Source organism: Hyla sarda, chromosome 5 (assembly GCF_029499605.1).
Source record: "Hyla sarda isolate aHylSar1 chromosome 5, aHylSar1.hap1, whole genome shotgun sequence".
In the NCBI taxonomy this organism is placed as follows: domain Eukaryota; kingdom Metazoa; phylum Chordata; class Amphibia; order Anura; family Hylidae; genus Hyla; species Hyla sarda.
In genome coordinates this window covers 210,604,504-210,676,592 of record NC_079193.1, presented here as the reverse complement: position 1 = coordinate 210,676,592, position 72,089 = coordinate 210,604,504, and the positions used below count along the sequence as shown (strand labels likewise).

General features: G+C 39.9%; 1 protein-coding gene across 1 annotated transcript; it reads left to right on the top strand.

Annotated features, from left to right (window-relative positions):
* The first annotated feature begins 41,142 nt into the window (after positions 1-41,142).
* FOXF2 (forkhead box F2) lies at positions 41,143-51,970 on the top strand. Its single transcript, XM_056518469.1, has 2 exons — positions 41,143-42,436; positions 50,749-51,970. Exons 1-2 carry the CDS (start codon positions 41,473-41,475, stop codon positions 50,913-50,915), a joined length of 1,131 nt encoding a protein of 376 aa, XP_056374444.1. The 5' UTR covers positions 41,143-41,472; the 3' UTR covers positions 50,916-51,970.
* Positions 51,971-72,089: the final 20,119 nt, after the last annotated feature.

The following is a 72,089-nucleotide window of genomic DNA, read 5'->3' as shown; positions in this document are numbered from 1 at the left end:
AGTTTGGTTCATTTGTAAAATGGATCCATCCATCACAAAAATGTTTGATAGGATTTATCATTATTACTTTACAGGATTCATTATAATTATTTTTAATTATTTTTAAAGAATTCATCATAATTTTTTTTTATTTTCACCAAATAAAATGGATTAAATGTGATTTCTAGAGATGAGCGAACTTACAGTAAATTCGATTCGTCACGAACTTCTCGGCTCGGCAGTTGATGACTTTTCCTGCATAAATTAGTTCAGCTTTCAGGTGCTCCGGTGGGCTGGAAAAGGTGGAAGTGATTTCTATGAACCAAAAGACTCTACTAAAAGTCTATACAGTGACATTAATGCCATTTCTATCATTGTGTGACACATAAGGGAGCATAAAAGTGTAAGCTGAGGCTTTTTTCATCAGGCTGCAGATAAAATGTTTTTACTGTAGATTGTCACCAGTTCTCCTGGTTTTACCATGTTTCATCTAAGCACAGAACTACAGGGATTTAGTAAGACCCTGTTCCCACATATCAAGCAATCCCATAAGATGCCAGATTCCATACTGATGCCAGAACTGATCCCATTGTTGTCAATAGGGTAATTCCTACCATCCATCATGTCAGTTGAAATGTCGGACTGGTTCAGGAGCCAAATAATGTGTTCTGCAGGGTTTTCCTATCTGGCTCACAGAGTTTCTAGTAAAAAAGAAAGAAAGAAAGAAAGAAAGACAGAAAGGAAAGAAAGAAAGAAAGAAAGAAAGAAAGAAAGGGACTGATCATTATTAATGCATAGATAGATATTAGATAGATAGATAGATAGATAGATAGATAGATAATAGATGGATGGATGGATGGATGGATAGATAGATAGATATTAGATAGATAGATATGAGATAGATAGATAATTAGATAGATAGATAGATATTAGATAGATAGATATGAGATAGATAGATAGATAGATAGATATGAGATAGATAGATATTAGATAGATAGATATGAGATAGATAGATATTAGATAGATAGATAGATAGATATTAGATAGATAGATAGATAGATATTAGATAGATAGATAGATAGATAGATATTAGATAGATAGATAGATAGATATTAGATAGATAGATAGATTAAAAAAAGCGAAGAAGAGCAGCACAATCACCACAAGTAAGGAGATATAGAAGGGTGCATGCAGAATCTTGAACCTTGGTTAGGGGCTCCTGATGCATAAAAAAATGAACTATTTCTCCCATTACTATCTTCCGTCACAAAATAACGGCCGTTATTAATAATGGGCTATAATGGGTTAAAACGGCTATTAGAAAAATCCCACTATAATGGGATTTTCTAACGGACGTATAGGAATTTGTAACTTGCTGACGTTTTCAGCTGATTTGCAGACGGAACTTCGTATGGATGTTTAAAAACGGAGAATGTTGTAGTGTGAAAGGGGCCTTACAGAGCGACGTTTCAACTAGCTCTACCTGGTCTTTCTCAAGCTGTCGTAGACAGGTAGAGCTGGTTGAAACGTCGCTTTGTAAGACACTTTTTATGGAATAAATTCACCTTTTTTTTAATCTATGGAGTGCGGTGGAGAACTTCCTTTTTTAGATAGATATATAGATAGAAACACAAGGTAGGCAGCACAACCTCGATAGTTCATATGGAGTAAATAGGGGTGCAAGCGATGACTGTGGTCCCAGTCGCAGACCATGTCCGTCGATAGATAATCCAAAAAAGTCGTAGCACACCCAAATAGCATATGGTGCAAAAAGTGAGCTTTATTGGCCCATGTTGTGCAACATTTCTATATAGATAGATAGATATGAGATAGATAGATATAAACAGGAGAATGCAGCAGCACACTGCTAGCACAAAGATACAAATAAAACATGAAATGCTATATTTCTACAATGGAAAAAATGGAAAAAAAATTAAAAATTGAGGTGCTTTGCTCACCATTTGGCCAAATAGTTTGGACCATACTTGTTTAGATAGATAGATAGATAGATAGATATGAGATAGATAGATAGATATGAGATAGATAGATAGATAGATAGATAGATATGAAATAGATAGATAGATAGATAGATATGAGATAGATGAGATAGATATGAGATAGATAGATAGATAGATATGAGATAGATAGATATGAGAAAGATGAGATAGAAAGAAAGAAAGAAATATATGAGATAGATAGATATGATATAGATAGATAGATATGAGATAGATATGAGATAGATAGATATGAGATAGATAGATAGATAGATAGATAGATATGAGATAGATAGATAGATATGAGAAAGATGAGATAAAAAGAAAGAAAGAAATATATGAGATAGATAGATATGATATAGATAGATAGATATGAGATAGATATGAGATAGATAGATATGAGATAGATAGATAGATAGATATGAGATAGATAAAAAGAAATATATGAGATAGATAGATAGATATGAGATATATAGATAGATATGAGATAGATAGATATTAGATAGATATTAGATAGATAGATAGATATATATTAGATAGATAGATAGATATTAGATAGATAGATAGATAGATATGAGATAGATGGATAGATAGATAGATAGATAGATAGATACTAGATAGATAGAGAGAGAGATAGATAGATAGATAGATAGATAGATAGAGAGATAGATAGAGAGATAGATATTAGATAGATATATAGATAGATATTAGATAGATATGTAGATAGATAGATAGATATTAGATAGATAGATAGATAGATAGATAGATAGATAGATAGATAGAAGATAAATAGATAGATAATTAGAAAATGTTGCACTGTTGCATTATTAGGATTTTCAGTAGTTTTAGAGACTTTTATTTCTTCAATTTTGTTCTGGTTTTTATTTATTTTTATTTATTTTTATTTATAGACATACGCTATCCTAAGAAGCATCCAAGCATTACACGGTGAGCAGTATTTCTTCTGTAGTATATGTGTAGATCTGTAGTGTCCAATCTGCGGCCCTCCAGCTGTTGCAAAACTACAACTCCCAGCATGCTCGGACAGCCGTAGGCTGTCCGAGCATGCTGGGAGTTGTAGTTTTGCAACAGCTGGAGGGCCCCGCAGATTGGACACCCTTGGTGTGGATCCTACAGGAACACCTGTGTCATGTAAGAGGACTGGCAGTGCTGTGTAATGTCCAGCTCCCGCAGACCTCCAGGCTGAAGCATGTGTGTGTGTGTGCTGGCAGATGATAGATGGCTTATCACAGTTTCCCTGACAGCTGTATAAGATTTGGGCTCCCCAGAAGGTTACCTGGCTGTGTGTTCTGCAGCTGGATGTTCTGCAGATCTGTTTGTATAAGGGCGCAGATGTGCTTCCACTAAGACACCTCATTTTTCCCCTAGATTACAGGCTGACAAGTTGAGCCCCTCCATGGGGTCATTGTGCCGGCCCTCCAGGACAATACATTGAGCAGTGAGCGTTAATGTTACAATAAGACAGGTAAATCCAAATCACCATTTATAGAAATATATATTTTTTTTTTCGCTACGTCTCCCTACCCTGTCCTCCTCCTGTGTTGTGTTTATAATCTAAATGTAGCGTATATCGTTCAGCGGAATGAATATTTTCCCCCTGCTGCAATGTAACAACATAGGCAGATTCATGAAAGCTCTATTCCCCCAGTAGGTCTCCCTCTTAGACCTCCCTCGCCTTGTTGATGATTTAATCTGTCAAGTCTACAAATCCTTGGGTTTCCTGTGTCAATAACTGCGCAGGATTTTTCCTTAAGCCCGGCAAAGTCCGGCTTTAATGGCAGCATTCAGCACAGATCAGCCTCATAAAGATTGCAAATGCTGCTGCAAAGGAGTGTTTATAGAAATGGAAATCTATAGAAATAAACACTGGGGTTTCAAGGTGGGAGTTATGGGGCTTCGAAGAAACCAGGGCTGCTAGTTCTATGGGGAATTGAAGACATCTCCCAAATGGACCTCAGCAGAAGACAGCTTTATTGATGTGCTGGAAATGTTTGTATGGAGCAGCTCCACATGAAAAGTTATATATTTGCTGACGATCCCAACCTCAGATCTGCCAAATGTGGAATGTCTGTATTATACCGTATTTTTCGCCCTATAGGACGCACCGGCGTATAAGACGCACCCAATTTTAAAGGTGCAAAATCTAGAAAAGAAAAGATTCTGCACCCAACAGTGATCTTCAACCTGCGGACCTCCAGATGTTGCAAAACTACAACTCCCAGCATGCCCGGACAGCCGTTGGCTGTCCGGGCATGCTGGGAGTTGTAGTTTTGCAACATCTGGAGGTCCGCAGGTTGAAGACCACTGGTATAGGAGGTAATACTCACGTGTCCCCGCCGCTCCGGACCCGTCACCGCTGCCCTGGATGTCGCTCCATCACTGTCACCGCGTCCCCGGGGTGTCCCTGACGCTCCGGACGTCTTCTTCCCCGGGATCCACGCTCTCCGTTGCAGTCATCACGTCGCTATGCACGCCGCTCCTATTGGATGACGGGACGGAGTGATGACGTCGAAGGAGAGCGCCGGCCATGCAGAAGAACCCGGCACGGAGCAGACACCGAGGAGGTAGGTAAGGTCCCTCCCGGTGTCCTGTAAGCTGTTCGGGATGCAGCAATTTCACCGCGGCGGTCCCGAACAGCCTGACTGAGCAGCCGGGTTAGTGTCCCTTTCGCTTCAGATGCGGTGGTCAGCTTTGATCGCCGCGTCAAAAGGGTTAATACAGGGCATCCACCCGATCGGTGATGTCCTGTATTAGCCGCGGGTCTCGGCCGTTGATGGCCGCAGGGACCTCCGCAATAGATTTGTATTCGCCGTATAAGACGCACCAACTTTCCCCCCCCCCCCCCCCCCAGTTTTGGGGAAGAAAAAGTGCGTCTTATACGGCGTAAAATACGGTACATCCTACATGAGACTAGAAAAGACACTTGTCACTGTGCTGACTATACTGCGATTCCCCAAAATGCAATGGAACTTATAGTGCTCTTAGGGGTGGCCTAAGGTTGGGTCTATCCTACAGATAGGTTACTGAAGGATAAGAGGACAGTGTGTGTGAGATGAGCATAGAAATGAAACCGCAATAAGAAAGAGATTTGCTTTAAGCGAATAATGATTACAAAAGAGCATTTCAAGAAACCAAAAGCTGGCAGTGCTTCGAGATCACTATTTCATGGGAAGTCAAACAATTCCCTCTGCCAAACATGGGATCAGCTGCATTACACAAAGGAATTTCTTATATTCCCTTCTCAGAGTCACTAAGCACAGGGCTAGTTAACCTCTTTCTTCCCTATGTCTGGTAAGACAAAGTCAACTAGGCTTCTTAAGATGTGTAGAAGACTCATCCTGCCGTGACCCTTTTGGACTTTTGATAAAAATACCTTACTAGACAAATAGTATCAGTGCGTACAGGAGATGTAGTAGAACACCTAGGGTTAAATGGGTACTCCGCCCCTTGACATCTTATCCCCTATCCAAAGGATAGGGGATAAGATGTCTGATCGCGGAGGGGGCCCACCGCTGGGGATCTTGGCTGCGGCACCCCAGACATCCGGTGCATGTAGCGAACTTCGCTCCATGCCGTATGACTGGCGATGTGGGGCGGAGACTCATGATGTCACGGTCACGCCCCGCTCGTGACGTTACGGCCATGCCCCCTCAATGCAAGTCTATGGGAGGGGGCGTGATGGCCATCACGCCCCCTCCCATTGACTTGCATTGAGGGGGCATGGGCGTGACATCACAAGCGGGGTGCGGCCGTGACGTCACGAGCCTCCGGCACTGCACCCGACACTCTAAACGAACGCTGGGTGCAGCAGAAAGATTGCGGGGGTCCCCAGCAGCGGGATCCCCCCCCCCCCACGATCAGACGTCTTATCCCCTATCCTTTGGATAGGGGATAAGATGTCTAGGGGCAGAGTACCCCTAAGATTCACCTAACTAGTTTGTTTTTTATAATGTACCATTTCTTACCTACAAATAATGATCTTAGTTTAACCATGGGCCACTGCTCTAATGGCTGAATAGTCATTTCTAGTGTAATAAAAGGCCCCTAGTGGCAATTCTTCATTCAATCAATTGCCCCACTTATTGCTAGACAGACAATTTATAATACGATTCATGTATTAAAGTGTAGCTCCAAAGCTCAGCTCCTACCCGATCTTCAGCTTCAGCATGGAAAGACATAGGGGGGGATTCATGAAAAGTGGAGGAGGTGAACGTCTTTTTACTCCATTATTTCATGTGGTGGAAACTGTGTACCTGCCCCAAATGTATTACATGGTGCAGGGCATGTGATAAATCTGGTTCTGATCCCATTTTTCGGCCACTTTTTGTGCAACTTTTTAACCCCTGCAACTTTTTAATAATGCTGTCCTAAGTCAACTGAGGACTGGTGTAGAATTGCGCCTCAATAAGCGCAGTTGAGCCAAAATATGCAACAAACTGAAAAGTCGCAAATCCTAAATTCCTGACCACTGCATGATATCAACTGAAATGTTCTATTTGGTTTGTCGCAAAACTTTGTCTCCAAAAACTACAGCCAAAATAATGGAGTACAAGGTTTTATAAATACCCCCATAGTCCACACTGGGCAGTACAGTTGCCAAAAACCCATACCAAGGCCCAGCATTAGAACTTGCTAGGCGACAAATGTTTGCCTTGATACTCCATCTCTTTGTGCCCAATGTGCAGGAAATGAACTTTGGAGTTACACCATAATAGATTAACAGATGACCCCTAAAGGGGCTTCTGTGGATCTACATTGGACTGTCGCTATGTCTATGGTGTTTTTTTTTCCACTGAGATAATAATTTATATTACACTGCTACTTCTATATACTGTATATATAGAAGAGAACTGTGCGGAGCCCATCTCAGTCTGTTGGGGACATAATATACTGGATGCCCCTTGGTAATAAGTTCAATCATAAGACGCCACTTGGAGTAGGTTGAGTGTAAATAGTTGCAGGGATGCTCTGGGGGAAACTGTCGACGCCTGTTCGGTTAATTTAGGTTTTCTTTGTGTAATTACTGTGAGCTTTGGGAGAAAGAGCTGAGCTGAGGGCAGTAAACTGACACTTCAGCTCTGTGTGTGGTATTCCGGCAGAGCTTGATGGAAAAAGTCTGCATCCACTCAACTGCAGGTCACTGGCTGAGACCCTGCACTCACCAGCAGAAGCAGCTCTGCAGGCTATACATCCAGCCATATAGACACAATGCCAGAAGTTATCATCCTGTACTCCTGGACAGGCCTTGCTCATCTACTCTCTAAATATAATCTCATATACACATATATATATATATATATATATATATATATATATATATATATATATATATATTGCAATGTGAGCGCGAACCCCTGGTCTTCCGTTTCATATGCCGGAGGAATTCCATTCAGCAAATGTTATTCTTTACATTAAACTCCAATCAACAACACTCTGCGAAAATAAACAAGATGAATGAAGCAAAGTCTTATTGTCTGATTTCTCTTCCTCCACCTCCCATACCGCTACACCAAATATACTTTAACTCCTCATTGCCTCTTTCAGCTTTGCCCCATAGAGCATTAAACACTTTCGACCAGTATAATCCAATTTCAATTCTTCCTTTTATAGTCCTGCAAGAAAATGTAATTCCAATATATTTTACATCAGGGGGCCCATTTATATCAATAAGCACATATGCTGCGATACATATGAATATGTGCGCGAAACCACAACTGCGTGTTTAACGGATTTGTGCATAAAATTTGTATATAAAATTGCTGTTACATTTTTTTTAGCGGACATAATGTAATGTACTTGACATGATTATGACAACGTTTGTCCATTATTCCATGAATGGTTTCAGAATGTAATATTATATCATTAAAAATACGATTTGGATGCAAAATTCACGTTTACGCAAGATGTAAAAGTAGGTGTATACGAAGTTGGTAGTTATTTGCGTTTAAGGATGAAGTGCACTGGAGATCATGTATGGATTTTTAACTTACAGTAAGGACTATACAGTGCTCCCTCAAGTTACTATATTAATTGGTTCCAGGACGGCCATTGTATGTTGAAACCATTGTATGCTGAGACCATACCTCTATGGAAACCTGGTAATTGGTTCTGAAGCCACCAAAATGTCATCCAAAAATAGGAAAAAGTGAGAATTAAAGAAAAAGAAGTAGATAACTAATACCGATAAAGCAAATCCTTACATATAAAAGTAAGAAAGATCTGCTGGAAGCTGAAAGTCACTGTCTGTCAGTGTTTCCCAAGCAGGGAGCCTCCAGCTGTTGCAAAACTACAACACCCAGCATGCCCGGACAGCCTTTGGCTGTCCGGGCATGCTGGGAGTTTTAGTTTTGCAACAGCTGGGGGCACCCTGCTTGGGAAACACTGGTCTATGTAGTGGACGGGAGCTTCTTCAGGGTCCTGTACAGTACACAATGTCCTAAAAAAGTAACATGGAGCCGCCCTTACCTGGTGTCCAAAGGAGCAGCTAACCCTGGTACAGGTAAAGAGTACAGAACATGTAATACCTCCCTGTACTGTAGGGGGCGCTACCAGACACCAGTCAGTGCATACGCTTCAGTAATACAGGGGTTTTACCAGTGAATGTCCATTCTGATTGCTCGGTTCTTCCAGCCATTGACACGTTTCACAGATCTGGACTGTCTATACATTGTATGTTGAGTCTGGTTTCAAGTTACAATGGTCCAGAAAAGATCATTGTATGTTGAAACTATTGTATGTTGAGGCCATTGTAAGTTGAGGGATCACTGTATAGTATATTATATAGGGCCAATTACTCGGATCAGAACTTGTGTCATGTCAGAATTACAGGATACATAAGACTGCCATATCACAGATGTGTGGAGGACAGCGTATCCCTTCCAAATCCACATTGTTTTAAGTGCACCTGTTCCCAAAAGAGAAATCTAGAGGGAGGAATGTCATATCCAGCCTCAATATATTACAGTAGCATATTGTTTTTACACAGTTTACTCATCTGTGCTTCTATTCCAATTTACAATGCAGTTCCAGCACAGGCTTCATATCACATTGCTAAGCTTGTAATTCTAAACAGTCTATACAGCAATGTAGGGTTCACTACTAAAATAATAAATTATGACAATATATTTTCCACCTGAACTGATTTTATGTCAAATGTTTTCGCTATTGTTTTCTTTTCGCTTCATACTCCGCTTAAGTTGCAAAAGTTTACAGAACTGTACACCTTAATGCTACTTATTGTGTCAGATAAGAATTAAGTCTAAGAAGGGTGTTCGCCCTTCAAATTGATATTCAAAGTATAGTGAAATCTAGAAAAATAAATAACAAAAAAATGATAAAATTACAAATACGTAAATATAAATACAATTTTATAATTTAACTACTTTACTGCTGGTAAATGTTAGCGATGTACTTCAAATAGCGAGAGGATTTTTTATTTTTTTTATGTACCGTATGTATTTGCCTTCCCACTTTCAGAATCATATGTATTTGAATGACTCTGAATTGTTTATTGTTGAAGATGTTTTTTTTGTAAGGTGAGCTGTAGTTATGTTTAGATGCCATTTTGTTATATATATAAGTAAGCATTCATTCAATATTAACTTTTATTTTGGCATAAATGTAAAAAACAAAAAAACAAAAAACTCCATCACTTTTATTTACAGAATGTATCCCTATAAATAATGTGTTCATTATATTGTATGGGTTTCTATACTGCAGGGATACCAAATATGTCAATATCATTTACTATTTTGTCATACACTGTATTCAAATGTGTTGTATTATTTTAGTTATATTATTATTTTTTTATTAATACATCTTACAATATTTAACTTTTGATTTATTTCCTACTCATAATGTACTGGCATATATACAATAAAAACATTTTTAAAATTGAGCTTTTCCCTATCATTCTTCACTTTATGCACGTTTTTTACATGTTTTTGCACATTAATTGTAAAGAAAAAAAATAGAATTTTGCATGGACATAGGTATTCAGACCTTTTGTTATGACACTTAGGCCAGGTTCACATGGGCGAAACTTGTGCAGAATGTCTGCATGGAATATTCTGCACGGACATTCGCTGTCGCAGAGTCCCATGGATTTCAAAGAGATTCTGCTGCATTGTTCACACGGCAGAATTTATGTGGAGCCACTTGTGGTAAATTCAGTTAACTGCACATGATCTGGGACGCCTTCTGTAACATCAAAAAATTTATATTAAATCAAAACCATCGGATTTCCCTGTTTAGGATGCTCCATAGATTGCATTACTCACCAAGGTTTTTGTGGAAAATAGGATATAGAAATGACCCTACTTGCCTTAAGTGTAGAGGGGGAGAGGCAGACCTGATTCATATGTGTTGGGGATGCCCCGAGATCCTGAAATTTTGGGGAAACATTATTGCTAAAATCGAGGAAAGCCTCTGTGTAAAATTGCAACTTAATGCGCTATCGGTAGTAATGGGGGTGAGTGGAGCTAGTGGGGTAAAGAACGAAATGATAAGCAAACTAAATGGGCTGGCAAAGACCTGTATTCTCGGTGGATTTCAGATAAGCCCCCTGTCTATGGAAGAGTGGATAGGCTTGGTAAATAAGGTAAAAACATATGAGTTACTTGCTAGTAAAGGAAAAAGGGAGGAGGAAAAAGTTAAGAAAAATTGGTCTTTGTGGAAATGGTGAGCAGAAAAAGAGAAGACTAGTATTGGTGCCAGACTGAAGGGGAGGGGGGAGGGAGGGGAGGGGGGATTGGGGTAAGGGAGTGTAATAATAATTTTTATAATGTGAATTTTTCTGATTGTTACATTTTGTGAAAAATATAATAAAAAAAAAAGAAAAAAAAACTGCACATGATCTGCAAAGTCACATTCCTGCTTATATAAGGTCTTACAGTTGACAATGCATAACAGAGCAAAAACCAAGCCATGAGGGGTAAAGAACTGCATGTGGAGCTCAGCGATAGGAATGTGTGTGTAAGAACCCAAAGGGTTAATCTGCACTGAGAGCTTTTGTTTGGTCTTGTTGTTATGGTTACACCTGTCTGTTGACTGTAAAGCTGACTGGTCAGCTTACTTTGATCAGAGCACCTGTTCCGGCTCCTATATGAGCTTGCAGTTTGCTCTCACACCTTGCCTGCTAAAGAGGTTCATCTCCTACCTAGCGTGTATATTGTATTCTGTTTATCTGGCATATCTGACTCATTGGCTTTGTATTCTGACCTTCTCCTGACTCTGCAACTTGGCACTTTTGTTATCTCCTGGTACTGACTCAGCTAGCGGACTGTGATATATTGTGTTTGTTTAGATATTATTTCTGTTAGTGTGTGTGATCCCTTACAGTGTCCCAACCTCCGTCGGTATTATAGTTTATTTTGTTGATATTTGACTTCCAGCACATATCCAGGTAGGGACTGTCACCGTGGTTGTGGACCCGTCACCTAGGGTGGGTACACAAGTAGGCAGGGGAAGTGGGAGCGGGTGAGTTTAGGGCTTTACTCTTCCCTGCCCATATGTGACAGTGTGGAGCCACAGTCCTGTAGAGGGCTAAAATACATTTCTTTTGCACTGAAAGTTTTCAAGAGCAGAGTTGCCTATTTTTCTAGAGCTGGCTGCCCCACCAAACCAAGTAATCAGGGGGAAAGGGTAAGAGAGAGCAAGAACCCAATGATTATTGTTGCTAAGCTCCAAAAATCCTGTGTGCAGATGGGAGAATTTTTCAGAAGGCCAACCATCACTGAAGCACTCCACCAATCTTTTTTTTTTTTATCAACTTTGTGTTTATTTTTCATATAAATAAACAAACAAACAACAACATGACAGACGCAGCTGCCGCAAAATAGTGGTACATACAATGCAAAAGAAAGAATCTATCAGCAGAAACAATATACAAAGTACCTAGATCCAATATAGGTCCAGGTAAGAAATGGAGAGGAAAGGGGGGGGAGGGGAAAAAGGAAGGAGGTGATCAGAAAGAAGGGCACTTCACCAATCTGGGCTTTAGAGTGACTAGACGAATTCTCTCCTCAGTGAAATGGACATGATTGCCCATCTGTTGTTTGCAAAAAAAATAAAAAATAGATAAAGGACTCTCCGACTGTGAGAATGAAGAATTTCTGATGGAACCAAGATTGAACTTTTTGGCCTCAATTCTAAGCATCATGTCTGGAGGAAACCAGGCACTGCTCATCACCATCTCTACAGTGAGGCCAATCTATATGAGCACCAATCTTATGGATCACTCGTTTACTGAGTATATTACACGGCTCAATATCAGACAGGCAAGGTCACATATACAATTACGGGGACATTTGTGCGGCCTTTTCTTCTGTTCTGTTATTTGTAGGCTACACATGTCCTTTTACATAGGGCAATGTGAGGCCAAGAAACAAATATTTTCAATCATGTCAAAACCCCTCAATCAGATGAAAAAGAAGAGATTGTTGTATCTGCCTCTTTGGCTGATAAGCCCCCAGTGTTATAGGGCCCCCAGTGTTATAGGGCCCCCAGTGTTATAGGGCCCACAGTGTTTCTGCCTGATATACACCAGGTGCTAAGTTTGTGACTCTTCATATAATTAGTAAAAGAGAAGATATATCCTTTCCCATTGTGCTTTGTATGAGAAAGTAAAAAAAAAAAAAGACTTCTATTAAATTATTAAATAAATGACTTCTATTAAAAAACTTTACCCTTCCAGTACTTAGCTGCTGTTTACTACAGACAAACTACAGAGAAATGTGTGTAGTTGTTTCCAGTCTGACCACAGTTCTTTCTGCTGACACCTCTGTCCATGTCAGGAACTGTCCAGAGCAGGAGAGGTTTTCTATGGTAATTTGCTTCAACTTTGGACAGTTCCTGACGTGGACAGAGGTGTCAGCAGAGAGCACTGTTGTCAGACTGGAAAGAATAACACAATTTTATCTGTAGTATACAGAAACTGATAAGTATTGGAAGGATTAAGATTTTTAAATCAACGTAATTTACAAATATGTTTAAATTTCTGGCACAAGTTGATTTGAAAACATTTGTTTTCCAACTTGTTTCCACCGGAGTTTCCCTTTAACATAAATGATGCTCCCTTCTTCATGTCGGCCTACTGAATGTCTGTTATTAAGATACAGGGGACATAAGTAGAATAAATTAAAATATAGAATATGATTGCAACATGAGACTACACAGGGTTTGTTTGTAGTCTGTAACCATGGAGACAGATTGGCCTACATAATAGATGTAGACACAAGAATTGATCAATTTTTGTGCAAGCCTCATTTCTGTGCAAAAATATGCAACTTTTCCCGTGATTTCTGAAAAAAATAGAGCACTGAGCAAAAATGTGCAACTTTCTTCTGCTCTGGAGCAATAAAAATGCCTGGTAAGGTGGACTTATGTATTAAAAAAAATATATGACTGGAAATGTATCTTTCTTCACCTTGGTTTTTGTCATTGCTTGCTCCTCTCTTTGCATTTAAAGGGGTACTCCGGCACTTAGACATCTTATCCCCTATCCAAGGGATAGAGGATAAGATGCCTGATCGCGGGGATCCCGTCGCTGGGGACCCTCGTGATCTTGCACGCCGCACCCCGTTAAAATCAGTCCCCGGAGCGTGTTCGCTCCGGGTATGATTACTGTCGATCACGGCTCCGCCCCGTGTGATGTCACGCTCCGCCCCCTCAATGCAAGCCTATGGGAGGGGACGTGACGGCCGTCACGCCCCCTCCCATGGACTTGTATTGAGGAGCGGGGCGTGACATCACATGGGGGCGGAGTCGTGACGTCACGCTCTTTCGCTCGCGTGGTCGGGATCCAAAGCCTCCAGCGTTGCCGGAAGCCGTTGAGGTGGGTGCTGCAGCCGAGATCCCGGGGGCCCCCGAGCCTCCGGTGCTGCACCTGACACTCTAAATGAACGCTGGGTGCAGCAGAATGATTGCGGGGGTCCCCAGCGGCGGGACCCCCCGCAATCTGACATCTTATCCCCTATCCTTTGGATAGGGGATAAGATGTCTAGGGGTGGAATACCCCTTTAAGCTTCCAGAAGGTAAATAGAAGGTAAAGTAGAAGCGGATACAGTATGGTAGAAAGGAAAATCAGAATGGAAACTACTGCAAGAGAACTTGGCTCTGTGCAGGTTTGACATATGTCATTGAATCCTTGTCATTTATTGCTGCCATGTACTGTGAATAACATCTGTTTTGAAATGCTTTAGGGGTCACGCACTTTTTTCATAAGCATGGTGTATCCACACGCTTGGAACGGTCTCATATTCATTATTGGAAGAGGCTAAATTTGGTGTTTACTGGTGACTTGTAAAATCTGAAAAGCTAATACTTGTTATTAGATATTTATAAATAAAATTGTTAAATACATAATAAAACAAACCTTACTGGCTTAATAAATTTGACTGCATGCAAACTGGAAATTTGTGCATAAGACGAATTTAAAACATGTATGATGCTTGAGGGTCTGTTAGGAAGATTGTCTGGTATAGAAATACTCCATGAGGCCGGTGGAAAAAAAATTTTTTCAAATCAATGGGTGCCAGAAAGCTAAAGAAATTTGTAAATGTCTTCTGTTTAAAAATCTTAATCCTTCCAGTAGTTTTCAGCTGGTGTAAACTCCAGAGAAAGTTGTGTAGTTCTTTCCAGTCTGACCACAGTGCTCTCTGCTGACACCTCTGTCTATGTCCGGAACTGTCCAGAGAAGGAGAGGTTTGCTATGGGGATTTACTTGTACTCTGGACAGTTCCTTACACAGACAGAGGTGGCAGCAGAGAGCACTTTGGTCAGACTGAAGGGAACTACACAACTTTCTCTGTAGTTTACAGCAACTAATAAGTACTGGAAGGGTTAAGATTTTTAAATAGAAGTACTTTACAAATCTGTAACTTTCTGGTACCAGTTTATTTGAAAACATTTGTTTTCCACCGGAGTACCCCTTTAAGTTGCTGTTATGGAGTTCCCCTCAATCTGAAGGACCCAACATTTCCATGTATTGCATACAATTCCCTTATTTTACTGTCTACAATGTAATTCTTCATTTTTCCTGAGGTGGAGCTCCAGTTTGCCATTCACTATCAGGATCTCCTCCAGATTATAGATGATCTTTGGGGTTGACAATGTATTTTTAGAGGACTTTTCTTCAAAAAAAAAAAAAAAAAAGACTTTTCTAAAGCAGTCAATCTATTTATGGGACTACGTTCAGGAGTATATAATATATGTTATTATTATTATTATTATTATTATTATTAATACAGTGAAATAAACAGATTTTCTTATGACAAGGAAAGTAAAAAGTGGACAGAGTGGTCACTGTGGATAATATATTTTTGTACATTATTCCTGATGTGAAAATCAACTTTTATTGGTTCAGTTTCCAAATGCATGAAAAAAAAATACGTTCGAAGGGCATATCCATTAACGTTTTTTTATTAGATATAGAGAATGGGATTACCAGCGCTGTTTCCATATTTTCAGATTAGACTAAACTATGTAATACAATACAGTCTCTAAAAGATGTTTATATAAGCTGGCCTACATACACTGGGGGAATTTGTCAATGCAGTTATACTATATGACTTTTTTTGGCAATCTATATTCTAAATGCAACATTATCTAGGTATGGCTTTTTTTTCTAACATTTTTGTCAAAACCCTGTATATAGGAACTGAAAAACAACAGCAAAAAGTTATGTCTTAATTAAAAAACACTAATAATGCCTGTAAAACCCCCATGAAGACACCATTGCTGCAGAATTTCGGTGTGCAGACCCCCTTCAGCTGGTAAGTACTTTAAACACAATGTTAAAAATAATAAATTGTTGCATTTGTGTGAACCCTTATATGATGAGGTTCTAAAACGATGGCAAAGCACTATGGAAACAGCGCACTGAAGAGCGTGTATTATTTAGAAGATTGCATATGCTTGTTTTTGAAGATCTTACGGGAGCTCCATAAAGTGCACAACTGCTGGAAAAGTCAGTTTCCCATTTTTTGTACAAGACTTTCATTTCACGAGAATATTTTAGTTAGTCTACGCTTCGGACACTACGTACGTTTACCGTCTACTCTATATATCTACTTTAGGATTTGTATACATTCCCATTTCGAGCTTCTATAAACAAGCAGGGGTCAACTGGTCAGACACAGCTGCAATCTTTAACAACAATCCTGAAACGTAGCTGGTGTTATTTTCAGTAACATGTCTGGATGAAAACAAGGAAAAATCCCCAAATGACTTGAAAAACATTGAGACCAGTGTTATCACAGGTTCTTTACTGTTTTATAATAAGAAAAATTGGGATCAATTCTTATTTTATGCAATAACTCCACAAGACAATGAAAATCGTAACACTAACATCAGATTTTCATCAAACTCTTACTACGTGTCTCAAGATGATTTAAAGGGGTACTCCAGTGAAAACCTTTTTTTTTTTTTAAATCAACTGGTGCCAGAAAGTTAAACAGATTAGTAAATTACTTCTATTAAAAAATCTTAATCCTTCCTGTACTTATTAGCTGCTGAATACTACAGTGGAAATTATTTTCCGTTTGAAACACAGAGCTGTCTGCTGACATCACGAGCACAGTGCTCTCTGCTGACATCTCTGTCCATTTTAGGAACTGTCCAGGGTAAAAGGAAATCCCCATAGCAAACATATGCTGCTCTGGACAGTTCCTAAAATGGACAGAGATGTCAGCAGAGAGCACTGTGGTCATGATGTTAGCAGACAGCTCTGTGTTTCCAAAATAAAAGTATTTCCGCTGCAGTATTCAGCAGCTAATAAGTACTGAAAGGAGTAAGATTTTTTTAATAGAAGTAATTTACAAATCTGTTTAACTTGTTGGCACCAGTTAATAAAAAAAAAATAAAAAAAAGTTTTCCACCGGAGTACCCCTTTAAAGACTATGGATGCCTTTGAAAAGCATGTTTTATTATTGCTTTATATTTATTATGGTGCAATAAATATTCAGGTGTTGCTTTCTTTGCTTTTACAACCTCTGCAGTTTGTTGTATGAGCTCTATTTTCTCTCTACACTTGTACCATTCTGTCTTTTATTCTTCTCTGTAGACTGCCTTGTGTCTGCTCCCCTCTCTTTCTCCAGCCTGTGGAAGCTCTCCTCAAAATCCCCTTCCCTGTCTATTATCTGAGCTAGTGTGTTACCCCAACCACAAAGTCCTACACACACACACATACATTACCCTATCAGACCTACCTGCTGTTTTCCCTGACATCCAAAGAGCATGAAGTCTGTCTGATGGATTTATCTTTCTCTAAGTAGCAGCTAAATGGTAAAACATTTTTACTGAAGATTATTTGGAAATATGCTTACTTTTACATTCAGGCAGACTATGGTTACCATATTTTAACCAACATGTTTTTGTTTTCACTATTATTTATTGATTCATTGATTGATCTAGAGAAAAGGGAGTGGTTTCAATTTAATAAAATAAAGTGTATATCCTGAAGATTGGTCCTTATTAAAATGAGTCTATGAAGCATTTTGCTGCTGCTTATAAGTCACTTAGGTGTAAAGTGATCCACATAAAGATATATCACTTTGAACAAAATAGTAGTGGGTACTATGCACATTTACTAAACAACCAACTAAATCACTATTTTAACCCTATGAGGATGCAAAAGGCATGTTGGGTTAGATATCTCTAATGAAGCTCTGAAGATCAGGCTGAGGTTTCTACAGAACATCAGATGAAACAATTCTGAGGGCCCATACTTCATCTTTACAGTACATGTGAACTATGCCAGATGCCTGATATATGTGAACCCAGCCTAACAGCAAACAGGGATCTTGAACACTGTGGGGAAGAGATGGACAAACTATTAGAAAGTTGTAACTCTTCACTGAGTAAGACTGGGTTCGCAAATGTCCAGATCAGTGAATCCAGCCTAAAATTTGCCACAACTGATGCCAAAAATGGATGCCAAAAGTGCATTAGTTATTAAAGGGGTACTCCACTGGAAAACATTTTTTTTTTTACCAACTTGTACCAGAAAGTTAAAAGTTAAATTACTTCTTATTATCTAGTACTTATTAGCTGCTGTTATGATCCACAAGAAATTCTTTTCTTTTGGAATTTCTTTTCTGCCTGACCACAGTGTTCTCTGCTGACACCTTGGTCCATTTTAGGAACTGTCAAGAGCAGGATAGGTTTTCTATGGGCACTTGCTCCTACTCGGGACAGGTCCTAAAATGGACAGAGGTGTCAGCAGAGAGTAATGTGGTCAAGCAGAAAGGAAATTCAAAAAGAAAATAGCTTCCTGTAGATCATACGGCAACTGCTAAGTACTGGAAGAATTAAGATTTTTTAATTGAAGTAATTTACAAATCTGTTTAACTTTCTGGCACCAGTTGATTTAACCTATTAAGGACCCAGGGTGGCCCCGCGTCATGGCGGGTCGAGCCCGGCCTCTAACAACGGCCGGGACCCGTGGCTAATAGCGCGCGGCACTGATTGCGGTTCCGCGCGCTATTAACCCTTTAGATGCGGCGTTCAAAGTTGAATGCCTTGTCTAAAGTGAATGTAAAGCACTGCCGGTTAGCTCAGGGGGCTGTTCGGGATCGCCGCGGCATCCCAAACAGCTTACAGGACAGCCAGAGAGTCCATACCTGCCTCCTCGCTGTCCAATCGCCGAATGACTGCTCAGTGCCTGAGATCAAGGCATGAGCAGTCAAGTGGCAGAATCATTGATCATGATCATTGATGATGCCATGACTAAGGACCAAGTGTAGGTCCGAAACGCCTCGGCTTATTTGTCTTGTCGGAACTGACCCAATAAAAGAAGAAGCTGTTTTTTACCTGCAAACCTGTGCTGGACCGTTTTCTTACTTTGTGCATACATCTGGTCAGGGACGCTGCTGATCAGGCCCGCACACAGGTGCAGGGAGGAGGAGGTGAGCTGTCGTTCTGATTCACTAATCATTGATCAATGGTTTCCTATGAAAAACCATTGATCAATGAAAAAGATCAGTGTGTGCAGTGTTATAGCCCTCTATGGGAGCTATAACACTGCAAAAAAAAAGTGAATAAAGATCTTTTAACCCCTGCAACAATAAAAGTTTGAATCACCCCCCTTTTCCCATAAAAAAAATGTGTAAATAAAAATAAACATATGTGGTATCACTGTGTGTGGAAATGTCCGAATTATAACAATATATCATTAATCAAACCGCACGGTCAATGGTGTACGTGCAAAAATATTCCAAAGTCCAAAATAGTGTATTTTTGGTCTCCTTTTTGATCATGAAAAAATGAATAAAAAGCGATCAATAAGTCCTATCAATGCAAAAATCATACCGATAAAAACTTCAGATCACGGCACAAAAAATGAGCCCTCATACCGCCCCATAAGCGGAAAAATAAAAATGTTATAGGGGTCAGAAGAAGACAATTTTAAATGTGTTAATTTTTCTGCATGTAGTTATGATTTTTTCCAGAAGTAAGACAAAATAAAACCTATATAAGTAGGGTATCATTTTAATCATATGGACCTAAAGAATAAAGATAAGGTGTAATTTTTACCAAAAAATCTACTATGTAGAAACGGAAGCCCCCAAAAATACAAAATAGCGTTAATTTTTTTTTTTCAATTTTGTCTCACAATGATTTGTTTTCCCGTTTCGCCGTAAATTTTTGGGTAAAATGACTGATGTCATTACAAAGTACAATTGGTGGTGCAAAAAATAAGCCATAATATGGATTTTTAGGTGCAAAATGTAAAGAGTTATGATTTTTTTTAAAGGTAATGAGGAAAAACGAAAATGCAAAAACGGAAAAACCCCGGGTCCTTCAGGGGTTAAAAAAAAGTTTTCCAGTGGAGTACCCCTTTAAGCATCCAGCCTTCATTTATTGTGCATCCCGGACCGATAAACCCAGCAAGATGCTCATGCGGCATGGCCAACAATCCAGCATCCAAATTGAGATCGGATGAATGTAAACTGTCCCATTGAAATGAGTGGGATTAGTTCTATTATGGGTTTTCTTCCTGTGCTTTTTCGACAGCGCCGGAGGGAAATGCCGCCTCATGACAGACATATGTGATTGAGGCCGTACATTTCGTTTTGCACATTTAACCTGATAATACTAGTGTTTGCATTGGATTTATATTCATGCTGGCTTTATAAACATGAAACCAGGACCATGGCCCCTCATTTTATATGCATTTGACTAGCTAGCACTTGGGGAAAAAGGAAATGAAAACATTGTCACTTTATTTCATTTTCACTTTTTAAAATTTCCTTTTAAAAGAATAGTTGGAATGAAATTTCTTGCTACTGTATTGTAGATGACATCACTACAGTGGTATCTATTCTATTGCTCTTTACTTGTGTTAGCATGACTTTCTGATGGGCTCTTCGGATGGTAGGTCAAGGCGGCTCACTAGTACACTGTGTACTATACAGAACCCTGAAGAAGCTCTTGTTCTCTATAAAGAAAGACATTTACAGAAGTTAATTTCTGACCTGTGTATGTAGGCGCTTGCTTTCTGTGTATTAGTTTTGTGCTTTTCTTATTTTATCTTAATTTTTTCTTATCTTGTATGACATTTTTGGGGCTTCAGAACCAATGACTAATTTCCCATACAGTTGTAGTATGCACTTACAATGTTTACTATGTCCGATAGTTATCCAATGGTAATAGTAATATTGTAAATGTTTTTGTATGTATGTATGTGTATATATATATATATATATTTATATATTTATATAGTGATACAAAAATCCCTAATTTGTCATGTGTAACTTATGTATGTGTGACAGTACTTGGACTGTCTTTTTGATTCCTTCTGGTCAATCTAAGAAATCATAAGATGCAGACCCTAATGTTATCATGTATTGTCGCCAACACCTGAGATGTTTGCCTTCCAGGATTTGCACAGGAGTAATTATATAAGTCTTGTCATGGAGACAGTACTTTATAACATTTATGAATATTCCATATAAATAGTATATGTATAGTTCATTAACATAATTTACATAAGTACATATCCCCTATACACAGGGGATTAGTGTCTGATTGCAAGGGGAGATCTGCAGGAGCGACCTCCGCTCCACGCACAGATTACAAAGTGTCGGCCGACACACCCTTCCACATATCTCTATGGGAGAATGGGAGGTACAGCGTTTGTGTATCTTTGTCTCTCCAATATGAATACATAGAGGAGACGTGTCAGCCACAGCTTTCGGAGGTGGACGACAGTAGTCCGTGCATGGACGTCGCTCCATGCTGGAGTACTTATGTACCGGAGTTCCCCTTTAAGTATATAATCTAAACAAGGGTATACATAGAAATCACATTTGTGCTCAATTAGCCATTTTCCCTCCCCGGAGTGATGTAACTTGTTAGTGTTACAAGGTCTCAGGTGTGAATGGGGAGAAAGTGCCTTAAAGGGTACCTCTCATCAAATAAACTTTTGATATATTTTAGATTAATGAATGTTGAATAACTTTCCAATAGCATGTTAATGAAAAATATGCTTCTTTCTATTGTATTTTTCCCGATCAGTCCTGTCAGCAAGCATTTCTGACTCATGCTGGAGTCCTAAACACTCAGAGCTGCCAGCCTGCTTTGTTCACAGCCAAACAGGCTGTGAACAAAGCAGGCTGGCAGCTCTGAGTGTTCTCCTTTGTGAACAAAGCAGACTGGCAGCTCGTAGTGTTTAGGACTCCAGCATGAGTCTGAAATGCTTGCTGCCAGGACTGGTAGGGAGACCCCTAGTGGTAATTTCTTCAAAGTGGAAAATTAAATAGAAAGAAGCATATTTTTTAATAACATGCAATTGTAAAGTTATTCTGCATACATTAATCTATAATATATCAAAAGTTTTTTTGATGAGAGGTACCCTTTAAATTTGGTTTTATTGCTCTTACACTCTCAGAAACTGGTTACTGGAAATTCATTATGGCACCTCATGGCAAAGTACTCTCTGAGGATCTGGAAAAAAAAGAATTGTTGCTCTACATATGGATTGCCTAGGATATAAAAAGATTTCCAAGCCCCTGAAACTGAGCTGCAGTACAGTGGGAAACCACGTACAGCAGTTGATCAAGACAAGTTTCAGAACAGACCTCGCCATGGTCGACCAAACAAGTTGAGTGCACATGCTCAGCATCATATCCAGAGGTTGTCTTTGAGAAAGAGAAGTATGAATGCTGTCAACAATGCTGCAGAGGTTGAAGGGGTGGAGGGGGGGGTCAGCCTGTCAGTGTTCAAACAATACGCCATTGGTCTGCATGGCTGTCATCCCAGAAGAAAGCCTCTTCTAAAAATTATGCACAAGAAAAGCAGCAAACAGTTTGCTAAAGACAAGCAGAATAAGGGAATTTGTTACTGGAATCATGTCCTGTGGTTCGATGAGACCAAGATAAATTTATTTGGAAAGATCGTGTCAAGTGTGTGTGATGGCAAACAGACGAGGAGTACAAAGACAAGTGTGTCTTGCCTGCACTACACTACAAGCATGGTGATGGCAGAGCACAAGGTCTTTAACAGCTCCATGATGTCGTGGAAAAGGACTTCAGTAGCAACCTGTGAGGCTCTGGTGAATTCCATGCCCAAAAGTGCAATGCTGGAAAACAATGGTGGTCAAACAAAATATTTACACTTTGGGCTCAATTTGGACAGTTCCACTTAGGGGTGTACTCACTTTTGTTGCCAAGGTTTAGACATTAATGGCTGTGTGTTGTTATTTTGAGGGGACACGACATTAAACACTAATATACAGGTTGTACACTCACTAAATTGTAGCAGAGGGTCATTTCTTCAGTGTTGTTACATGGAAAGATATAATAAAATCTTTACACAAATGTGAGGGGTGGACTCACTTATGTGAGATACTGTATATTTTATTGATTTTCAATAGTAGTTTTTCCAGAAATGGAAAAATAACAGGCCTAGCTACAGACATGTTGCACGTGTACCACTTGGGTTGATGGCCCTAACTCATAGGGAGCTGCACATCTCATTAAAGCTTTTCCCAAAACTAACTAGTACTTTCCACTGGCCAACTACAACAGAACGTGTGAAGCTGCATTTTCCTTTCAACTCTACCATAAACACAATAAACAGTATACTTAGTAGAGAATTACTTGGCAGTACAGGCATTACTGCAATGCAGTCAGATCTGAAGTACAGTATTGTGGGAAGCCAAAGGCTACACCAGAAGGAACACACAGCTGTGCTCAGAAACAGGCCTAAAGCATCACAAGTCTCAACGCTACTGTAAAACAAATGTATTCAATGTAAATTAAATGTCTTACTTGTGTGCTAAAATATGGTCTCTTCATATTATATAACCATAGCCTGTTTTTTCTGCCATGTTCTAATGTAGGTGCAGAGTTGTCATTAAGACCTTTTCTAGCTTCAGACCTTTATATATAGTATGACCTTATGGATGTTTGCCCTATACATATGGGTAAGCTTTGAAGGGATTATCCAACAAAAGGTTACTTTAGTAATGGACAAGCTTACCAAGGATCTGTGCTTGCGTTGGTGGTAAATGGCCATGTCCTGTGTCCCTCATCACGCTGCTGGTTGGTTTTTAGGAATTGGCTACTTCCTGTTTCTGTTGCCTCCCTTAGACTATAATCCCCATGATCCTTTGTTTCAAGGTGGGAGGTGATTATTTCCCTCCCACACATTGGTCGCCCCACCCATTGCAGCACAGCACAACCTGACACACAACCTGTGGATCTGTGTAATGAACAATGCATGCACATGTGTGCTGGTAATGTCATCAGGGGGCTGGCTTTACACACAACAGACAAAGCAGCCAAACCCCCTTTCAGCACCTGGCTTATGATGTATTCTCTCGGGCCGCACAACAAGCTGGGAAAGGTCAGAGACACAACCCATTTTATAGGCTGCGAAAAATGAACTTCAGGGAAAAAGAAAGCCAAATTCAATACCAGCCACCAAACACAGGTAAGTGAATTATATTAGTAACTAGACAAACTTTACTGCCCCTGTTTAACATTCAAAGAACCAAAAATCCAAGAATACCACTTAATGACTATACCTGCTATGTTATATGGGACATTTATTTGCAATTTACTATTTAAGTTACTAGCATGTTATGGTCCATCTGAAATATTGTTATGGTTAACCAAATTTGTAATATTATGTTGTTAATAGCTACCCATAGTGTTTTATGGAGGCAAACACTATGGAATAATGGAACTGTCATTCTATCATTCCATGTAATGCATCATCTCACTATCTCTGTTTTAGTTTCCTCCATCTCATACCAGTGTTTTAAGTGTATTAATAGTGTTGAGCAGCATAGGCCATATTCGAATTCGCGAATATTCGCGAATATATGGACGAATATTCGTCATATATTCGCGAATATTCGCATATTCGTAATATCCTCGTTTTATTTTCGCATACCCGAAAAATCGCGTATACGAAAATTAGCATAAAAATTAACATAAACGAAAATTCGTATATGCGAAAATTAGCATATGCTCATTTTCGCATATGCGAAACTTCGCACGCCAGTTTCACACAGTACTATTAGAGCCTTCTTTACACCACACAAGCTGGAAGGAGAGAGGGGTAATCACTGTGATGTGTACTGTGAAGAAAAAAAATAAAAAAAAATAAACGAATATTCGTAATTACGAATATATAGTGCTATATTCGCGAATATTCACGAATTCGCGAATATGCGATATTCGCAAATAAAATTTGCGAATTCGCGAATTTTGCGAATATTCGCGAGCAACACTATGTATTAATAAAGTAATGTGATTTTCTATGGTTCATTGACCTATTGGTTTTTTTTCTGGTAAAAATTTAACACAAATATCCTACCGGACCACAGTACAATGTTGTAATATATACCCACATAGTAGTAAATGCCCATTACATGTTGATTATATTTTGCATTACAAGAGGACCAGGCATCATATGATGCCTGGTCCTCTTGTAATGCAAAATATAATCAACATGTAATGGGCATTCACTACTATGTGGGTATATATTACAACATTGTACCGTGGTCCGGTAGGATATTTGTGTTTAATTTTGATATCATTGTACACATAGGACATGTCATCAAAGATCTTGTTTTTTGTGAATCTTTCCATAAAAAATACAGTAGACTTAGTGGCTGCCAAGTTGGCTCTAAATGTGATTCTCTTATGCTTGATTTTTGTTCCACATTTCTGGAACTGTTCAATTCATGCAAAGGAGCTTGTAGTTATATCCATGTGCATATCCCAAAACAATGTATGGAGTTCATTTTAAAATTTTCTGCAACAAATCTGTTGCACATGAATAAAGAGGGGTTGTCTCCATTCTTGGATCCCACTCTATAAACCCTATAAACTGAAGATATGTCTTGTCCAAGTATTTACAGTAGAAATACTGTACAATTCACTTGATATGGTGGAGTTAAAGGCACAACTGAAGAGTAGTTGTTCTGATGGGATTGTTGCAGTTCAGTTTACTGTCACTAGTTGATGGGGCCCATACCTGATTTTTGGGCTCCACAAAATCTAGTTAAAGGGGTACTCCGCTGTAAACATCTTATCCCTTATCCAAAGGAAAAGGGATAAGATGTTAGATTGCGGGGGTCCCGCCGCTGCCGCCACTGCGGCACCCCTGTCAATCGGTGCACGGAGCAAACTCCGCTCTGTGCCCGATGACTGGTGATGCCAGCCACCACGCCCCCTCCATTCACGTCTATGGGTGATGGCTCGATGGCTATGTACTAGCCGTCAGGCTCTCTCCCATAGACGTGAATGGAGGGGGTGTGGCATGATGTCACGAACGCAGAAGCTGCAAGCTTCTCCAGGGAGAACAAAAAGGACTGAGCATTTGGCATACCCAATTTGTCAGGGAAGCCCCAAAAAGATTTAGCCAACATTTCTAAAAATATGAATATGAATTTTTCAGAGTATTGTTTTCAGTTTAAGAAAAATATTTGACAACAGATTAGACAAGCTTTACTAGGATATGTGTGTGGGCCTACTGAGAAATATAACTGAACAAAGCACAAACTGTGTTCATGGTAATGATAAATTATTACATCTATACAACAAACTGCTTATATGTGAATTTATAGAGAAGAGTATGTATCTAGGCCATAAACACAATTAAAAATAAGCGTACTGTATCACTACAAAAGGAACATCACAGTAGATTATTATTTTTATTTATTTTTTTAACTTTTAATATAATAAGGGATAAAAATATATAGATGACATACACATAACACAAGTGCAAGTACAATGAGCATGATACTGTAAATGATAGACTGAAATAAAGCCCATTTGGGTGTATGATCTACAAGGGAAGGCGAGGGAAACGGTAGGTAAGGGGGCAGCTGGTCATCTGTGAGCAGGTAGGGAAGCAGCAATTCATAGCAATACAGTGGTAGCTAGGTTTTCAGATTCAAGTCATGATGGTGGGTGAGAGCTGAATGGGTAAGGGTTGGGGGCTCCAATGTATGTGAGAAGCACTGAAGAAATTATTAGAGATGGTTGTGTGAGATGTGGACAAGGGAAAAGCACAGGTGGTGATCTTGAGATGATCGGAGATTACATGTGTAATGTGTTATGTGAGCAAGAGATCAGGTCAGAGATCTATGGTCAGGTTGCGGATGGCCTTGTATGTCATTATAAAGCGTTTCAACTAAATTTGTTGTGGAATGGTTAACATGTGTAGGGAGAAGCAGAGGAGAAGCGGGGTGAGAGGTGGATTAGCTGGGCGGCAGAGTTGAAGATGGATTGGAGGGGATCAACAGTGTTTGATGGAAGGCCACAGAGGAGGATTTTGCAGTAGTCCCAGTGGAAGATAATGAGAGCATGAAGAGGTTTAGTGGAGTCAGAGTTTAGAAAGTAGTAGATTTAAGAATATTTGAATCAAAGGTGTCCACAAGGCAGCGTTCTTGTGGGGCTTAAGTGTGGAGCCTTTGACTATAATTGATAGATCAAGAGGGGGTGGGGTCAGATGGGGGAAAGATAATTCTGTTTTCTCCTTATTAAGTTATAGAAGAATGAAGACACATCTGATAGACACTCTGGGATCCTTGATGGTAGAGATGTAGCATCTGGACTTTGAGTGTCATCAGCATAGATGTGGTATTTGAAGCTATGGGGTTTTATGATCTTTCCCAGGCCAAAAGTATAAACGACAAAAAGCAATCAACTTAAACTCTTTTAGATGGGAATAATGGGCCCTGCAATGATCTAATGGATTTTTAAGATAAAGGATTTATTAAAACGTACAACATGTTTCTAAGCTGTATTGACTCTTTCATCAGGTATGGCTGATAAAAGAATCAGCAAGGCTTGGAAATGCATTGTACGTTTTAATAAATTCTTGATCTTATAAATTCATCTGCTTTAAAAAGTGTTGTGCCTGCACAATAAGTCATTTTTTGTGCTGCTGACAAATATAGAAGTGAACAGACTGGGCTGCTCTACACAATGACTTTCAGGTAAAATTGCTCATATAAAGAGAGTGTTCATATAAGAAGAGAATTCTATGAATAAAAGACAAGTTATCCTGAAACCTTTCCTTCCCACAAACCTACCAATTTGCTCAACTCATCCTGCTCTATAACATGTGGCCTTCAAATACTGCATTTCCCTTTAATCTGACATGGTGGGGGGGGGGGGGGGGTCAGGGTCCATGAAGAGTAACACAGTAACATAGTTTCCAAGACTAGTAAAAAGACACATCTATCTGTGGTAACTGCCTTGGGGTGTTGTGTAGATGGGGTGTTGCTATGTTGGTATATGAGGGGTTAATTTAACCCTTGTCACTCGTGAAGCCAGGGTGAGGGTTAATACGCTGAGGTAAATCTTCGGCCTATCGCCACCCTTCCCAGAAACGATAGGTGTGTGCATAAATGACTGAATGTCCACAGCAAAGATGAACTTGAACTTGCGTGAAACTTTACTGAGGTATTTGCGGTACATCCAATAACAGCAACAGTCTTACTAACAAAGTCTCTATTCAGCACGGCAGTGATTGACAGATGCTGAGGACCATTGAGTTATCCCGAAATTATTAGAATTAGGGTTTCTTGCAGAGTTCCGCTGGATTTAGGGGAGTAATTAGGTCCAGTGATCTTGCGGAGTTAACATGGATTGAAGTAACTCACAGTTTTTGAGAGATGGCCGCAGGGCTTAGGCCTAGCAAGTGCTGATAACAGCTGCGCAGATCCATCCTAATCAGCAGCGCAGGAACAAGAGAGCGATTAATGGCCGCCACTCCCTTATATGGGAAGGGGCAGGGCCGTTTTGGATTGGTCCAATGCCAGCTGTCACTCACCGTTACAATGCATGGTGGGTGATCACCTGACTGACTCCAAAGGTCCTTAACTAGAAAACCAAAGTTCTGGAACGCATCACGTGACCCGCATGTCCCGCGACACCACAACAAGGTGAGTATACATTATATACATATTTACACTTAGAATTTGAATAATTTTAACTACTAAAGGGGTGACGAGGGACTAACTATAGATGAGGATCCCACCGATACCTAGGGACTCTGACTTTGGGGACCTCACCACAAGGTAACGGATCCAATACGGTACCGGGACACCACATATCCAGTTCAGCCTATGATCCTGCAATGTTGATCCAAAGGAAAGGCAAGAAATCCATGAGGTAAATACATTCTCAAAACAGCAACTCATCTCCAGAGATCTAATACCCATAACTTGTAATATTATTATTGTGAAGAAAGACATTTAGGTCCCAAATCACCACAACAACTTCGGCAGAGAGTTCCATAGGAGCGCACATTTTTCCAGCACATCTCACATATTCTTCAGAGATCTTGGGAGTTTTGTGGCCAAATTTCTTTGTCATGTTTCTCAAACCATTACTGAAAAACTTGACAGTGCATTATGGCATATTATCCTGCTTAATTTGATGCGCAGGATTTGATGCACAGGATTTTCTGCTGCAAACTATATGACTGGGCACAGCTTCTAATCTGCAGTTACAAATCCTGCGCATCAAATCTGCGCAGGATCCTGTATGTGTGAATGTACCCTAAAGAGGCTGCTACTATTAAAGAATATCATTGCCATGAAGGCATGTATTTGGTCTGCAACAATGTTTAGGTAAGTGAAATGTGTCAAAGTAACATCTGATCCACATAAATGTAAGTTTTCTAGCAGAACTTTGCCCAGAGCCTCATAATGTCTTCACATCTAGTCTTTCTTTCCATAGTACATTTGTGGGTAAGCTCTGGCTGTCTACATTATGTAAATGAAAATGTGGTGCATCAGACCATCTTCCATTATGCCATGGTCCAGGATTAATACTTATATAGCTATCATAGGTACTTTTGGCTGTGAACTTGAGTCAGCATGGGTACAATCACAGGTTTGCAGCCACATAGCCACACTTGCCACAAGCTTAGATGTACTGGGTGTTCTGACACTTTACTGTCATAGGTAGCAAGAGGCAGACTGACCATCTGATCCACTCGGACGTGGTTCGAAGGCCTGGCCAGGTAAAGGGCCCACCGACGCTGCTACTGAGGATCCAGGACACTTGTCCCGGATCCCCAGGCAGGCTAACACTGCTTTCAGCTGTATGCGTGGCTCAAACGCATACAGTTGAAAACCTCCTCTCATTCCACCGGTGGCCTACACTGAGAGGAGACGTGACTTCCGACCCTGCGGCGCAGTGCAGGCACCAATGACGTCACTCATCAGCGCCTGCTCTGAGGAGGGAGAAGAATGCAGCCCGGCAACAGCACAGAGGAGATTCCTCCATGGCCTTTGTTTTTTACTTTTTTTATTTCAACTTGGCACATAGGAAAGGGGACCCCCCCCCCCCCAAATCTGGCTGCCTCCACATACCTGGCTGCCTAACCACCTAGCCCAAATACCTGGCTGCCTAACTATCTGGTCCACATACCTGGCTGCCTAACTACCTGGTCCACATACCTGGCTGACCAACTACCTGGCCCACATACCTGGCTGACCAACTATCTGGCCCACATACCTTGCTGCCTAATTACCTGGCCCACATACCTGGCTGCCTAACTACCTGGCTCAAATACTTGGCTGTCTAACTACGTGGCCAACATACCTGGCTGCCTAACTACCTGGCCCATATACCTGGCTGCCTAACTACCTGGCCCACATACCTGGCTGACTAATTACCTAACTACCTACCTACATACCTGGCTACCTAACTACCTAGCTAGCTGCCTGGATACCTACATACCTAATTACATACCTACCTACATACCTGGTTACCTAACTACCTAGCTAGCTAGCAAATTTTTGAGGGAAAAATCAGCACTGGATTGCCTCAAATGCTTTGCCCGATATCCACCAGCTTGCCAGGGCTGGAATCAACAAAAGCGGCCACCGAATGCAAGATACAGAACCAGTCATGAAATCCGGTCTAATTGCAGGCTGAAGTATTTATTGCACCAAAAAACAGGTATGCAACGTGTTTTTTTGGTGCAATAAGCACTAAAGCCTGCAATTAGACCGGACCTCATGACTGGTGCTGTATTTTGCATTCGTTGGATGCTTTAGCTAGCTAGCTACCTACATAACTGGCTACCTTAATAAATTGATAAAATACCAGCGCTATATAGTTCATAAATATATTTTATTCAAAGAAGACAGGAGTAACAACAAGAAAGGTTGATGTAGGCCTCACTTGGCCAGTGATACTTCAGATGGTTATAGAGATGTAGCTATTAGGATGACCACTCCCAGACCGCTCCATACGAGAAAACAAAGGACTTGGACCTCGCTGAGGACATTCCGGAACAGACAAACCAACATCAGGCACAGCCAGCAGCACATTGCACTTTACTGAACGGAACATAATCTGGAAAGTTATCTACAGGTAAGTAATATTGTATGAGCAGGACCATTATTGCACTTACAGTTTGCTCTATTTTGCACCCTCCTCCTCTATGCAGTTTCCTTGATAGGGACACCAGCAGTCACACAAGTTCATCATCCCAATAGCTACATCTCTATAACCATCTGGAGTATCACAGGCCAAGTGAGCCCTACGTCAACCTTTCTTGTTGTTATTCCTGTTTTCTTTGAATAAAATATATTTATTAACTATATAGCGCTGGTATTTTATCTATTTACTAATTCCTTTGGAGTCATACTCTACATAATTGGAATTACACTCAACTTTATGGTCTACAGTGTTCCATAATATAATACCTGGCAGCTATCCCCCCCCCCCCCCATTTTTTTTAGGGTATCCCATATAGGAAGCACTGGTATATTTATTACATAACTGCCTACCTAACTACATAGTTAGCTACCTATCTGGCTACATACCTACCTGCCCTTTTCTGTGCAGGATTATAACAGTTTAGAGCCAATAGATAGGGAGATTGTGTAGAGGAGGGGAGGACACTGGAAAATGCAGAGTCTAACATGTTTGTCCTGCAGATGTTAAGAGATTAGTTTTGGATGGAAGAAGTCGTCATGGTGGTCTGAGCCGGACAGAGAAGAAAAAGAAAGAGGATGATGCTGATCAGAAAAGATGTCTGTGAGTTCCCTAGCTGTAACTGTATTCACCAATATGGTGTATATATCTTGTGTACAGATGGTATCTATATGGTCCTGTATATAATCACTTATATGGTATACTGATCCTGTGTACAGCTGATATCTACTGCCATATAGTCCTGTATATAATCACTTATATGGTATACAGATCCTGTGTACAACTGGTCTCTCCCTCTATACGGTAACATAGTAACATAGTAACATAGTTCATAAGGTTGAAAAAAGACCAACGTCCATCAAGTTCAACCTATATCCCTAATGAGTCCCTTCTGAGTTGATCCAGAGGAAGGCAAAAAACCCTCATACTAGAGGTAAAAATTCCTTCCTGACTCCAAATTTGGCAGTCAGAATAAATCATTGGATCAACGTTCTTTCCCTATAAATCTAAAATCCATAACCTGTAATGTTATTACTCTCCAAAAATGCATCCAAACCCCTTTTGAACTCTTTCACAGAGTTCCCCATGACCACCTCCTCAGGCAGAGAATTCAACAATCTCACTGCTCTTACAGTAAAGAACCCCCGTCTGTGCTGGTGTAGAAACCTTCTTTCTTCTAAACGTAGAGGATGCCCCCTTGTTATAGATACAGTCCTGGGTATAAATAGATCTTGGGAGAGATCACTGTACGGTCCCCTGATATATTTATACATAGTTATTAGGTCTCCCCCTAAGCCTTCTTTTTTCTAAACTAAATAACCCCAATTCTGATAATCTTTCTGGGTACTGTAGTCCTCCCATTCCCCGTATTACTCTGGTTGCCCATCTTTGAACCCTCTCCAGCTCCACTATATCTTTCTTGTACACTGGTGCCAAGTACTGTACACAGTATTCCATGTGTGGTCTGACTAGTGATTTGTACAGCGGTAGAATTATTTCCTTGTTGTGGGCATCTATTCCCCTATTGATGCACCCCATGATTTTATTTGCCTTGGCAGCAGCTGCCCGACACTGGTCACTACAGCTGAATTTACTATTAACTAAGACCCCTAAGTCCTTTTCCGCATCAGTTGTCCCAAGCATTCTCCCATTTAATACATAATCCCAGCCCGGATTTTTCTTCCCCATGTGCATTACCTTACATTTATCAGTGTTGAACCTCATGTGCCACTTCCCAGCCCAAACCTTCAACCTATCCAGATCCATTTGTAACAGTGCAGGGTCCTCTATAGTGTTTACCGTTATACAGAGTTTAGTATCATCTACAAAGATTGCTACTTTACTATTCAACCCCTCTACAAGGTCATTAATGAATATATTAAATAGAACAGGACCAAAGACGGACCCCTGTGGTACCTCACTAGTAACAGTCACCCAATCAGAATAAGTACCATGAATAACCACCCTCTGTTTTCTATCACTGAGCCAGTTACTCTTATACCCACTTACATATAATTACTAAGATGGTATACAGATCTGTGTACAGCTGGTATCTACCACAATATGGTCTTGTATATATTCAGTTATATAAGAAAACAGGAAATGTCCAGCGCTTGACTCAGGAACAATCCTTTATTGATACGCCAAAGGAGACATACAGGAACACGATAAAAGTGACGCGTTTCGGCTTGCACTAGAAAGCCTTAGTCATACAAAGAAAATACAAATACGGATCTCTTTATGTATGGGAAGACCAGGTGGCGCACACCTGAAATCAGGCTACGTCACTAGGCCCACCCACACACAATTACATCAAGGACACACAAATACAAATTAAAAATAGGGTTGTGTTCAGACATGACGTGAAGGATATGTACAAACATTATCATTAAAAGATGTTATAGAAAACATTATAAAAAATTTTAAAAATCTAACTGCTCATGCAAATCCATTACATAAGGCAATTATATATTCAATGATATCACATATATTTGGGCTCTTACAAATGTGGGGCAAAGAAATGTACTTGTTGCAAATATATGGTTAATTCCACACAGTTTTCATCATGCATGTCGTGACTGTAATTTACAATATGTGGGTTGTACTATCAACCCACTGAAAGTCAGAATACGTAAACATCTATCCGATGTAAGTCATTTTCAGTCACGCCATGTATCGATGGTTACAAAGCATGTTGGGGGGAATACATCATCTCTACAATTGCAGGGTATCGAGAGAGTTACATTGCCATCAAGAGGTGGTATTTTAAAACAATAAATATTGGATTGAGAAGTTTTCTGGATTTTGAAGCTTAATACTAGGTTTTCGCAAGGTTTGAATAGAAGACAAGATACCATCTTACACTATTGATTATTTGTTTAATAGACGCCGGGTACCTTTTTATTATATCTAGCTATACTCTACTTGTGCTATCCAAATTTTACATAGCATTTTCTTTCTGCTCATGTAAAATTATGATCTGTTATTTTTTTATATATTCATTTTTTTTCAACTAAATTTTATTAAGCATTTCAATATAAGAACAATGTATATTAGCAACATACAATTGAGAAAGAGCATATATAGGAGCGTATAAATATATACATAGTAAAGTATCAAATAAACTAATAAATAAAAGATTTTTATACATATCAAAGTATTATATACCATATTTGAATATATCATTGCCTTATGTAATGGATTTGCATGAGCAGTTAGATTGCTTTTTTATAATGTTTTCTATAATATCTTTTAATGATAATGTTTGTACATATCCTTCACATTGTCATGTCTGAACACAACCCTATTTTTGATTTGTATTTGTGTGTCCTTGATGTAATTGTATGTGGGTGGGCCTAGTGATGTAGCCTGATTTCAGGTGTGCGTCACCTGGTCTTCCCATACATAAAGAGATCAGTATGTGTATTTTCTTTGTATGACTAAGGCTTTCTAGTGCAAGCCAAAACGCATCACTTTTATTGTGTTCCTCTATGTCTCCTTTGGCTATTAATAAAAGAATCATTCCTGAGTCAAACGCTGGACATTTCCTGTTTTCCTCTACAGTTTTGGACAAGGTCCACGTCAGGTCCTTGTGCTTGTGACGGGGTAAGCTGTTACGTATTTGCTCTATATATTCAGTTATATGGTATACAGATCCTGTGTACAGCTGGCATATACCTCTATATGGTCCTGTATATAATCACTTATATGGTATACAGATCTGTTTACAGCTCATATCTACCACTATATGGGCACTATACATAATGGTCTGTGTATAGTGGTTTTATTCAGTACAGTATGGTGGTATTATCCAGTTATTGTGTGGTGGTATAGATTTCCTGTTTGTATACTGGTATTATTGCTCATGGAAAATCATATTATCTACGTTAACGTGTTTTTGGATGGTTGGACATGCCGGAGGGCACCGGACAGGGGAAGACAGGGGAAGACAAGTTGTCATCAGTTGTGGCATCAGTTGCGTCGAGATTTAGGCTGAGTTCACCTATGCTGGATGCCGGACATATGTCAACCCAGCCTAATTGGTCATCAATTGATAAGAAGCTTATGCAGGTAGATTGTAGGTAACAAAAATAGATGATAAAAAAATTCAGGCTATTAATTCAAGGCTCACACAACACCTATTTGTTCCATAATATTATTCATAGAAACAATCAGGGCCGTTTGAAGGAATTTGGGGGCCCAAAGAAAAATGGACATGGAGGCCCCCCTCCTCCTTGATGTTCACGCACGTCACGCTCTAGGGACGGCGTCAGGACGTAGTATCGTCAGGACGTAGATACGAGGCCCCCACATTAGGTGCATCACAGTTCCCCCCACTTTAGGTGCGGCACAGTTCCCCCCACGTTAGGTGCGAAACAGTTCCCCCCACATTAGGTGCGGCACAGTTCCCCCCACATTAGGTGCGGCACAGTTCCCCCCACATTAGGTGCTGCAGAGTTCCCCCCACATTAGGTGCAGCAGAGTTCTCCCCACATTAGACTAGCAGTGTTCCCCCACATTAGGTGCAGTATAGTTCCCCCACATTAGGTGCAGTATAGTTCCCCCACATTAGGTGCAGTATAGTCCCCCACATTATGTGCAGTATAGCTCCCCACATTAGGTGCAGTATAGCTCCCCAAATTAGGTGCAGTATAGTCCCCCACATTAGGTGCAGTACAGTTCCCCCACATTAGGCTGTAGTTCCCCCACATTAGGTGCAGTATAGTCCCCCCACATTAGGTGCAGTATAGTTCCCCCACATTAGGTGCAGTATAGTTCCCCCACATTAGGTGCAGTATAGTTCCCCCACATTAGGTGCAGTACAGTTCCCCCACATTAGGTGCAGTATAGTACCCCCACATTAGGTGTAGTATGTTCCCCCACAGACATACAGCCTCCAGCCATACAGTGTATGGCTGGAGGCTGTATGCTTGTTTACTGCCCTACTTCAGTGTTCCGACCACTGCTCCTACTTCAGTGTTCCGGCCACCATAGCAGTAGATCCCGGGACTGGAGGAGCGGTGGTTGGAGCACTGAAGCTGATGTGCCGTTGGTCACTTACCATGCTGGCCAGCGCATGTCCTGTTCGCTGCTCCACTCCTCCGCGTTTGTTTCCAATGGGCGCGCGCCCCGTTTCCCCCCCCCCCTGGATCCGCCACTGCATGCATTATATACACACACAATACACTGTACACATTACATACTGTACATGCATGCTTCATACACACACAAGATACTGTACACATTACATACTGTACATGCATGCTTCATACACAAACAACATACTGTACACATTACATACTGTACATGCATGCTTCATACACACACAACATACTGTACACATTACATACTGTACATGCATGCTTCATACACACACACACTGTACACATTACATACTGTACATGCATGCTTCATACACACACACACTGTACACATTACATACTGTACATGCATGCTTCATACACACACACTGTACACATTACATACTGTACATGCATGCTTCATACACACACAACATACTGTACACATTACATACTGTACATGCATCATACACACAACATACTGTACACATTACATACTGTAAATGCATGCTTCATACACACACAACACACTGTACTCATTACATACTGTACATGCATGCTTCATACACACACAACATACTGTACACATTACATACTGTACATGCATGTTTCATACACACACAACATACTGTACACATTACATACTGTACATGCATGCTTCATACACACACAACATACTGTACACATTACATACTGTACATGCATGCTTCATACACACACACTGTACACATTACATACTGTACATGCATGCTTCATACACACACAACATACTGTACACATTACATACTGTACATGCATCATACACACAACATACTGTACACATTACATACTGTACATGCGGTAGCGACAGGCCTGGAAACAATAACACCATTTCGAAAACAGAATACACAACAATGCACACATATTAAAGTGTAAAAAGTGTGGATGAAATTACAGTTAAATCTGTACCAAAATCCATGCCCACTCTGTCATGGCTTCTGGTGCAGATTTTAAAGCTGGTTAAACAGTATATATTTTAGGTTGTGTATGAACCAAGCCTAAGGGCCTGTTCACACTATTTGTTGTTTGATTACTCTGAGTTGATGCACTTTGGCATCAGTTTATCCCATTGAAATAAATAAGATCCTTTAACTTCTGCCATTACTAGTTGTTCGCAGAAAAACATTGTGAAAATTACAAAGCGCGTAAACTTCTGATTTTGGCTAAATTCACTTCATGTTCCATGTTTACATTTGGGACTATTTTAAAAGGCCCTGACAAATGTATGGAATTATATAGAGCTGCATATGTCTGCCATTAAAAACTATTTTCTATGTATACAATCGTATTGGAAAGTACAGTTGGGTTGGTGAGACCCCAAAATATTCCAGCAAACAGTCATGTTTTCATATATTTGTCTACAGGCATTTCAATGATTTTCCAGCATATGCGCCGACAGGGCATCACAATCCTGGTGTGAATCAAGCTTTAATAGTATATCATCGTTTATTTTAAAGTTTTAGGTATTGCCTTTTTTTTTTTTTAAATAATACAAAGGAACACTCGTTATGTTTCTATGGTATACAGTTTTCAATGATTGTATAATATTAAATATGAACTTAAATTAATTCTTGTATCATAAATTTGGTCCTGAAATTAGAACTAGATGGAAACGTATTTATGTTAATACATTAGTTTAGAAGGGTATACAAAACACAAAAACACTGCCTTCAAGTATGAAATAAAAGCTAATAAAAGTATAGACATATCAAAAAACAGCGGTATAGTATGAACCTTGGAACAGTAGTAACATAGTAACATTAATGTGAACATAGGAACTTTGCTACAGCATGAACATAGATAAATTATTGTCTGCAGAATAACTGGGGGTATTTATCACTTTTGACCGTTGACAGTTTCTTTTTACCCTTTTACCCTTTTTTTCACTTTTGTTTTGGCGGATTTGCGCCAAATTTATCATTTGGCACACGTTGTTAGTAATTTTGGCGCAAACGCCGAAATCAGCTGTTCACAGCGCCTTTTACACATAACTTACCGCTACAGAGGACAGCGTATTTTACCCTGTAGAGCAGCCATTTCGGAGTCCCTCCTGCAGTATATCAGCAAGCGACATGAGTTATTTTCTTTTGTGGGGTTTATAGCCACCATGTGAAATGGATTTTATTTTTAACTTGAGTGGGGTTTTTTTGGTTACTTTAGTGCTTACCTTTCCTGAACCTGTGTGGCCATGTCCGATGCTGGCTCAACGGAGGGTGAAGGTCCCTCAGAGATAACCAAGTCGCAGGATAGCGTCGCTGCTTTCACAAAAAAAAATTTCATGTATTTTGACGCACGCCTTTACATTTTCTGACATTGCTATGTGTGTTTTCCATGTACAAAATTTAATGGCAGTCAATTGCGGAAAAAGAATACTAAAAATTGCGCCATAGTTTGATTAGCGCAAATAATGAATTACTGACCAAAGCAAAAATCACACACAGGACCGTATGATTTTGAGCAAGTTGAAAAAATGACAGCGGAGAGAATGCGCCAAACTTTGGTGCAAAAAGACACTGCGCCAAAGAATTGCGCCAAAGTTACAGGAAAAAACATATAAATTTGTTGATAAATACCCCCCTATATGAACATAGGAACTGCAGTATGGACCATAGAAGCAGACATAAGTACATCTGCAGCAGCTTTACTCTATTTTGACAAAGTGCACACAAACACAAAACCCCTAACCTATAGATATGGCCGGCATGTAAAATCTGCTGAAGATAGCCTAAAATACATACGGTATATTATATGAAGAACACCTAGAGCAATAAAAATGGGAACACGACTTCAGACCATTTTTATTTCCCAAATATTATGGAAATGATAAATAGCAATGGCAAGGCTATCAGAAGAAGATGTCAGATATGTAGATTGGAAATGAAAATAAATGAATAAAAGATTGAAAGAATGAATGAGATAGAGTAGATAATAGAAGGAAGGAAGATGGATAAGGTATAGATCATTTATATAATATATAAAATATTCCGTCTCTCATTGACTATTATTTCTATTTATAAAGTGTTTTCTATTTGTAACTGACAACACAGGTCACACTGCGGCTGCTTATAAAGTGTGCTTTACCTGTCTGCGCTTTTGTAGTATTTTGTGTGTTTTTTTTAATGCTTTGTTATTTATATATATATATATATATATATATATATATATATATATATATATATAGAAACCAAAAAAATACTGCAGCACTACTCAGCCTAAAGATGTGGGTGCCAGTGTCCAAAACATCTTGATAAAAAGTCCTTAAATTAGATAGTATCCAACGACAACGCAGCACTCCCAAAAAAATGGTGAAAAATTGTGGGTTTATTTCTGTCACATCAATACAAGCAATGTTTCTGCTCCTATGGAGCCATTTTCAAGCTTGGAAGCTTGAAAATGGCTCCATATGAGCAGAAACATTGCTTGTATTGATGTGACAGAAACAAACCCACAATTTTTCACCATTTTTTTGGGAGTGCTGCGTTGTCGTTGGATACTATATATATACAGGGGTCAAGTTCTGAGGAAAAAAAGTGAGGAAACTCACCAAAGATTTCCACTCAAGGGCTGGTCCTGCAGGACTCTGGCTAATGGGAATGGTGTTCCTGCTATGGAAAAAGTGGAGGAACTCAATTCCCACGTGTTCCTGCAGGACTTGAGCCCTGTGTGTGTGTGTATATATATATATATATATATATATATATATATATATATAGCCAATTCAACAAAACAGCAGCACACGAATAAGATGAAAGCGTGTCAGGCTTTATTCATCAGATGCAACGTGGCATCTGATGAATAAAGCCTGACACGCTTTTATCTTATTCGGTGTGCTGCTGTTTTGTTGAATTGGCTATCTGTGGGAGCCCCTGACCCAGGCCCAACCAGCTTGCACCCATGCACATTTTTGTGAGTGTGGTCCTTTTTTGTATATAATATATATATATATATATATATATATATATATATATATATATACATACATATACAGGGGTAAAGTCCTGGGGGAAAAAAGTGAGGGAACTCACCCAAGAGTTCTCCTCAAGGGCTGGTCCTGCAGGACTCCTGCTATTGGGAATGGTGTTTTGCTGTGGAAAATGTGCAGGAACTCAGTTCCCACACGTTCCTGCAGGACTTGAGCCCTGTCTATATATATACATATATATATATATATATATATATATATATATATATATATAAAGGCAGCACTCTAAAAAGAACAGTGAATGGTGGCTCTATCAACAAAGTGTACAGCGACATTTCGGCCACCTCACGTGGCCATCATCAACCTCAAGGACTTGAGCCCTGTATATATATATATACATATATATATATATATATATATATATATATATATAAAGGCAGCACTCTAAAAAGAACAGTGAATGGTGGCTCTATCAACAAAGTGTACAGCGACATTTCGGCCACCTCACGTGGCCATCATCAACCTCAAGGACTTGAGCCCTGTATATATATATATATATATATATATATATATATATATATATATCTTTAGATTCTGACACATGCTATGCTAAGAGGACACGTGTAGGTGACTTTAGTTGTGGCTGTGTGGGGGCTCACTTCGTAGACCAGTGTTTCCCGACCAGAGTGCCTCCAGTGGTGCGAAACTACAACTCCCAGCATGCCCGGACAGCCTTCGGCAATGACCTGAGCCTGTGGCGACCCCCCCCCCCCCCCCCCCCCCCCCCCCCCCCCTCTCCTGCAGATCCCCCTAATCCTAAACAGTGCGCAGTCCTGAGGGAGCCCGGCCTGGCAGGGGGGTGCAGCGCCGCACCTCGGAGTCTGGCACTATGGCGTGTGGCTGTGTTGACTAAAACGTCTGAATGAGGTTGATAAATGGTGTAATTGCGTGTATTAGAGGAGGCAGTTAGAAGGATTGGCTGCCCACATGACGAGTGGACAGGGGCCAGATGGAGGGGGTGGTCCCTTCCCCGCTCTGCTCTCTGGATGGAGTCAGGGGGGTCTAAGGGAGAGAAAATCCCGAGGAGACAGATTTAGGAGAGTGCTAGGTGGTCGCCTTCATGTCAGGCTCTTATAGGGATCGCAGAGAGGGACAGAGATGGCTCCCGGCCTGAGGAATGTGCTGTGATCTGGTCGGGCTGTGCTGTGATCTGGTCGGGCTGTGATCTGGTCGGTGATCTGGTCGGGCTGTGCTGTGATCTGGTCGGGCTGTGATCTGGTCGGTGATCTGGTCGGGCTGTGCTGTGATCTGGTCGGGCTGTGATCTGGTCGGTGATCTGGTCGGGCTGTGCTGTGATCTGGTCGGGCTGAATCAGGGAGTGAAGGGACATTATCCTGCAGACAGCTGAGGCCGGGGGTCTGAGCCCAGGACTTCACCCCTCCAGAGGATTTCATGTCCTCAGGTCACTGAGTCCTAGGACCTACCTACCACAGTGTGCATACTGTCAGTGTGTCCAGATGACCACGGAGAACCATAACCAGCACTTAGACCCTTCAGCTCCCCTCTCTTCCAGCCCCACCACAGGGGCTCTGATAAGCCAGCAGTCCGCGGCCATGGACACCTCCTCCTCCACTTCATCATCATCCAAGAACAAGAAGCCAAACTCCGGGCTCCGGCGTCCAGAGAAACCTCCTTATTCGTACATTGCCCTCATTGTCATGGCCATCCAGAGCTCCCCCACCAAGAGACTCACCCTCAGTGAGATATACCAGTTCTTACAAGCCAGGTTCCCCTTCTTCAGGGGCTCCTACCAGGGCTGGAAGAACTCTGTCCGCCACAACCTGTCCCTCAATGAGTGCTTCATCAAGCTGCCCAAGGGGCTGGGGAGGCCGGGCAAGGGCCACTACTGGACCATCGACCCTGCCAGCGAGTTCATGTTTGAGGAAGGATCTTTTAGAAGGAGACCTAGAGGCTTCCGAAGAAAATGCCAAGCTCTGAAGCCCATGTATAGGATGATGAATGGCATAGGCTTTAGTACTTCTATCCTACCCCAAGGATTTGATTTCCAGCCCCCACCAGCTTCCCTGGCATGTCATAGTAATGGCTATAACTTAGATATGATGACAAACTCTATGACAGGAGGATACGATGGATTGAGTGGAGGTCACCATGTCCCACATATGTCCCCCAATCCTGGGTCTACGTATATGGCCAGTTGCCCTGTCTCTTCTAGTGGTGACTATGGACCTGACAGCAGCAGTAGCCCTGTCCCTTCTTCTCCGGCTATGGCCAGTGCTATGGAATGCCATTCTCCTTACACCACTCCTACGGCCCACTGGGCATCATCGGGGGCCTCGCCCTACTTGAAGCAGCAGGCTATGCCACCTAGTAATGCGGCATCTGCAGGGATACACTCAGGCATGTCCCCCTACACCTTAGAACAGACATACCTCCACCAGAACACCAGGGAGGACCTCTCAGGTAAAGGCTATTTCTCTTACTATTAGCATCATTATTGTTATTATCATCATCATTATCATTTAATTTTCGTTTTAAAAAAATCGAATCTCCTATGCTAAGCTGTATTTTAATTGACCAATATTGCTGTGTTACAAATACTGTATGGCACCATTAGAAGAACCACATTGTATCCATATCTTCGCCTGCACAGAATACACCATATTGTCTGCGCTGTGGGGACTTTAACTTTCCCCTTAATTGAATTACCAGTCAAATCAACGCTAAATCTGATGTATATGGACAGTGTATCCATTACATTCTACTAAATGGAGACACAAGTGAGGGGAGCTGCTGAGGGGTGGATGCCTGTGTTCACAGGTCATGTAGAAATCATGGAAATGGGGCTCCTGGGACATCACGTTAGGCACATTCATCAGCACTAATATGGTCCTAGACGTCTATCTATTTATCAGTCTAATTGTCTATCATCTATTTATTTATATATCCATTCATTTATTTATTTATTACTCTTTTATCTATCTCTAATGTCTATTTCTTAGATCTATTTTATCTCTGTGCATTGAATCAGTTCATCGATAGATATATATATACAGCAGAGTTATAAATATTTATTTCCCACACAAGCGTTCTGTGATCACACACTATCTATCTATCATCTATTTATTTATTTATTTATATATCCATTCATTTATTTATTACTCTTTTATCTATCTCTAATGTCTATTTCTTAGATCTATTTAGTTCATCGATATATATATAGATATATATACACACAGCAGAGTTATAAATATGTATTTCCCACACAAGCGTTCTGTAATCACACACTATCTATAATCTATTTATTTATATATCAATTCATTTATTTATTACTCTTTTATCTATCTCTAACGTCTATTTCTTTATTTCTTAGATCTATTTTATCTCTGTGCATTGAATCAGTTCATTGATAGATAGATAGATAGATAGATAGATAGATAGATATACACACAGCAGAGTTATAAATATGTATTTCCCACACAAGCGTTCTGTGATCACATCTATCTATCTATCTATCTATCTATTTATTTATTTATTTATATATCCATTCATTTATTTATTACTCTTTTATCTATCTCTAATGTCTATTTCTTAGATCTATTTAGTTCATCGATAGATATATATATACAGCAGAGTTATAAATATGTATTTCCCACACAAGCGTTCTGTGATCACACACTATCTATCTATCTATCTATCTATCATCTATTTATTTATTTATATATCCATTCATTTATTTATTACTCTTTTATCTATCTCTAATGTCTATTTCTTAGATCTATTTAGTTCATCGATATATCTACATACAGCAGAGTTATAAATATGTATTTCCCACACAAGCGTTCTGTGATCACACACTATCTATCTATCCATCCATCTATCTACACAGCTGGCTGTAACAACACAAAGAGGGATGTCAGGCAGCAGAACATGGTGGATTTGTAGAGGGAAATGTGCGCATAGACCTTCTAAATGCGGGTGGCAGAGGTTACCCAAACAAAGACAGTCTAGGCTGGACCACACCGGAGAGGATTTGAGCCTGACTTACCCCACATGAGAGTGGCCTCTTGTCCAATTTTATGGGAATTTCAACAAGTAACAACTGCAGAAAAAAATGTCTCAGAACAATATTTTAATACCCCCCTTGGCTGAGCTGCCAATCATCATAAGGAACCCAGAGAACCCTCTTATCTGTGGAGACATCCCCTATGGGAGGTTATCTATATAATCCCGGATTGTGAATCCACTCGTCCGGATTACATGACCTGTAAATCTACATTTCTATTTTCACTAATATACAGGATAGAGATCTTACTTCTAGTAAACAGGATAGAGATCTTCTACTATACAGGGTATATATATTCTAATATACAGGACAGAGATCTTCTACTATACAGGGTATATATACTAATATACAGGATAGAGATCTTCTACTATACAGGGTATATATATTCTAATATACAGGATATAGATCTTCTAGTATACAGGGTAGATATATTTTAATATACAGGATAGAGATCTTCTAGTATACAGGGTAGATATACTCTAATATACAGGATAGAGTTCTTCTAGTATACAGGGTAGATATATTTTAATATACAGAATAGAGATCTTCTAGTATACAGGGTAGATATATTCTAATATACAGGATAGAGTTCTTCTAGTATACAGGGTAGATATATTCTAATATACAGAATAGAGATCTTCTAATATACAGGATAGAGTTCTTCTAGTATACAGGGTAGATATATTCTAATATACAGGATAGAGATCTTCTAATATACAGGATATAGTTCTAGTATACAGGGTAGATATATTCTAATATACAGGATAGAGTTCTTCTAGTATACAGGGTAGATATATTCTAATATACAGGATAGAGTTCTTCTAGTATACAGGGTAGATATATTTTAATAAACAGGATAGAGTTCTTCTAGTATACAGAGTAGATATATTCTAATATACAGGATAGAGTTCTTCTAGTATACAGGGTAGATATATTTTAATAAACTGGATAGAGTTCTTCTAGTATACAGGGTAGATATATTCTAATATACAGGATAGAGTTCTTCTAGTATACAGGGTAGATATATTCTAATATACAGGATAGAGTTCTTCTAGTATACAGGGTAGATATATTCTAATATACAGGATAGAGTTCTTCTAGTATACAGAGTAGATATATTCTAATAAACAGGATAGAGATCTTCTAGTATACAGGGTAGATATATTCTAATATACAGGATAGAGTTCTTCTAGTATACAGGGTAGATATATTCTAATAAACAGGATAGAGATCTTCTAGTATACAGGATAGATATAAATTAATAAACAGGATAGAGTTCTTCTAGTATACAGGGTAGATATACAGTAATATACAGGATAGATATATCTTAATATACAGGATAGAGTTCTTCTAGTATACAGGGTAGATATATTCTAATAAACAGGATAGAGTTCTTCTAGTATACAGGGTAGATATATTCTAATAAACAGGATAGAGATCTTCTAGTATACAGGGTAGATATACAGTAATATACAGGATAGATATATCTTAATAAACAGGATAGAGTTCTTCTAGTATACAGGGTAGATATATACTAATATACAGGATAGAGTTCTTCTAGTATACAGAGTAGATATATTCTAATAAACAGGATAGAGATCTTCTAGTATACAGGGTAGATATATTTTAATAAACAGGATAGAGATCTTCTAGTATACAGGGTAGATATATTTTAATAAACAGGATAGAGATCTTCTAGTATACAGGGTAGATATATTTTAATAAACAGGATAGAGATCTTCTAGTATACAGGATAGATATAAATTAATAAACAGGATAGAGATCTTCTAGTATACAGGATAGATATAAATTAATAAACAGGATAGAGATCTTCTAGTATACAGGGTAGATATACAGTAATATACAGGATAGATATATCTTAATAAACAGGATAGAGTTCTTCTAGTATACAGGGTAGATATACAGTAATATACAGGATAGATATATTCTAATATACAGGGTAGAGATCTTATTTTTAGTATACAGGATAGAGATCTATTATACAGGTTAGATATATTCTTATATACGGGATAGAGATCTTCAGTATACAGGGTAGATATACAGTAATATACAGGATATATTCTAGTGTACAGGGTAAAGATCTTATTTTTTTGTATACAGGATAGAGATCTTCTACTATACAGGGTAGAAATCGTACTTCTAATATACAGGATAGAGATCTTCTATCACTTATCCAGGACATTATTATATAGTCCAGTGTTTTCCAACCAGGGTGCCTCCAGCTGTTGCAAAACTACAACTCCCAGCATGCCCGGACAGCCGAAGGCTGTCCGGGCATGCTGGAAGTTGTAGTTTTGCAACAGCTGGAGGCACCCTGGTTAGGGGACATTGATATAGTGACTGGTTCGCAGTATAATCACAAAGATATAACGGGATCCTGTGCTGCCACCTATGTTATACAACTGATATCTATTAATACTGATGGTCATGCTTTATTGCTGTATTAATAGCAGTTCATGACTTATGATATGTGTAAATGTAATAATAATAATATTATATATATATATATATATATATATATATATATATATATATATATATATATGTATACACACACATTTCTTTTACCTTTGTAAAGACACTTATCCTGTCATTGTCTTCTCCACAGTTTAGCACCATCCCCCAGGCTTGTTGGGGCAGACATATGGAGGACGATATTGTTTATGTATTTTATGCATAACTTTGTTTTTTCACTTGTAGAAAGTTTCTGAGAAAGAGGAAAAGTCTAATAATGTCCACTGGACAACAACTTCATGGTCAGAGGGCGCCCAGGAGACCTATAGTTTGGAATCACATATGCAGTTTATGCAGTTATTACAATTCTTGATTTTATTTTATTTTTTTATTATTGTTTTTTTAATCCAAAAGTAAAGTAAAGGCAATAATGAAGGGGGAGACATATCTTCTCCCCTTTGGATCTACCCCTAGTTTGGCAACAACAGCAAAATAAATATCAATAACTGTATATGTGAATCAAACCATATACTTGGGTCTATTGTGTGGGCTTTTATTCTGTGCTTATTCACGATAAAATGATTACTTTCCATCAAACAATATAAACATAAACTAGAAATAAAAAACAATCATAGTGGAATCTACATGTCTATGGGAAAAGTGGATGACATTTTAGCCTGTTTTGGGGCTTTTATAAATAATACAATGTTTGGCTTTGGAAATGTGATATAAAATATCAGCGATGTTCTGCTGCGGATGTTCTGCAGTTTATTTCATATCCATATTCGAAGTAACATTAAAGGTTAAAAAATAAAAATAAAAAAAATACATCCAAATTTGACAAACTCCATAAATTTGTCGGGTCTATGATCCCCATAATAGGACCAATAGAAGAATTAGTATTCTGGAGGTTATTGGTACTTAAATGGTTATCAGCGATTTTTTTGTTATTACAGTTTGTTCAATGAAAGGTATTTAAAGGGCCAGTGTCACGGTGTAATAAATCTACAGCATTACAAATAAGGGCTCTTGATGTGGGATCAGATAAGGCTGCTGCCAGATCTCCCCCTCTCCCTTATCTGGCCAATCTGATGCGTTCTCTTCGTTAGCACTAGGCCAGTTCTCAGCCCCAATTAGGAGTCATGCGGCTCGTTAAAGAGAGTCCCCGATTTACATGCTATTCACCTGGAGGAGCCGAATGAATTCTTAATGACATAACGAGGTGTCTGCAGCCGGTAATGAGCCCGGTGCATGGGAATCGCTTTACGGCCGCATTCCTCACCTCTTCTACATTAAATCTCTAATACTTTGAGCTCCGCACTTTCATGTTGTATTACATCCAATATCTGGGCACATTGTAACCACAGCGCCTGCTTTACTGAGGTTTGGAAATACATATTTTCTCACGTTGTTAATCCATGGAAACTGATTAAATCCGGCTCATAACTGGGGAATGTGGAAACTGGTGTAAGGTGAGGAGCTGCAGGCAATGCTGGGGAAGCAAGGAGGCGGAAGAAAAAGGCTACACCAATATTATATCCAGGAATAGATCATATAGACAGGAAAGAGGTCAGATAACTAGGTACATAGACTTATTACAGAGATGATAGATAGATAGATAGATAGATAGATATAGATGATAGATACTAGATAGATAGATGCATAAATGATAGATATATACTAGAGAGAAAGAGAGAGAGATAGTTATAGATAGACATTAGATTGGTAGATATTAAAGAGACAGATAGATAGATAGATATATAGATAGATATTAGATAGATAATATATATATATATATATATATATATATATATTAGATAGATAGATATTAGATAGTGAGATATTAGATTGGTAGATATTAAAGAGCTAGATTAATAGATAGAATATATGTTAGATAGACAGACAGATAGATAGATATTAGAGAAATAGACAGGACAGACAGGTAGATTTTAAATATCTAGACAGATAGATAATACATACATACATACATACATACATTGGTAGGTATGCCTATTACTGTTACTGTTATTATTAACATAGATAGATAGATAGGACAGACAGAATATCTAGACAAATAGATACATACATACATACATACACACATACATTCATAGATGGATAGATAGATAGAAAGATAGATATTAGATAGATAGGACAGATAGATATTAGGTAGATAAATATTAGATAAATAGATGATAGATAGATAGATATGAGGTAGATAGATAGATAGATATGGAATAGATAGATAGATAGATATGAGATAGATAGATAGATAGATAGATATGAGATAGATATGGAATAGATAGATAGATATGAGATAGATAGATAGACAGATAGATACATGCATATAAGATAGATAGATGTATATATGGTAGATAGATACATAGGACAGATACATATTGGGTAGATACATATTAGATAGATAGATATTAGGTAGATAAATATTAGATAGATAGATGAAAGATAGATAGATAAATATATATATGGTAAATATATATATATATATATATATAATATATTCAATATATAAATATGATAGATCAATAGATGCATGCATATATGATAGATAGATGGTAAATAGATAGATATATGTATATATGGTAAATAGATAGATATGATATATATATATATATATATATATATATATATATATATATATATATTCCATAGATAGATATTAGATAGATAAAGATAGATTGATAGACATTAGATAGATAGATATTAGATAGATAGTAAATAGATAGATATGACAGATGTATATCAGATAGATAAATATTAGATAGATAGATATTAGATAGATAGATATTTATTTATTAGATAGATAGATAGATAGTAAATAGATAGATAGATATTAGATAGATAGTAAATAGAAAGATAGATAGTAAATAGATAGATATGACAGATGTATATTAGATAGATAAATATTAGATAGATAGATAAATAGTAAATAGATAGATAGATAGATATTAGATAGATAGTAAATAGATAAATATATATTAGATAGATAGTAAATAGATAGATAGATATATATTAGATAGATAGATAGTAAATAGAAAGATAGATAGATATTAGATAGATGTGACACATATATATTAGATAGATAAATATGAGATAGATATTAGATAGATAGATATTAGATAGATAGATATGACAGATATATATTAGATAGATAAATATTAGATAGATAGATATTAGATAGATATTAGATAGATAGATATGACAGATATATATTAGATAGATAAATATGAGATAGATAGATATGTATATGGTGCAATGTGCAGCTTGTTCAATATACTGATTAAACACAACATGAGGATCACAAAGAAAACTCCCATATTCGTATACACATATATTCATACTTCACGGATATCCATACGAAAACACAAAGAGACATATTTCATTGTTTCTCATTCCCAGTCTTTCCGATGCTATAGCTGTTATGTGCAGGTTTATTAGTGGTATATTACTGTTGCATATTACTGTTGTATATTACTGTTGTATATTACTGTTGTATATTACTGTTGTATATTGCTGTTGTATATTACTGTTGTATATTACTGTTGTATATTACTGTTGTATATTACTGTTGTATATTACTGTTGTATATTGCTGTTGTATATTACTGTAGTATATTACTGTTGCATATTACTGTTGTATATTACTGTTGTATATTGCTGTTGATTATTACTGTTGTATATTACTGTTGTATATTACTGTTGTATATTACTGTTGTATATTACTGTTGTATATTGCTGTTGTATATTACTGTTGTATATTACTGTTGTATATTGCTGTTGTATATTACTGTTGCATATTACTGTAGTATATTACTGTTGTATATTACTGTAGTATATTACTGTTGTATATTACTGTTGTATACTACTGTTGTATATTACTGTAGTATATTACTGTAGTATATTACTGTAGTATATTGCTGTTGTATATTACCGTAGTATATTACTGTAGTATATTACTGTAGTATATTACTGTTGTATATTACTGTAGTATATTACTGTAGTATATTACTGTAGTATATTGCTGTTGTATATTACTGTAGTATATTACTGTAGTATATTACTGTAGTATATTACTGTTGTATATTACTGTAGTATATTACTGTAGTATATTACTGTAGTATATCGCTGTTGTATTTTGCTGTTGTATAGTATATCATTGCTTAGATCTACCTGCTATATACATATCTAGTATATTAACACGGCTGTTTGTATTGCAGTGGGATTGCCCCGTTACCAGCACCACTCCTCTCCAGTGTGCGACAGAAAGGATTTTGTCCTCAATTTTAACGGGATTTCTTCTTTCCACCCGTCTGCCAGTAGTTCTTACTATCACCACCACCATCACCAGAGTGTCTGCCAGGATATAAAGCCCTGCGTTATGTAGGGGTAGACTGGACTCCGGGGCAAGGATCCTTATTCATGGCTTGTTCTCCTTAGTGCTGGACCAGGCTCATAGACTGCACTGTAATCAGTTACCCATGACCCATCACTGCTCTGCTGGATCCGGGTCATGTTCTGTGCCTAGATGATCGGCCGTGGCAGGTGGAGTCGTGTCCCCATGGTCCCTGGTGGCTGGTGGCAGTCTAGTCCCTTTATCTTCCCTCTCCCCATGGACTTGTTCATGTATTGAGGCACTTATCTGCATTATTGCTCTCCAAACACAGGTAATAATAGAGTCTCCTATGTTTACAGTATTGTGTTCAGGAAACTGTCCAGACACACAAGGACCATTTCCAATATCCAGTATTGTCCCTGAGGGTCACATGCACTTCTTACATGAACTGTAGTTATACAGTATCTACCAACCTATTACAGAGACCTTTCCTTGTCTTTCTACCCACCTTGCGATGTACCAATGTGAATTTACACCTTACTGTAATCCACTTTTTTTTTTTACACCTGCAAAACAGCAACTCAATCTGTAATCCAACATTAAGTATTACAGAATACATTCCTTATGGTAATTAAAAAAAATAAGAAAAACTGTCTTCTAGTTTGAATGAACCTATTAGTGTATTTTTTATATATTTTAAAAAAAAATGTTTTGGTGTAACAAAATGTTTTCTTGTTTGTCCTTTTAAATGTAAATATTTTCCATGTGACTTAACCATGAATCATGGCTGATGTCGTAAAATGATCATCTGTAAAAATAATCTCCACAAGGTGGAAACCATCCAATGATTCTAAATTCTGGAGAAGAGACAAAATCCGACAACGCTTCTACCCCCATTACCAGTGTATATATACTAGGAAATAAATAATTTAGGATGGAGGGATACATAGAAAACAATGCTGTTATTGTGTCCAGTTGTTATGTCGCAGAATCTGTATAATCATCACACTATGCTTTGTAAGGGAAGATTATATTTGCACTTATGTAGTCGGGAAATATTGTTTTTGTAGTCGGATGTACATTTTCTTTTCAATAAACGTGTATAAACCTGATTGCAGGTCCTGTGTGAATTATGCTAGTGTGATATCTAGAGGTATGTCGCGATATAACATGGAGCATAAGACACAGGTCAGCTCTGGCCTCCTCCTCTCCCTGGTGGTTTGCAGATTAATGATGCTGCACTGCATATTGCCGTCTATATTTATTTTTCGAAGCCCTATTTACATTGAACCAATATAAACTGTGAATTGCCAGAAGTCTGCTGTTTCCTGTCGTGTTCCCAGATCCTATTAATAAAAGGTTGATAGTAAATACAGGAGACTCCTGCAAAGTGCTGATGTCTCTTAGACAGGCTGCAGCTGCACTGCTGAGCTGACATGTGACTGTCTCATTACAAACTCCTCTCACCTCAGTCTGTGGACCTCACAGCAGCTGTCAATCTTATAAAGCACTGTTTTCCAGTGTGTCTCCAGCTGCTGCAAAACTACAACTCCCAGCATGCCCGGACAGCCGAAGGCTGTCCGGGCATGCTGGGAGTTGTAGTTTTGCAACAGCTGGAGACACATTTTTTTGTAAAACATTGTTATACAGGGTATCTATATTTGAATCCAGAAAATACTAACTTATCAATATCACAAAAAAAACACACCAATGAGTATAAATTAATATTAGCACCATATATGTATATTACTATAATACTTTTAATAGTTCTTTATTTAACAGATTTATTTGGCAGATACAAAACTACACTTTATTTATTTACAAATAGCAGAATGTCACTTATATTATTTATTTACTCAAATTTCAATATAATACACAATGGGGGGAGATTTATCATTCAAAGTGTACCCTACTCTTTTTTTTTACCGCCGTTTTTTCTGTCTCCCTTTTTCCGTTGCGGCGCGCAATTTATCCTAAGTGTGTACTGTAGATGATGAATTCACCCGCTTTGCACGGGCGGGAAAGGCTCTAGCTTATGAGGTTATGTACGTGTACTTTAGCGCCTGGAGATCGGGGTTTGCGCAATTTTTTGCAACGTATTCTAAAAGTCGCGTATAAGGGTGCACTCTGCATGTCTAAATCGGAAATAGGTGTACTGCTACTCAAAAACGTAGGAAACGTCTACTACAAAAGTCGCACAATTGTCGCTAATGTTACATGACTGCGCCATCACAGCTCCAATGATAGAGGGAAAATAATGTTGATATTGAATGATAAATCTCCCCCCCAATATAATACAGAAATAAATAGTTATCTTTGTGCTAATAATAGGACAATAGGGTATTAAAGGGGTACTCTAGTGAAAACCTTTTTTCTTTTAAATCAACTGGTGGCAGAAAGTAAAACATATTACTTATATGTAATATACATATAAATTACTTCTATTAAAAATTTTTCATCCTTAATGCTACAGAGGAAATTCCTTTCTTTTTGGAACACTGATGACATCACAAGCACAGTGCTCTCTGCTGACATCTCTGTCCATTTTAGCAATCATGCATAGCAGATGCATAGCAGATGTATGCTAAGGGCAGCATGGTGGCTCAGTGGTTAGCATTGCTGCCTTGCAGTGCTGGGGACTTGGGTTCAAATCCCACTAAGGACAACAATAAATAAAGCGTTATTATTATTATAATAACATCAGCAGAGAGAACTGTGCTCATGATGTCATCAGAGAGCATTACAAAAAGAAAAGAATTTCCTCTGTCGTATTCAGCAGCTAATACGTACAGGAAGGATTAAGATTTTTTAATAGAAGTAATTTTCAAATATGTTTAACTTTCTGCCACCAGTTGATTTAAAAGAAAAAAGGTTTTCACCGGAGTACCCCTTTAAATGTTCAGACTGACTGAGGGGGCATTCAGAATGTGCAACCACCATAGAAATCACTAAAAACCTCCTAAAGCTAAAAACCTTTATAGAGATGTAGTAGTACTACATGAAGTTTGCTTAAGTCTATCCTTCTTTCTTTTATTTCAAATTTCAAATATCCTTTATTTATTTATACATGTTTCTTCTCTCTCTCTATTTAATATTTACATATATATATATATATATATATATATATATATATATATATATACACACACACACACACACACACACACAGAGGTGTAGCTTGTAGCTTCTGGGCCCCGAAGCAAAATCTGAAACAGGGTCCCATATGCCAATTATAACACTGGTCTCTTATGGGTCAGATGTGCTTTGGGGCCCCCTTAGTTACCAGAGCCCTGGTGCGACTGCTACCGCTATAGCTATTCCCCGTGTATAAATGCTCACTGCATGCGCAACGTTTCAGCTGGCTGCAAATAAATAGCTGGGTGATCCAGCGCCGAAACGTTGCGCACGCTTTGAGTAAATAAAGATACAAAATATAAAACAATGAAGAAAAAATTAATAAAAATAATATGTATATATATATATATATATATATATATATATATATATATATTATATATATATATATATATATATATGTATTATTTTTATACATTTTTTTTTCATTGTTTTATATTTTGTATCCTCACATATTTAGTCTTTTCTGTGCAATAAATAAATAACAAGTCAGGAACTGATAAATGGAGGACACCTATAAAGGGAAATTTCTCTTTTCAGAATTATTCCTGGCTTTGTGTTTAGTAATTTTAATTAAAAACCTGAACATGTAAACACAGCACAATACTGTGATCCTAAATACTTCATGGAAGCACATGATGTAGTCAGTTCAGTGAAGTCCCAGTCAGGTGTCCAGAAGAGTCTGTGACATATGATCCGAGAGCCTCGATATGTCATCCCGAACCGCACAGATAGAAGCCGCCGCGTCCTTAAATGCACCGAGTACTGGAATTAAAGCCACCTTACAATATTTGCTCTCCAGGCTAATACAGTCCTCTTAAGAGTCTGGCCAAATTTCAGATGAACTCTCACTCAATTAGACTGAGACTTAACACTTCAGTCAGCAGATGTGTCCAGATAAAGAGAATAGAATTCCATGGGAAGGCATTCACTGTATCTAAAAGAAGCAATAAGGAGGCATAATCCTGTGATTGTAGAAGTGATGGCTCTCTCAGTGCACTTGGTAGTATATCAATTTTCATCCGAACTACATGGAGCAGTGTGCCACATGGTGAATGTGTGGGATTTGTCATTGGCCTAGAATCATACAGTGGATACACAAGAGAGAGGTCTCAGTCTTTCCTCTAAGTTTTTACATTTCCTTGTTTTGTTCTTTTTCTGGCTTTTGCTAAAAAAAAATTAATAAAATTGCAACAATAATTGCTACAAAATTGTAATTGAGTTTCCAGCCGCAAATCGGTTTAACCCCTTAAGGACATAGCCCATTTTGGACTTAAAAATGTCCTCTTCTGACCCCTATAACTTTTTTATTTTTCCACACACGGGGCTATATTAGGGCTCATTGCTGGCGCCGTGATCTGCATTTTTTATTTTGTTTTGATGAGACTTTTTGATTGCTTTTTATAATTTTTATTATAGTATATGAAGTGACCAAAATGCGCAATTTTGGACAATTTTTTTTTACATGTACGTCATCAACCATGTTGTTTAACTAACCTAACATTTGAAAAGTTCAGACATTTATGCATGCGGCGGTACCACATATGATTATGTTTATTTTGATTATATAACTTTATTTAAAAAATGGGAAAAGGGGGGGGGGTGATTCAAACTTTTATTAGGGAGGGGGTTAATTCACTTTTATTACTTTTTTTCTCTTTTGGTCCCCATAGGGGACTATAACAGGCAATTTTGCGATTGCATACACTGTTCAATGTAGAGCTATGGCTGGCTGGGAGTATTAGATCACTGATTGGACGTTGAGGAGGCAGGTAAGGGCCCACCTGCCATCCTCTCAGCTAATCAAGACATAGCGACTTCACCGCGATGGTCCCAATCAGCTCCACTGAGCTGTCGTGATGTTTTTTTTAATTTCAGACGCCAAGATCAACTTTGGTCGCAGCGTCTTAAGGGTTAATACCAGGCATCAGCCTGATCGGCAATGCCTGGCAGTAACCTTGGGTCCTGGCTGCTCATAGCAACCAGGACCCACTGGTTATGAAACGTGCTGAGCTTGTAAGCACACTTCAAACCCCGGTAACAGGACCATGGCAGTGGTTCTAGTTATCCAACCTTGCAGGGAACCAGTATCCCCCCTTTAAGGGTCGGTTCACACTACGTTTGTAGTTTACAGGTGCCAGATCCGGTTGGAAGGAGCAAAAAACGTCCGCTCCTGTACCCAGCCGGATCCGGCTTGAACCCCATTCAAACGTTGACTCAGGTCTGCTCATTTTTGCCCCATATACAGTTTTCCCACTTGACCTAAAACCGTGGTATATCACGGTTTTAGGTCCGGTTAGAGAACCGTATATGGAGCAAAAATGAGATGACCAGAGTCGGCTCATTGAAATTAATGGGGTTCCAGCCGAATCCGGCTGAGGAATGGGATTGGACTGTTTTAGCTCCTCCCAACCGGATCCGACACCCGTACACTGCAAACGTAGTGTGAACTGGCCCTTAAAGGGCGGAATACTGGTTCCCTGCAAGGTTGGATAACTAGAACCACTGCTGTGCAGGGAAAAGCAGTGATATGGTCACAAAGATGAATCAGTGCTGCAACCCCTTTGTTTTTTATAATCATTGCAGGCTCCAGATGTCCGACCCCCACTGACCCTAAAATAATAGAATATTCTGCATTGTGACATCACTTCATGAGATGGGAATATCCCTTTAACTGTTCTTCTGGGCTGCGTTTGCACACATGCTTTTTGGCAGGATATTTTTCTGCTATGGGACTGATCCAAACTGACTCAATGACTAATGCCAAATTGATATCAGTTTCTATCCCCATAATTTGCATTTAACATACTACAATAAACCACGCTACAAAAACTTGAAATGGTTATCCCACCAAATAGCAAAAAAAAAGTCCTTGAGTAATACGCACCACTGTTCTAGCCCTATCTATATAAAAAACAGCTACTTTATAGTGTCATTTTAACTCATTTGGCCTCCCTTCTGGCTCCTCTGCAGCTCTGGTCTCTTCCCATTCTATAGGCAGACACCAGTATGTCCATGTGACCAGGAAGCAGGTGTATTTCACAGGAGTACATTGCTGTCCAGACCTTGGTAACTCCTTAGTCATCAGAAATCACTTCTCCTCTCTTTCTCCACTGACCTACATAGAAAATAATCCCTTCTACACAGCTACAGAGATCTCACTGATAAATAGTGTTATGGGATCTATTTTTCCCCCACCATTCTTTTTAAAATATTATTTATTATTTGGGCTTCATATACTTACTATATGCTTTTCATTAAGCCTGTATATGTAAAGAGACAGAGAAATATCACTACAAATCCATTCTCTCTGTCCCTCTCCCTCTAATAGAGAGATTTTTTTAATGGATTTTTATATAGAACTTTTTATATAGAACTATTGTTGTCTACATTTATATAGAACTATTGTTGTCTACATATTATATAGAACTATTGTTGTTTACATATTCGGAATTATGGAAGTATATTAAGTATATTATATGATGTAAAAATGCACAAAGTTATCAATGTGCCTAGTGAGATTGCCAGCGTCGGAACTTATGTGTGTCCACCACTGGAGGCTTAAAATTGCAGAAAAAAGGCCAAACTCACTAGTTACTGGTACATGGGCAGGTTAACCCCTCCTCACTAAGCGGAAGGGTAGTTACGCTCTGTGGCTGGTATAAGCATTGCAGAGTGTTCACATGATGAGTAGCGGCGTTAGCACTGATCGTGGTGGAAGCTGGCTGTCATCTGAGCACCCGCCACAACAGAGCAGAGCTCTGATCCTGACAGCTATCTCTGTAGCAGGGGTGGACTGACATCTCATTGGGCCTCCGGGAAATAGAAGTTCATGGGACCCCCATGTGCCCACCCTTTATAGACACCCCGCCAACATGCAATATAATTTATTTCTTCTCCTGTACAGTCTGCTGGGGGTGATAGTTCTAAGGTTCCTCTATGCACACTCCTGTCACTCTTAGGCAGCCTGTACATGCTGAGCTCTCACAGTGATAGGAATGTGCTATTTGACGGCCAGATGGGAGTCGCAATGCTGGTGCTGCCTACCTCATTGATGAACACTTACGGGGGAGGTGGAGTCAGGCTTATGGCACTAGAGAGGAAGGCATTCTCCAATATCTGAAGTTTGGCTGCATTGACTCCTCTCCCACAGTAAGTGTAGGCAGCACAGCAGTGAGTACAGGCTGTAAGTGTTGGCAGCACAGCAATGAGTATGGGCTGTAAGTGTACGTCGGTGTGATGCCCCTATACGGCACAGGGAGACTTACACCTACAGCCTATAAGTTACAAAGCTGTTTATTATAAGATGGCACTGCCCCCTCCCCCAAGTGAGTGGCACATGGGGCGGACAGCCTCCACCCCCTGTCTGAGAGTGATAGGAGTGTGAATACAGCTTTCACACTACTGTTACCCCCAGACAGCTGATGTACTTCTGAAGGAGACAGGAGGCTAAGATATGATGTAAGAGCAGAATTGTGGCTGTGGCACTGGAGGTGACAGGAGGATAAGACATGTTGTAACTAGTGTTGAGCGGCATAGGCCATATTCGAATTCGCGAATATATGGACGAATATTCATCATATTCACGAATATTCGCATATTCGTAATATTCTCGTTTTATTTCGCATATGCGAATAATCGCGTGTGCGAAAATTAGCATATTTTCAAATTTTCGTATATGCGAACATTCGCACACCGGTCTCACACAGTAGTATTAGAGCCTTCTTACACCACATAAGCTGGAAGCAGAGAGGGATGATCACTGTGATGTGTACTGTGAAAAAATAAAAATAAATAAAAAAACGAATATTCGTAATTACGAATATATAGCGCTATATTCGCGAATATTCGCGAGTTCGCGAATATGCGATATTCGCGAATAAAATTCGAATTGCGAATATTCGCGAGCAACACTAGTTGTAACAAGAGAATAGGGAGTGCAGATCTGGAGGTGACTGAAGGATGTCATGGTGTAACACCAGAATAGGGAATGAAACTTTGAAGGTGACTGAAGGATAAGACATGGTGTGACACCAGAATAGTGAACACACACACATACAACTCTTACTTGTCTTCTTTCTCTGTGCAGTAAGACTTAAGGACCTGTGGATCATGTGACTCAGGTACTGAAAGTGTACCCGTCAGATCCAACAAAAAAACATTTCTTTTAATATATCACTCAGTACCTAATCCTGACCATGTACAACTAATTTTTATGTGTCTAGCACCTTTATTAATTTTTTTATTACACTTTTGATTTAGCTCACTAGTCTGAATTCCTCTCAATGTGAGGGGGCGTGGCATCACTGTGCAGGTCTCCGCCCCCTCCCTCACTATGCTGTCTGCTCACATCTCCCCTAGCATTAGCAAAACTACAACTCCCAGCTTGTCCTCACTGACAGTAGCGGGGCAAAAGCTGACAGTGGGAGGATTTCCCTCTAGCTATGAGCCCTGCACTCACAGCTGCCAATCAAGGAAGTGTGTCCATGACATTGGTAATGACTCATGGACACAGCAGGACTAGTATGTGTCCAAGCAGGCAGGGGGGGCAGTTGTTTGACTTTTTTTCAGTATGAAATACTGAACATTTTCTAATGAAAGCAATTGCAAAACCAATTTTTTTGCATGCTTTACAACATATCAAAAGTTTTTATATCTGACAGTGCCCATTTAAGCACTCTCCTACACAGGTCGCTAAGGGAAGAAGTTTCTGAAGTGAAGTAAGATATACTGATGTCCCCTCCCTCCATCCTATCTGCCCCTAGAAACATATTCCCCCCTTGCTTTCCTCCTGCATTAGATGTTGAAAGATCAGGGAGCGTGCAATCTGGAGGTCTGTATATATCCAGCTTGCATGCTCCCTGATCTTGAGAAGTAGCAAGTTATGCCATGGGCAGACCCCCTCAGACCCCCAATCTGTCTGCATCTACAGTTCTGACAGGGGAAGGTGGCTCCCCCTGGAAACCATTGGATGCTCAATGATGCGATCGCTGATTCCAAGGTTTCCAGATATGGAAGCCTGTAAGGCCAAATTAATGTCAGTGTAATACTGATGCTCCCTTTGGAAGCTCAGTAAGAGTGAAACGGGCGTTGGGTTATGTGCACCATTGGATGAAGACTTTATTTTGGCTAACCATTTATTGCGGGCTCTGGTTTTCTCTCTGGTCAGCATTATACTTTCAATTGTAATTTTTCATGCATTCATGTTTTTTTTTTTTTTTTGCTGTACAGTATTTGGATAAGCCCTCTTACAAGCCATAGTGTTGACATATGTCCACTGTATGATTTTCACAATTTCTTTCCCGTGGGTTTTGTGCTTTTTTTGTGGGTGGGTGGGGTGCCATATTTCAACATATGTTTTTTTTTCTTACATTTTGTGATTCAGTAAAGCATTTTCCATAATGTTGTGATTATATCTATAACTAGTGTTTTTGTTTGAGGTAGTAACACTGAAACTTGCACTAAACTGCAGTATAAATGTACTGTAGTATAGTACAACAGTGATCAGAAGATCGCAGCTTCAAGTCCCCTAAAAGGAAATAAAAGTTAAAAATAAAATATTTAAGAAAATAAAATTACAATAAAGTGTAAAAAAGCCTAGAAATTGCTCCTTTTATAGTACACATCATTACAGATGCAGTGATTCCTAATATGTGTGGGTTTGTTTTTCTTGTACTAATATGGGGCTTCTATATTAGTACAAACAAGAACATACATACAATGACAAAATATTATTTTTCTCACTTTGTGTCCCCCAAAAAACATTATGGAAAATTACCAAAAGGTAATTTGTACCTCATAATAGAAAAACAATAGAAACTACAGCTTGTCCCGCAAAAAATAAGCTCTCACACAACTCAGTCAACTGAAAAATAAAAGAAGTTATGGATGTTTTTTTATTTTATTTATTTATTATTTTGTTGTGCGAAGATAGCAAAACATAAAAAATGATTTAAATTGGGTATCGCCATAATCCTACTAACCTGCAGAATAAACATAACATGTTTGTACCAACACATAATACATATTTTTACCAAATGATGAATGCAATAAAAATGTATTTTAAAGACAATGGCAGAATTATAATTTTTTTCATCTTGCCTTCCCCCAAAGAATAATAAAAACAAATCAAAAAGTCATATGTACCCCATAATAGTATCAATTAAATCTGCAGCTCAAAAAAAGACCAAACACACAGCTCTGTCAATCAAATATTGTGCTTGATAACCACTGTAATAAAAAGAGGCCCTTAAACCCATGTGGTGCTCCATTATTTCTGAGGCCTGTGTGTGAGTCGGGATGTGCACTGGGGTCATACAGGGATTTCTAAAACTGCACCCTGGGGGTAACATATATTTATATGACATTTTTATGGTAATATTTACTGTGTTGCAGAAAAAAAAATTACAATTTGCACGAAAATTGACATTCTTAAACTTCACCTCCATTTTGCCTTAATTCCTGTGAATCACCTCAAGATTAACAACTTTTCTAAATCCTGCAGTGAATTCTTGAGTAGTGTAGTATTTCATATGGGGGCCAGTTTAGTGTGTTTCTTTCATCCAGGCCTCTCGTATCCCCTTCAGAAATGAATCTGTCCCTTGAAAAATAGATTTTGCAAATTTCCATGAAAATTTCAACATTTGCTGCAATAATTGTAAGCCTAATAAAATGACATTTACCAATTTATGCCAACAGAAAGTAGACATATTGTAAATGTGAATTTTTGTCGAATCATTATCTTTCTTAAAATCATAATGTGTCAAATTTTGAAAAATTCAGCTTTTTCCAAATTTTTTTATTGACCAAAATGTATCAGTAACATAAAGTTCAAAAGTTCAATAAAAAACGGTCTCAGAATCACTTGGATAAGTGAAGGCATCCCAAAATTATTAGCACTTAAAATTAGACAGATCACATTTGAAAAATGGTCCTTGGTCCTTAAAGGGATATTTCAGGATTTTTTTTATTTGAATATGCTAAAGGGGCTGTAAAGTTAGTGTAGTTCATAACATAGTGTCTGTACCTGTGTGTGACGGTGGTCTCACAATTCTTCTGTGATTATTGCCCTAATTTTTATTTTTAACAGCATACAAAATTACTCAGGTCTCTGCATTTCCCAGGTTTCAGTGCATTGAGATCTTACATCACATCAGGTGATCAGAGGGAGCCAGTCCTGCTTCAATTTAGCAACAGAAATGTGTGGGAGGAAGGAAAGTGACCTAAAACTTTCAAGCATGGAACTGTGGGATGTGTAGTTTGGAGAACTAGGAAATACCCAGTTCTGGCAGGTAAGTACTAAAATCACCTTATGGTGGATAACCCCTTTAAAGGGGTTATTCGGTGCTTACACATCTTTTCCTCTATCCAAAGTATAGGGGATAAGATGCCTGATCGTGGGAGTCCCGCCGCTGGAGACCCCCGGGATCATGCACGCGGCACCCCGTTTGTAATCAGTCCCCGGAGCGTGTTCACTCCGGGTCTGATTACAGGCGACCACCGGGCCGGCGGCGTGTGACGTCACGCCTCCGCCCCCGTGTGACGTCACGCCTCCGCCCCTCAATGCAACCCTACGGGAGGGGGCGTGATAGCTGTCACGCCCCCTCCCGTAGGCTTGCATTGAGGGGCGGAGCTTGACGTCACACGGGGGCGAGGCATGGCGTCCCACACCGCCGGCCCGGTGGTCGCCTGTAATCAGACCCGGAGCGAACACATTCAGACTGATTACAAACGGGGTGCCGCGTGCATGATCCCGGGTGTTCCCAGCGGCAGGACTCCCGTGATAAGGCATCGTATCCCCTATGCTTTGGATAGGGGAAAAGATGTATAAGCACTGGAGAACCCCTTTAAGGCCAAAAAAAGGCCATATCATTTCCACCATGATGTAGACCAGTCATAATGCTATATGGGGGAAGTCATACAGGTACAAAATACTGATGAATGGCTGGCTACTCACACCTACTATTCGTGAGGGAGGTAGCTGCTCAGTATTATAACTGCACCTAGGTTAAACAGTAACTGGCACCCTTTGTATACCTTATCCATGTGAAGTTACATGTGAAGTATACCTTCCTCTTGAATAGTAGACAGGAGCAGCCGTCCATCAGTATTTTGCATCTGTGCATCGGACATATTTTCTATGATTTTAAGTAATTTTTTTCTTTCACCTCTGGAGGTGGCAGAAGATGGACGCAAAAATCTGCAGAACAGGAACCTGCAGGGGGTGCTACAACTGATATCAATGTATGATATCACATAACAGGGACAGATTTTATATTCAACTGCTATGGGTTCATTTTTTCTTTTCATACTGTTGAAATGCACACGCAATTTTTGGGAGTTTTCTTTGTGATAAAGTGTGAACAAATCCTTCTTTCAACAGAGCTGTGGTCGTGCACGTTGTACTAATGTTTAAAGCCTTACTTTTGTGACTATGCAGATCATCAGCCTCTAAGAGAAGAAATATAAGAACACAAGAGTTGTCCAGGCCAGTAAAGCAATAAAGAACAAATGTTACCTTTTATAAGTGAGGTCCAGTTTTCAGAAGTCAAGTCTGCACATGAGGAAGCCATGCTGTCATTTGACCATTTAACATAACACATTAATGCAGAGGGGAACCTTTGCTGATTCCCTTAAACAAGCAGATATTACTAAATTCCTATGTTTTGAATTCATTTCCCAATGGACTCCTTGAAGAGAGACCTAACAGGTAAGGAAAGCTTTTCTGGGGACTTTTTCTTTATAAGTACAGTGAGAGGTTGTAGCTGCACTCAGATTGATATTAATATCATTAGATGCTATAAATCAATTGCAGTGAAAACTTTCCCTACATATCTTTATTAAAAATGGACATCATAGATGGGGTCCCATACTTGTGACTTCAGAGACTATAAACCACCTGCATTTAATGGCCATTCATTTATTTCGGTACTAATTTTACTCTGGGGGGGGGGGGGGGGGGGGGGGGTGACACAACTGGTGACACAAATTTAAACATATGTGTAAATTACTTCTATTTAAAAATCCTAAGCCTTCCAGTATCAGCTGCTGTATGCTCAAGAGGAAGTTGTGTAGCTCTTTCCAGGCTTATTATAGTGCTCTCTGCTGCCATCTCTGTTCATGTCAGGAACTGTCCAGAGCTTAAGGAAATCTCCATGGCAAACCTCTCCTTCTCTGGACAGTTCCTGACAAAGACAGACGTGGCAGCAGAGAGCACTGTGGTAAGGCTGAAATACCTACACAGCTTCCTCTGGAGCATGTAGCAGCTGATAAGTACTGTACACCCCACTAAAATCTGTGTCATAACTGGAGTAGATTTCACTTTACGGCTATGTGCAGGTGTATGCTTTATTTAATCTGGCGTGCAAATCCCTGCCTGTTTTTGCTAAGCCTGCCCACTTTTTAAAGTTCGGGGCAAAATCCCCAAAAGATGCACATTTTTTGAGAAACTGGGGTATGTGAAAGAATTATGCCTTTTTTTTTATGCCTGGACACAGATATACATGTAAAATAAATTCCCCCCATGGGTCTCATGCATCAAGATACAATGTTTTGGTGTGTTGTGTGTTTTCTTGTATTAGGCAAATTCAGGGCCCCATCAGACATTTTGGGGCCTCTTACAAAGCTCAAGTCCAGGCCCCTCCATGGCCCGCCCCTAGGGTCAATCCTGACTCCACCCCTTAGATCCCCACCCCTGGGACCAACCCAAATGTTATTATTTCTATTTTAAACTACAAAGACAGTAAAAGTGAGTTAGACCTTCATTAGTCATTTAAGTAAGGAATTATTTTTTGACCAAAGAATATGAAGATTTCCAGCACAATAATTTCTGATTTCTTCAGCACAATAATTCCCACCTCTTTACAACTTCCCCATATGTATTGCCCCACACAGTAATAGTGCCCACTTTGTGATTCCCAAATAGTTGTAGGCACATGTGCCCCCATAAAGTTGTTGTAGGCCCCTCTGTTTGTAGTAGGCCCCTCTGTGCTGCTAATAGTTACCCCCATATTGTTAAAGGCCTCAGCCCCCAGAAATAATGCCCCCAGGCATCAGGCCCCAACTGCCTGCCACTGAAATATACCTATACACTTCTGCCTATACACCCCAGCCATATTTTTAAACAAACAGATAGACAGTAACCTGGTCCCTTGAGGGCAAGCTTTTCTTTATGGCGCCCCTCTCCTGTCTGCAAGTCAGCTCCTTCTCTCTTCTTCTCAGCAAAGCCACAGTGCTGCCGGGATGACATCAGGGCTGCCGCACTGGATGATAGCATAGTGGGTGTGCCTGCGCACGGCACCTTCGTTACGCTTGTACTTCCCGACTGCCACTACTGTTTGAAAGTGATAGCGGCCACCGGCCCAGGAGAAATGTGCGGCAAAGCAGCGTGACAGTGCGACTGACTGTACAGAGTACGGTCTGTCAGTCAGCCAGTGTATAGTAGTGCCAACCCCCCCCCCCCCCTACCCCCGGCGGTCGGTGAGTCTCAGTCACTCACTGAGCCACAAGACATTTAAAAAAAAAAAAGTGTGTCGGGTCCGAGACCCTCACTGTGGTATCGGTTTTACCCCCCTGATGGCAGCCCTTGGCAGATTTATGAAATTATTGTGCCTTTTTACCCCCTGTTTGCCATTTTGTTTGTAATCTTATTTGTTGGCTGAAGTCAGCATGGTGTGTGCAGCATGCCCGTTTTTGCCTAATTTATTATTTGGACTATACAACAAATCTTTTACTAAATCTGACTTCATGCACTCCATGGTTTATTACATAATTTGTGGGAAGAGTTGTATTTTTTTACAGGCAACATTTGTTTTACCATATAATACCATAGAAACATAGAATGTGTCGGCAGATAAGAACCATTTGGCCCATCTAGTCTGCCCAATAATCTGAATCCTATCAATAGTCCCTGGCCCTATCTTATATGAAGGATAGTCTTATGCATATCTGTTACGCCGAGCGCTCCGGGTCCCTGCTCCTCCCCGAAGCGCTCGCGGCGTTTCTCTCCCTGCAGCGCCCCGGTCAGACCCGCTGACCGGGAGCGCTGCACTGACATGGCCAGCGGGGATGCGATTCGCATAGCGGGACGCTCCCGCCCGCGAATCGCACCCCAGGTCACTTACCTGTCCCGGTCCCCGGCTGTCATGCTCTGGCGCGCGCGGCTCCGCTCTCTAGGGTGCGCGCGCACCAGCGCTCTGAGATTTAAAGGGCCAGTGCACCAATGATGGTGCCTGGCCCAATCACCTTGATTAGCTGCACCTGTTCTTAGCCCTACTTATGCTCACTTCCCCTGCACTCCCTTGCCGGATCTTGTTGCCTTAGTGCCTAGAGAAAGCGTTTACTGTGTTTGTCCATACTGTGTACTTGACCTCCTGCTATTGCCTTATTGACTACGATTCTTGCTGCCTGCCCCGACCTTCTGCTACGTCCGACCTTGCTCTTGTCTACTCCCTTGTACCGCGCCTATCTTCAGCAGTCAGAGAGGTTGAGCCGTTGCTAGTGGATACGACCTGGTTGCTACCGCTTTGCGGCGGGCTCTGGTGAAAACCAGTAGCAGCTTAGAACCGGTCCACTAGCACGGTCCACGCCTATCCCTCTCTGGCACAGAGGATCCACCTCCAGCCTGACGAATCGTGACAGTAGATCCGGCCATGGATCCCGCTGAGGTTCCCCTGCCAGTTGTCTCTGACCTCACTACGCTGGTCGCCCAGCAAGCCCGACAGATCGCCCAACAAGATCACCAGCTGTCGTACTTGACCACCATGACACAGCAACTTCAGTCGCAGCTACAGCAGCTTCAGTCACAGCTACAGCAATTTCAGTCACAGCTACAGCAGCAACAACCATCTCCTCCGCCGGCTCCTGCACCTCTTCCGCAGCGAGTGGCCGCTCCTAGCCTCCGCTTGTCCCTGCCGGACAAATTTGATGGGGACTCTAGACTCTGCCGAGGTTTCCTGTCACAATGTTCCCTACATTTGGAGATGTTGTCGGACCAATTTCCTACTGAACGGTCGAAGGTGGCTTTCGTGGTTAGTCTCCTGTCTGGAAAGGCTTTGGCTTGGGCCACACCGCTCTGGGACTGCGATGACCCTGTCACCGCCACTGTACACTCCTTCTTCTCTGAGGTTCGCAGTGTCTTCGAGGAACCAGCCCGAGCTTCTTCTGCCAAGACTGCCCTGCTGAACCTGGTCCAGGGTAATTCTTCAGTAGGCGAGTACGCCATCCGATTTCGTACTCTCGCTTCCGAATTATCTTGGAACAACGAGGCTCTCTGCGCGACCTTTAAAAAAGGCCTATCCAGTAACATCAAAGATGTGCTGGCCGCACGAGAGATTCCTGCCAATCTGCATGAACTTATCCATTTGGCCACCCGCATTGACATGCGTTTTTCGGAAAGACACCAGGAACTCCGCCAGGAAAAAGACCTTAATCCCTGGGCACCTCTCTCACGGTATCGCTTGCAATCTACCCCTGTGCCTCCCGCCGAGGAGCCTATGCAAGTAGATCGGTCTCGCCTGACTATTGAAGAGAGGTCTCGCCGTAGGGATAAGAATCTATGTCTGTACTGCGCTAGTACCGAACATTTCTTGGTGGATTGCCCGATTCGTCCTCCTCGTCTGGAAAATGCACGCACGCAACCTGCTCATGTGGGTCTGGCGTCTCTGGGTACGGAGTCTGCTTCTCCATGTCTCACTGTGCCCGTACGGATTTCTCCTTCTGCCGACTCCTCCTTCTCTGCCGTGGCCGTCTTGGACTCTGGTTCCTCTGGAAATTTTATTCTGGCCTCTTTGCTTGATAGGTACTGCATCCCGGTGATCCGTCTCATCAAGCCGCTCTACATTGCTTCAGTCAACGGAGTCAAGTTGAACTGCACTGTGCGTTTTCGCACAGTGCCTCTGCTTATGAGCATTGGACCACATCTCGAAAAGATTGAATTCTTGGTTCTGCCCGGCTGCACATCTGAAGTCCTTCTCGGTCTGCCATGGCTCCAGCACCATTCTCCCTCCCTTGACTGGACCACCGGGGAGATCAAGAATTGGGGTCCTGCTTGCCGCAAGGAGTGCCTCACGTCTGCTCCCAGCCCCGTCTGTCGGTCCTCAGTGTCCCCTCCTGTGCCTGTTCTCCCCAAGGCCTGTCAGGACCGTGCCGTGCCCCCTCATAGTCCCCGTCCTGGTGACACTCTGCCCCGTGTCAAGCCTCACCCTCTGCCCCCCCTTCCCATTCCCACTCCTTCTGGACTATCTGCCATGCATGGGCATACCCAGGACTTCTCTGTCCCCCGGAGGGAGACTCTACAGTCGCTCCCGATGTCCTCGTCCTCTATGGAGCGACATCCCGACAAAAAGAGGGGGAGACCTAGGGGGGGGGGGGGTACTGTTACGCCGAGCGCTCCGGGTCCCTGCTCCTCCCCGAAGCGCTCGCGGCGTTTCTCTCCCTGCAGCGCCCCGGTCAGACCCGCTGACCGGGAGCGCTGCACTGACATGGCCGGCGGGGATGCGATTCGCATAGCGGGACGCTCCCACCCGCGAATCGCACCCCAGGTCACTTACCTGTCCCGGTCCCCGGCTGTCATGCTCTGGCGCGCGCGGCTCCGCTCTCTAGGGTGCGCGCGCGCCAGCGCTCTGAGATTTAAAGGGCCAGTGCACCAATGATGGTGCCTAGCCCAATCACCTTGATTAGCTGCACCTGTTCTTAGCCCTACTTATGCTCACTTCCCCTGCACTCCCTTGCCGGATCTTGTTGCCTTAGTGCCTAGAGAAAGCGTTTACTGTGTTTGTCCATACTGTGTACTTGACCTCCTGCTATTGCCTTATTGACTACGATTCTTGCTGCCTGCCCCGACCTTCTGCTACGTCCGACCTTGCTCTTGTCTACTCCCTTGTACCGCGCCTATCTTCAGCAGTCAGAGAGGTTGAGCTGTTGCTAGTGGATACGACCTGGTTGCTACCGCCGCTGCAAGACCATCCCGCTTTGCGGCGGGCTCTGGTGAAAACCAGTAGCAGCTTAGAACCGGTCCACTAGCACGGTCCACGCCTATCCCTCTCTGGCACAGAGGATCCACCTCCAGCCTGCCGAATCGTGACAATATCCCTATCTTATATGAAGGATAGCCTTATGCCTATCTATATCTTATATGAAGGATAATGTATTGAAAGACTTTAAAAAAAAAAAATCTTTTATGAAGTGGGATAGAAAAATAATACACTTGTACAAGAAAAAGGATTCCTGCCAGGCACTGCTGAGTATATATTATCTCCAAAGGAAAAGTCTGACAAATGGACACCTGCTGCTGGAAAAGGGATAATGGGGGGTGCAGCTTCTGCACGGCGTGTGCTAGCAAACACAGTGGTAAACTTCAATAGCAGTAGAAGTAGGAAAAAATCGCACTCACCACGGCAATGGTCCCAAGAAAGACGTTCTTTATTCCAAAGAGCAGATGTAGCAGCAGAATATAGGAATGAGACAATTCCAAAATGCGGGGAGTGAGAGCAGCCGCCGGAAGAAGTGTCGGCTGACGCACCTGGCCGGAAGGATCGTCGGTTGACGCGAAACTAGTTGCCACTCCTACTGTGTGCCCCTGCGTCTTGAGAGCGGCTGCTCTCACTCCCCGCATTTTGGAATTGTCTTATTCCTATATTCTGCTGCTACATCTGCTCTTTGGAATAAAGAACGTCTTTCTTGGGACTATTGCCGTGGTGAGTGCAATTTTTTCCTACTTCTACTGCTATTGCAATTTGGATTTTATTTTCTTTGTAAAGGTTTCGCTTTTATGGAACTCATTGGGCAATACAATTACGGGTCTGAACAATTACAGCAATACCAACAACTTTGATCACATTATTTATTTTTTTTGCCAGGTAACAAACACATTTTTATAGGCATTGTTTTCTGTACATGATGGATATTTTTGTAATTCAGACTTTTATACATTAATGTCCTGATTTCTGACATGGTCAGATGTATCCTTCCCTATAAAACAGTGAAAATTCTACTGAGATTTACAGTTTTAGAGTAGGGGCGGTATGACACATACAGTTTTTATGTGATTGTTATGCCTTTTTAAAAAAAAAATTTTATTAGCCAATTGTACCAACAAATGGACGTGTAAATCCACACATGGACTGTGGGTACTGTACAGGACCCTGAAGAAGCTCCTGTCCTCTACGTAGACAGTGATTTACAGCTCCCAGCAAATCTTTCTTCCTTTTACATGTAAGGACTTGCTTATCTGTGTCAGTTATCTACTTTATTTATTTATTATGCATTTTTTTGTATCTTTTGATGACATTTTGAGGCTTCAGGACCAATTACCAGGTTTCCATAGAGTTATGGTCCCAACATACAATAGTTTCAACATACAATGGTCGTCCTGGAACCAATTCATAATGTAACTTGAGGGACCACTGTATTAATCTCTTCCAAAGCAAAGCATCATTTGCATTTATTCACACTAGAAATGTGCATTAGGAAACTAAAGCAAGTTGGTCGGTAAAAATGAATACATTGGTCCCGACATATTTCCTTCTGCATTGACATCAGATGAGTTTTACATACAGGAACAAAAAAGAATGACATTTTCCTAAAAGCTGAAACTGGACCCCTATTTATACAAAGCCTGCAAATACTGCCTAGATGAAGAAGGGACAAAGTAAATTCTAAGCACATTGTGCTGAAATAAACAGAGCACTGGCCAGTATTCAGCATTAACTAAAAACATTTGAAGGCAAAAAAAAATTGGAATAGGGTAAAAGAAATTACAATGTTCCTCGAAGTGCTGACAGGAAATATTGTTTATATCTGCAGAATTCTCCTTTAAATAGTCACATGAACTTGCTACACTAAAATAACTCGTGAGAGCATTTATATTTATAAGACCATAACCACTTATTCTTTGAACCTCAAACCTAAAATAATTTGATAGGCAAACATTGTTAATTGTTTTCCGTGCCATGGGAAAGCAAGACAGCCGCAAGCTGTCATGGCATGATGGGAGTTGTAGTTTTACAGCAGCTGGAGAGCCACAGGTATGTGAAGCTTGGAAGCCAAAGCACTGCATTAAAGCACCTTTATTATCATAATTTTTTATCTACTGCCTATTCTGTATAAAGTATCTCACATAAGGGAGTCCACTCCTCACATTTTTGTAAATCTTTTCATGTGACAACACTGAAGAAAGGACCCTCTGCTACAATGTAAAGTAGTGAGCGCACAACCTGTATAACAGGGTTTAACCCCTTAAGGACTCAGCCCATTTTGGCCTTAAGGACTCAGACAATTAAATTTTTACGTTTTCATTTTTTCCTCCTCGCCTTCTAAAAATCATAACACTTTTATATTTTCATCCACAGACTAGTATGAGGGCTTGTTTTTTTGCACGACCAGTTGTCCTTTGTAATGACATAACTCATTATATCATAAAATGTATGGCGCAACCAAAAAACACTATTTTTGTGGGGAAATTAAAAAGAAAAACGCAATTTTGCTAATTTTGGAAGGTTTCGTTTTCACGCCGTACAATTTACAGTAAAAATGATGTGTTTTCTTTATTCTGAGGGTCAATACAATTAAAATGATACCCATTATTACATACTTTTCTATTATTGTTGTGCTTAAAAAAATCACAAACTTTTTAACCAAATTAGTACGTTTATAATCCCTTTATTTTGATGACCTATAACTTTTTTATTTTTCCGTATAAGCGGCGTTGTGAGAGCTCATTTTTTGCGCCATAATCTGTTCTTTTTTTTGATACCACATTTGCATATAAAAAACTTTTAATACATTTTTTATAAAAAAATTTTAATAAAATGTATTAAAAAAGTAGCAATTTTGGACTTTTTTTTTTTAACGTTCACGCCGTTCACCGTACGGGATCATTAACATTTTATTTTAATAGTTCGGACATTTACGCACGCGGCGATACCAAATATGTCTATAAAATGTATTTTTTACGCTTTTTGGGGGTAAAATAGGAAAAAACGGACGTTTTACTTTTTTATTGGGGGAGGGGATTTTTCACTTTTTTTTTACTTTAACTTTTAAATTTTTTTAATTTTTTTTTTACACTTGAATAGTCCCCATAGGGGACTA

Excerpts from the sequence above, each read along its gene's own strand:
- FOXF2 (XM_056518469.1), top strand. The coding sequence starts at position 41,473 with ATGACCACGGAGAACCATAACCAGCACTTAGACCCTTCAGCTCCCCTC. Across the intron at positions 42,437-50,748 it reads CACCAGGGAGGACCTCTCAG|TGGGATTGCCCCGTTACCAG; the intron begins GTAAAGGCTATT and ends TTTGTATTGCAG.